Source organism: Populus euphratica, unplaced genomic scaffold, assembly GCF_000495115.2.
Source record: "Populus euphratica unplaced genomic scaffold, PopEup_1.0 scaffold502.1, whole genome shotgun sequence".
Taxonomy (NCBI): Eukaryota; Viridiplantae; Streptophyta; class Magnoliopsida; order Malpighiales; family Salicaceae; genus Populus; species Populus euphratica.
Window position 1 is genome coordinate 13492 of NW_011500381.1, and position 71372 is coordinate 84863.

The 71372-nt window shown below is 31.0% G+C and overlaps 6 protein-coding genes and 3 long non-coding RNA genes across 27 annotated transcripts in view; 4 read left to right on the forward strand and 5 right to left on the reverse strand.

Annotated features, from left to right (window-relative positions):
• Window positions 1–8358: 8358 nt before the first annotated feature.
• Window positions 8359–14067, forward strand: LOC105114230 (mitogen-activated protein kinase 15-like). Of its 3 annotated transcripts, none has more exons than XM_011010712.1 (10): window positions 8359–9112; window positions 9946–10354; window positions 10560–10687; window positions 10810–10869; window positions 11090–11239; window positions 11363–11518; window positions 11595–11806; window positions 11979–12080; window positions 12214–12365; window positions 13239–14067. In XM_011010712.1, exons 1-10 carry the CDS (start codon window positions 9089–9091, stop codon window positions 13523–13525), a joined length of 1680 nt encoding a protein of 559 aa, XP_011009014.1. In that variant the 5' UTR covers window positions 8359–9088; the 3' UTR covers window positions 13526–14067. The 3 variants fall into 3 exon arrangements, with proteins under 3 accessions (XP_011009014.1, XP_011009012.1, XP_011009013.1); XM_011010710.1 differs by having other exon boundaries at window positions 8360–9112; window positions 12214–12374; XM_011010711.1 differs by having other exon boundaries at window positions 8360–9112; window positions 12214–12374; window positions 13242–14067.
• Window positions 14068–17400: 3333 nt separating this feature from the next.
• Window positions 17401–22539, reverse strand: LOC105114231 (BTB/POZ and MATH domain-containing protein 2-like). Its single transcript, XM_011010713.1, has 4 exons — window positions 21685–22539; window positions 20704–21052; window positions 18499–18775; window positions 17401–17833 (listed from the first exon to the last, which is right to left on the reverse strand). The coding sequence occupies exons 1-4, from the start codon at window positions 22110–22112 to the stop codon at window positions 17658–17660; spliced, it is 1230 nt and encodes a 409-aa protein (XP_011009015.1). The 5' UTR covers window positions 22113–22539; the 3' UTR covers window positions 17401–17657.
• A 2030-nt stretch (window positions 22540–24569) lies between these two features.
• On the forward strand, window positions 24570–28392 carry LOC105114233 (P-loop containing nucleoside triphosphate hydrolases superfamily protein). 11 transcript variants are annotated; one of them, XR_840097.1, is made up of 4 exons: window positions 24570–25616; window positions 25701–25750; window positions 27068–27126; window positions 27946–28392. XR_840097.1 is itself a non-coding variant. In XM_011010718.1 (2 exons), exon 1 carries the CDS (start codon window positions 24702–24704, stop codon window positions 25587–25589), a length of 888 nt encoding a protein of 295 aa, XP_011009020.1. In that variant the 5' UTR covers window positions 24570–24701; the 3' UTR covers window positions 25590–25625; window positions 27946–28392. The 11 variants fall into 11 exon arrangements, 7 of the variants coding, with proteins under 7 accessions (XP_011009020.1, XP_011009017.1, XP_011009018.1 ...); XR_840096.1 differs by lacking the exon at window positions 25701–25750 and having other exon boundaries at window positions 24570–25625; XR_840095.1 differs by lacking the exon at window positions 25701–25750.
• A 1896-nt stretch (window positions 28393–30288) lies between these two features.
• LOC105114234 (uncharacterized) lies at window positions 30289–33661 on the forward strand. 4 transcript variants are annotated; one of them, XM_011010724.1, is made up of 3 exons: window positions 30289–30605; window positions 30697–32879; window positions 32999–33661. In XM_011010724.1, exons 2-3 carry the CDS (start codon window positions 30822–30824, stop codon window positions 33422–33424), a joined length of 2484 nt encoding a protein of 827 aa, XP_011009026.1. In that variant the 5' UTR covers window positions 30289–30605; window positions 30697–30821; the 3' UTR covers window positions 33425–33661. The 4 variants fall into 4 exon arrangements, with proteins under 4 accessions (XP_011009026.1, XP_011009027.1, XP_011009025.1 ...); XM_011010725.1 differs by having other exon boundaries at window positions 30703–32879; XM_011010723.1 differs by having other exon boundaries at window positions 30708–32879.
• Window positions 33662–34073: 412 nt separating this feature from the next.
• On the reverse strand, window positions 34074–51513 carry LOC105114238 (uncharacterized). The gene is made up of 3 exons (XR_840098.1): window positions 51501–51513; window positions 51398–51401; window positions 34074–34200 (listed from the first exon to the last, which is right to left on the reverse strand). It is a non-coding gene; the product is annotated as an uncharacterized LOC105114238 (long non-coding RNA).
• On the reverse strand, window positions 34076–42006 carry LOC105114237 (uncharacterized). Of its 4 annotated transcripts, none has more exons than XM_011010728.1 (15): window positions 41840–42006; window positions 41409–41788; window positions 40082–40163; window positions 39270–39373; window positions 38785–38911; window positions 38482–38576; window positions 38231–38354; window positions 37318–37398; window positions 36621–36719; window positions 35995–36153; window positions 35827–35887; window positions 35648–35718; window positions 35241–35285; window positions 34901–35077; window positions 34076–34831 (listed from the first exon to the last, which is right to left on the reverse strand). In XM_011010728.1, the coding sequence occupies exons 2-15, from the start codon at window positions 41444–41446 to the stop codon at window positions 34328–34330; spliced, it is 1767 nt and encodes a 588-aa protein (XP_011009030.1). In that variant the 5' UTR covers window positions 41447–41788; window positions 41840–42006; the 3' UTR covers window positions 34076–34327. The 4 variants fall into 4 exon arrangements, with proteins under 4 accessions (XP_011009030.1, XP_011009029.1, XP_011009032.1 ...); XM_011010727.1 differs by having other exon boundaries at window positions 41409–41793; XM_011010730.1 differs by lacking the exon at window positions 35241–35285 and having other exon boundaries at window positions 41409–41793.
• LOC105114235 (uncharacterized) lies at window positions 46294–47921 on the reverse strand. The gene is made up of 4 exons (XM_011010726.1): window positions 47583–47921; window positions 47255–47474; window positions 47055–47100; window positions 46294–46660 (listed from the first exon to the last, which is right to left on the reverse strand). The coding sequence occupies exons 1-4, from the start codon at window positions 47707–47709 to the stop codon at window positions 46589–46591; spliced, it is 465 nt and encodes a 154-aa protein (XP_011009028.1). The 5' UTR covers window positions 47710–47921; the 3' UTR covers window positions 46294–46588.
• Window positions 51514–69311: 17798 nt separating the features above from the next.
• The window catches only part of LOC105114240 (uncharacterized), a 2062-nt gene continuing 1 nt past the window's right edge, over window positions 69312–71372 (reverse strand). Inside the window, exons 1-2 of the long non-coding RNA XR_840100.1 lie at window positions 71221–71372; window positions 69312–71167 (exon numbers count right to left, since the gene is read on the reverse strand). The exon at window positions 71221–71372 is cut by the window's right edge and continues 1 nt beyond it. This is a non-coding gene — a long non-coding RNA (uncharacterized LOC105114240). The remainder of the gene's footprint in view (window positions 71168–71220) is intronic.
• The window catches only part of LOC105114239 (uncharacterized), a 1638-nt gene continuing 1432 nt past the window's right edge, over window positions 71167–71372 (forward strand). The window contains exon 1 of the long non-coding RNA XR_840099.1: window positions 71167–71281. This is a non-coding gene — a long non-coding RNA (uncharacterized LOC105114239). The remainder of the gene's footprint in view (window positions 71282–71372) is intronic.

Consider the following 71372-nt stretch of genomic DNA (forward strand, 5'->3'; position numbering starts at 1 on the left):
TCATCAGTTTTATTTTTAAGTATGAATGTTGTCAAGCCTAAACTTTTCAAGTTAAATCTTAATTTTTAAGAACTTCAGTCATATTTTTATTTTTTATAAAGTTAATTAATAATGTTTTTTTGTTTAAATAAAATTAAGTTTTGTTATTCAAAACTCATAATTCACAAAAAAAATTTAAGATATTAGTTTTTATTTTACCATGGTCTATATTAATTGCCGATAGGAAACGAAGTAAAACCATTGTTATTAAATCTGGTTTTTCTAACAAGTTTATTTAAAACTTGGTTAACTCGTTTTTTATTTTAGATAGAGTGTGAAAAAGTTAACATGAAGTTGACTTGGTTAACTTCATTTATGAATTCGTGACTTGATCACCTTAGTATCGAATTAATATTTTCTAAAAAATTTAAAATAACATTGTCCTAACCTTATTTAAAATAAATTATTAACTTATATGAACCTCCATTAATCTTTTTGACTCATAGTTTAGGTCTTATATCAAGTCGATTTCATATAAGGTTTAATAAATGTGATTAATGTATCAACGTATTTTAATTTTTTTTTCTAAGTCCATATTTAAAAAAGCCAAATGCGGGGTAATAACACAACATACATGGGCCTAACAAAATGCCAAACTCAAATGACATAGGTAGGGCTTGCTTCCAAACTCAACAATTTTGAACTCAATTACACACTGAGTTCAAGTACATATGAGTCTGATAAATTGCTAGACTTAATATTTGAGGGCCAATTATGAGTTGAGTTAAAGTACAAATGGATCTAGTGAGTTGCCACACTCAATATTCTTGAGTTCAACTATATGTTAAGTCTAAATACATGTAAGTCTAGGGAGTTGATAAACCTAATCTTTTTGGGTTTAGTTGAGTGTTGAGCCAAAGTGCATGTAAGTTTGATGAACTGCTAGACCTAACATACGAGTTGTCAGACCCAATGTTAAGTCTAGGGAGTTGATAAACCTAATCTCTTTGGGTTTAGTTGAGCGTTGAGCCGAAGTGCATGTAAGTTTGATGAGCTGCTAGACCTAGCATACGAGTTGTCAAACCCAATATTTTTGAGTTCAATTACATGCTGAGCCGAGACACATATAATTTTGATGAGCTAAAAGAATTTTTTATTCCTAGTTACATGTACAAGACATAAAATGTCAATTGATGAAACTTGTGGAACATGTTTCCTCAAATAAAACTACTAGGAAATTAGCAAATACAAACAAAAAAACTAATAAATTTTTTTTCTTCATTATATTGTGATGACCTTTACTAACAGAATTTTCCATCTCTGCATCAATTAATAAATACTAACAAAAAAAATTCCCTCAGTATACATTAAAGGAATTGTGATGAGAAAATACGAAATGGAAAAAAACCAAACAATATAATGACATGTAATTCTTACAAATAACATTACTGATGAAATTATACTGACAATAATTACATCCATAAATATACCGACAAAAATATTCCTATGGTATATACCAACAGAATTATTAAGGATTACAATGGAATTAAAAAAAAGTAAATCATACGGTGCATGATGTTTTCACTAACGGAGTTACTGATGGAATAATATCATCGATAATGTAATCAGTGATATTTAATTTATAACTTGGCAATCGATCCTTTTCTCCACCTCCCTCATTTCTCCTTCTTCCTTGTTCATTTTTTTTTTTGTAATAAACAATCACCCCATCCCCCAAATCTCAACACGATTCAACCTTCCATAATAAATTCAACCATCACAATACTCAATTTGTTAGCATTTGTATTTTGATTCAAATTTTATTAAGGAGTTTTCACTTTAACTAAGCAAATCTCCCTCTCTCTCTCTTTTTTTAACTCAATTTTAAAATGTTAATTTTTTGCATATTTTTTTAGTATAGTATTTTGTTTAAGTGTTTACTAGTTTTATAGTTTTTTTCTCATATAAATTTGTTGTATGGATTTATGATTTGTACATGTTAGGGTTTGTTTTAGATTTTATAAAATTATATTTGTTTGTAAATTGATGAAACTTGTGTCGAATTTTTGACTTAGGTATTTTGTGATAAAATAAATAATAGCTTATTTGATAGATTCATTTTATATTTTGTTAATTTTATTCCTGAGCTGTAATTTTCAGTACATGTATAGTAATTTGAATATATGTAGATAATTGATAATGAATTAAGAGTATTATTAAAATAGATTGAATAAGTTTGAGTTAAATTAACATTTTTAAAAAAAATTATTTAGTTAACATAGTTAATTAATACATGTTGTCATCATTATTTTATATATGTTTAATATAAATAATGAATGATCGTTCATAAATGTATAAAAATTCATCCCAAAGGTTACGAAGAACAGATGATAATTTCTTTTTTACAATTTCCTTAAATATGAACACTTTCTCCACCCTTCATTCATGCTTAAGAACACCATGTTAAACAAAAATCATCATCATAAACCTTTCTTCCCTATAAAACTCGATATTCCATAATATAAACCTCAACTAGACAACTTTAAAAATTCATCAAAAACAATATTATTTATGGTAAAAGTGATTCTCACCTTTTAATCACAATGAAATAAGGAGAATTTGTAAGAGAAATCAAACTTCTATCATTCCTTTTCCTCTTTCCTTCCTCTTTTTTTTCTTTTATCAAGGCTAAAAAAAAATCATCGAAGTCTAATTATTGCTTTGTTGTGTATACTCATTTGACCATCAGGAAGATGACGACACAACGCTTTCAGCACTGTCATGGAAAACGGTATTTGTTTGCTATAAGGCACCTCCTAAAAAGTATAGGCACCTCCAACTAACTACCATGTTTGTAGCATGCATTACTCACTTTTATTTTTTTCAATCATATTTATACTTGTTAAAATACTAAATTGTCCTTCATTCAATTTGATTATAGCTAAAGATCAAGATGAAGATACAAAAGTTTACATGGATGCTAGTTTTAGTTTTTTTGATTTTAAGGGAAATGTTGTCATTTCATCATACAATCATCGTGTTAAAAGACTACAAAGCCCATGAACAAATATTGTAATTTTTTTCTTTTAAGGCTATTCAAATCATTTCATTGTAAATCTAAAATGTTAAAGGATTGATTTTGTAAACCTCTAGATAAAAATCTAACAAACTAGAGAAGTAACATTTTATGATGGGTATGTAAATTAAATGTTTACATTAAGGGATTAATAAGGAGTAGAAGAATTTGGAATACAAAGATTAGGTACTTTTTTCAAAAAATAAAACTACAGAAAATAGCTGAAAAAATAAAAAAAATAAAAAAAAACATAAATAAAAACTAAATGAAAATACTTTTTTTAGAAAAACCGATGTTAGGACTTAAAAATGATAATGAGAATTTTTGAGATTATTGGATGTCTGTGGTCGGAGAGGGGGGTAAAAACTAAAGGAAAATAAGAAAAATTAAAAGGTCTCTTCTTTCTCTTATCCTCGAATTTCATCTTAACTTTTTTAAAAATTAAATGTCTCATTTTAGTTTATATTTTTATTAATTTTTATTTTTATTCTTTTAATTGTTATTTATTTTGATTTTGCTGATTTTTTCAGTTGTTTTATTTTATTCAATTTCATATCTTAACATTTTATTTCATTTAATTCTTAATCTAATTTAATCTCTATTCTTTTTATTGCTACTTTTTGTATTTTGTTTTCAATTGCATCCCTCGATATTTTATTTCATATGTTTTTTTTTATCCATTTCAATCCCCATTCTTTTTATTGTTATTTTTTATTCTTTTCTTGATTTATTTTATTTTTCAATTTAGTACCTCATTATTATTTCATTTAGTTTTTATATCAGATTTAGTCATTATTATTTTGATTTTTTTTGTTTTGTTTTATTTTAAATTTTTGATGATTATAAATTTTGCTTCATAGTTTTTTTATATTTATTTTTTATGAGGTAATTTTAGTTTCATAATAACTAAGGTCACAAGTTTTAAAAATTAGTCATGTTTAATTTTAATTTTTTAATCTTTTTTAAATTGATTTTTTTTTAATTTTAGAATTCATCATTTAGTTTGCTTAAGAGTTGACATCAATTCCTTTTAATCAATCACAAACATAACATGTGGACTTGAGTTAGATTTTTTTGTTATTTTTAATTTTTTTTCCTAGTTATCCGTTAACATTTGCTTTGTTGGTAATTTGTTTTGTTATCAAATAAAATCATTAAGGTATTTTTAGAATTTAGAGAGTTATTTCAATAATATTATAAAATATTTATTTTTTTAATTATTTCTAAATTTTTTTAATCATATTATTAAATTAGCTAGAATTATTAAATCTATCCCAATCAATAACCCGGTTTCATTTTTTTTTTATTCCTTTATAAATATTATTATCAGCCGAACATTTATTTTATTGTAGAAAACTTTATCACATCTTAGGGTGGGGCGCGATTCACCTATTATTTTAATAACTAAGGTAGGTTGATGCATGTAAAATGCAGTTGGCGAGTCAGCGGTGAGTAGCTAAAAACTTATTTACATAGCATCATCATCTCTTTTAACGAGATAGGCTACATAGAATCCAAGAAAAAATTAGCCACCAAATTACACTAATATATGATTATTGTAGCTGTCTATTTTCATTTTTTTTCTTGATTCTATCTGAAATAATTTATGTATATTTTAATTAATTTTTACTAATTCTAAAATTAATAATCAAATAAATCTTTAATGATCATTAATAACTCAAATCTAAAATTACAAAAAAAACCTCTTAATCCTAAATTTTTACATCATCTATTTAATAGTTAATTGTCTATTTTTTAGCTTGGATTGATGGCAATTTGTTGTTGTTCTTGGACTGATTGATGTCTACATATCGCAATCATTTGTTAGTTATTTTGTTTTATTAGGGTTATATCTCATCCATGTTACCCTGTAATTTATTATATAGTCCTTGTTAAAGAAGCAATAATAATAATTTTTATAGTCAAGAGTTTTATTTTTAAGTATGCATGGTGTCATGCACGATCCTAAACGTTTCGAGTGATGCTTAATTTTTAAAAACTTCACTGATGTTTTTAATTTTTGTAGAGTCAACTAATCATGGTTTTCCCCCCAAAAAAATTAAGTTTTGTTACCCGAAACTCACAATTCACTAAAAACTTTAAGATATTAGTTTTTATTTGGCCATGATTTTTATTATTGATTAATAAAGAAATTGAATAAAATTATTGATATTAAATTTAGTTTGACTTGATAAATTTATTTAGAATTTAACTGGTTTATTTTTAAAAAAAAATTAATTTAAAATTAACTTGATTTAATTTAATTGAGTGAAGCTGTAAAGTGGCTCTAGTTTATGGTCAGATGAACGAGCCACCGGGAGCTTGTATGAGAGTTGGTTTGACTGCCCTAACTATGATGAAATATTTTCGAGATGTTAATGAACAAGATGTACTTGTATTTATCGACAAATTCTATGGTGATAAACTAAATAGAGTTAGTTATAGTGATCCTGCTACTGTGAAAAAATATGTTAGACGCGCACAATTGGGTGAAATTATACTCAATCTCATAGATACATATAGAATTATGTGGAAAGCTGTATTCAATGAAAGTCGTATATACTGCTTGGAGGGAGGTCTTTCATATCTTCAACTCCAACTATCGTCCATGTACTATCCATACTACCTTCTTTATGTTTTGATAGCCTATCTTTGTCTTAGTAGAGTCTTTTGGTGGCATGTTTCGTTCCTCTTCCCCAATACTTAGAAAAAGTGAGCCCCCAGTTTCAATTAATTCTTTTAAATTAAAATAATATTATTTTAATTTTATTATTTTTTAAATTATTTACTTAGCTTAACCTTAATTAACCAATCTCAAAATGGGCTTAATCATCATCGCCTAAACAAATAAAGTAGAGGCCACTTGAGAAGGCATCTTTTTGCAAAAAGCTTAATGGAAAAAATAATGGAAAGAAAAGTTCCATGCACGACCGCTGGCTCATTTTCATCACGCGGAGGCGCTTACAGAGAAAGTGGGGAACACGCTCGGCAAAGGCTTTGTTGTGGGTCCCCTTTGCAGGTGTCATTCACTTGATTTCATCATGGACAGCGCGTCGAATCGGACAATCTACAAAAATTATTCTATTTTTTCTCTTTTTTTAATTCATCAATGACTATGTTTTGCATTCTGGGTTTTTCTTATGCCCATCTTTTATTAGATTACTACAACTATGCCATTAAGCGGTGAATTTTCAAGTTTCTGTATAAAATTCGTGGGACAAGTTGGATGACACCACGTACTCGCTTAGATTTTTTTATTTTTTAATATTTATTTTTTATTTATCAAGTAAAAAATCTAAAAATTATTTATTAGATTCGATTCGATTATTAAATAAGTATTTATTATTTATTATATTTATTAATTAATAAAAATTAAAATAATTGATATATAAAAGGTATGTATAAGTATAATAAATGATAAGTATTTATGTATGCGTGTTGGAGGGGGGGGAGGCGGGGGTAAATATCAAAATATATATGTATATATTATATTGTATTAATAAAATTCAAATATTTTAAAAATATATTTATATTATATAAATATATATTTCTAATTATGTTTAGAAATATTTTGTTTTATTTATTATCTATTAAATCTAAAAAAAATATCAATTTATTCAAATCAGGTCGGTACCTAACGTATTTAAATTAAATTGTCTTCCTTAGGGACAAAGGTCTTTCCTTATTTTTTACAGTATTTTTGTTTTTCATTGTTATGTTTTATTTCTCATTAATGAGAGAAAAGTGTAAATTTTTCTTGGGATTTGATTTAATAGTATGAAAGTGACGTAGAATCTTGTCATGTGCTTGAGAATATTTTAATTTTAATATGTATATTGTATTTGAAATGGTAATAAAAAAATATAATTAAATTTAATACTTATTTCTTGAAATAAAAAATAATAATTAGTGCACACCCTAATTCTTTGAATACAAAACGAGCACCTATATTGATTTAATTCTTATTTATTTTTGTATTTAAAAAATTATTTTAAAAAAATTACTCTTTATTTTAAATTAATATTTTTTAACTTTTTCATATTTGTTTAATATATTAATATTAAAAATAATTTTAAAAAAATTAATATATTTTTAAGTGAAAAATACTTTAAAAAACAACTATTATTATAAAAACTTTAACCCATTAGTTAATTATATTTGAAATTAAAAAAATACTCTATAAATGCAACATGTTTTAAAATGCAAGAGTCTATCCATTTTTAATAAACAAATCAAAATAATACTGTTTTCATAAAAAAATTTAAAAAGTATTAATAATCAAGTTATTTTAGGTTTTTTTATCATCATGTTAATCAATTTTTTAATTTTTTTTTAACTTAAGTTAGTCCAAACTCGAATAAATTGGATTACTTACTGAGTGAGTCTAAATTTTAAAATAATGATTTACAGTATTGGTGCAATTTCAATGGCAAAAAATAACATTGGACAAATATTTTTAGAGATGATTATAAAAACTTTTATATAATTTAATCTGAATTTTTTTATATTTTTATAAATTACATTTTTTTTAACAATTTACATTTCTGCCAATACATTTTGTTTGATCCAAGATAAAAAAAAATATAATTTATAAAAAGATATATAAAAATAAAATTTAGAACAAACTATAAAAAAATATACATAATTATTCCATATTTTTATTTATCCTCACTCACCCGGCTCCATATTAGCTTTTCCCAAGTCAGAAAAGAAAGAAAAAATTTTAAATTCTAGTCCTAGTGTTTTATTGCGGTGTTATATATTTTTTTAAAATATTGTTTATCTAAAAATATATTAAATTTTATTTTTAATATTAATATATCAAAATAATATAAAATACTAAAAAATATTAATTTAAAATTTATTTTTAAAAAATTACAGTGAAAGTATTCTCAAATACAAGCTTACAAGATGTTTATGAGTATGATAAAAATTATATTTTAAAATATTTTTTATTATAAAATATATTAAAATAATATTTTATTTTATTTTTTAATATTTATTTTAAGTATATTAAAAAGATGTAGAGTTAGTAAAAAATATTAATTTTAAAAAATAATTTAAATTTTAAGAAAACAATAACCATCCTGTGAAATGTTTTTTTAAAAGATATTTAGAAATATAATAGTGTTTATTATTTAAAGTTTTTTTATCTATAAATATATTAAAATAATATTTTTAATTTTTAATTTTTTTACATTAATATATTATTAAAATGTTCTGAAAATATATAAAAAATATAATTTCTTTTAAAAGTTTTTTAAAATGTTAAAAAAAAGAAGCTATTGTGGTGAATTATCTCTCAGCTCTAAAAACAAATGGTTTTGCTGCTTGAAGTACTGGACACCACTTCTTCATTTTCTCCTCTCCTCTCCTTTCTTTGAGATCCAAAAGCACTTTTCGACAAGAACGTAGCTTTTGCTATCATTCTCCTCACTCGCAGCACTTTTCTTGTTTTTGAATTACAAAGAAGAAAAAAGAAAATTCCTTCTCTTTAGATTCTTTAAAATTGTAGTTAATCAGCTGGTTTTTGAAGGCAATACCTTCACCTTGATCTGTTCTCTCTCTTTTGCAGCTAATACTTCTTTAGTCTTCTCCGCCATTTTTCGGCCACACATTCCCTTTATCTTTTCCCTTCTTCTCTGTCTTTGCTTCTTTCAGGCTAAAAAGCCGAGTCCTTGTTCTTTGTTTTAACTCAAATTTGGCTGCTTTAATTTCAAGACTTGGAAAGTTCGTTTCTCTACTAATCCCTTTTTGTTATTTGTTGATCTTGCCATAATAGTGCATGTTTTATGTTCTGTAGGCTGTTTGATCTTCTGGAACTCCTTAGTTTTACTTCTATTTTTGTGATCCCAAGTTTTAGGTCTGTTTTAAGGTTGTTCGATCAGTTTTGGCTTCTGCGGGCTTGCGCTTTTCGTTTATACTGAGGTTGAAATTGGCTGGTCCTTTTGTTTGTGGGATTGGAGTTGGAGTTCTTACTCTCCATTGTTGATCTATCGATTTGAAGACTGTTGATGCTTTGTTGCTAATAAGATGCAGCCTGATCAGCGCAAAAAGGTAAAGAATCCAGTCATAGCATGTAATTTTTCTGAATGTAAATTTCCATGTATGTGATCTTTTTGGACAAATAGCAAATTGGTTTTTGTGGATTATAGAGGTGGTTTTCGATCTGTTTTTACTAATGTTACTGTCTGCTAAAATGCTTTAATCGTGCTAGTAGGCTAGGGATTGTTACTAGTTTCTTTTTTTTCCATGATCCTTTCATTCGGTTTTGTGATTCATTGTGTTGGATCTTTCTTTTTATTGAGTGCGCAATTCCTGAATGCTAAGGTGTGAAGGGACAGCTGTCATGTTCATGTCTAAGTTTCTTTGACACATGATTATGTTCACCTGTAGCAAAATTGTGGCTGGTTCCACTAGAATATTGCTATTTCCATGTTATGCAATTCTTTTTTCTATATATATAAAAAAATCTATGTTATTATACGGGAGGCACTGCATATCTTTAAATCGGAGAAGGTGTCAACCACAATTGTAATGGTGTCAAAGATAATGTGTAGACCAAATAATTGCTCTACACTCAATAATTAAGTTGTGGGATAACAGCTTAATTTTTGGGGAAGCAATAGTAGATTAGGATGTTAAATGAAGCAATTTGAGGTAATCTTTTCAAATGATTACAATGGCAACCAGAAGATACATGATATTTTCATGATCTCAAACATGTTTGCCGATGTAATGTGCGCATACACAGCACAAAATCCCTTGGAATGGTGTGGGAAAATTCTCTCTTTAATTAATATTGAAATTCAGTTTGGTTGTAATTACAAATTTCATTTGGAGTGTCTTTTTTTGTACATGATTTGGCTCATTTGAATGTGGCATTGCAGTCATCCGTGGATGTAGATTTTTTCACAGAATATGGTGAGGGGAGCAGGTACAGAATAGAGGAGGTGATTGGCAAAGGGAGCTATGGTGTTGTGTGCTCCGCATATGATACGCATATTGGAGAAAAAGTTGCAATCAAGAAAATCAATGACATCTTTGAACATGTCTCTGATGCCACCCGCATCCTTCGAGAAATTAAACTTCTTAGACTCCTGCGCCATCCAGATATTGTGGAGATCAAGCACATTTTGTTGCCTCCTTCCAGAAGGGAATTTAAGGACATATATGTTGTTTTTGAACTAATGGAATCTGATTTACACCAAGTTATCAAAGCAAATGATGATTTAACTCCAGAACATTATCAGTTTTTCCTTTATCAGCTTCTTAGAGGCCTCAAATACATACACACAGGTGATTAACTTAATTTCTTGACTGTTAAATTTTTAATTTTTTTCTTAGCCTGCTTTTTAACTGTATAGTTACTGACTTTCACTCAAGTGCGGTGCAGTATTGTTACATGCTGACACTCAGCATGTGTAGAAATGTAACTATCATGTATTTGCTGATTTATAATGATTATTCCTGCATCATGTTTAATTTTTTTATGGTCTTGTAGCCAATGTCTTTCACCGGGATTTGAAACCCAAAAATATCTTAGCAAATGCTGACTGCAAGCTCAAGATCTGTGACTTTGGTCTTGCAAGAGTAGCTTTTAACGATACCCCAACTGCCATTTTCTGGACGGTAGGTTTTCTCTCAGTTTGATGTAGCGTTTTAATTTCAATGTAGGAGGTTGCCCTTGATGGTTACAAATGGTGGTGGTTGTACATTTAGGGGTTAATTATTTCCTTTTCTTGTGATCCCAGGACTATGTTGCAACAAGATGGTACAGAGCTCCTGAATTGTGTGGATCCTTTTTCTCAAAGGTGCCAGAACCATTACCACCACCAATTTGTTACAAAACTTTGTGAATCTCCTTTGACTATACTGGCTTTGGAGTGCTTCTCTTGCCCTGCGTGTTTTTTTTTTGTCAAAACACAACTTGAAATTAGAATTACTACTTGCACGTTCTTTTGGGTATGCTATTAGATTCCAACTTGCTCCCTGTGACAGCTGTGTTAGTCATTACTTATGTTTTGTTTTCAGTATACGCCAGCAATAGACATATGGAGCATTGGATGCATATTTGCTGAACTATTGACAGGAAAACCTCTTTTCCCTGGGAAGAATGTAGTCCATCAATTGGATCTGATGACTGATCTTTTGGGAACGCCAACACCTGAAGCCATTGCAAGGGTATATTTCATGTTATGAAGTTTCCTTGAGACAGAACTGATTGTTTTATCTTTTACAATCCGTGTTTCATATATTTTTCCTTACATTTGGCTGAATGCTGAAGTGTTGGTATTATATGAACAGGTACGCAATGAAAAAGCTCGAAGATACTTGAGCAGCATGAGAAAGAAGAAGCCCATTCCATTCTCCCAAAAGTTCCCTAATGCAGACCCCCTTGCACTTCGTTTGTTAGAAAGAATGTTAGCATTTGAACCAAAAGATCGACCTACTGCTGAAGAGGTAAATCTTGATACCTCTTCATCTTCACCTTGATAACATGCTTTCTAAAAGAGCATATTGTACTGCATTTTATCAGGCTCTTGCAGATCCATATTTTAAGGGTTTGGCCAAGGTTGAGAGGGAGCCAACTGCTCAACCAGTTACCAAGATGGAATTTGAATTTGAGAGACGAAGGGTAACTAAAGAAGATGTACGAGAGCTTATATACCGAGAAATTCTTGAGTATCATCCTAAAATGTTGAAAGAGCATTTAGATGGTTCAGAGCCAACTGGATTTATGTACCCAAGGTATTGGCACAGTAAAATTAAGATTTGTAGTTTATACCATCATGCTTGTCAAAGCACATGCAGTATTCCATATGTTTGAAGTATCAATGCATGTTTGAGATTCCTCTCATATTCATGATGTTTAAATGTCCCTCAGGAATAAGTTTTTATGCTGTGAACTTTTTCATTGCAGTGCTGTTGATCATTTCAAGAAGCAGTTTGCTTACCTTGAGGAGCATTATGGAAATGGTGCTCCTGTTACTCCACCTGAGAGGCAGCATGCATCATTGCCCAGGTATCCCTGTTAATAACTTGTTTCAATGGTGCTTTGTCTTGTTGTGGCATGTTTTACATACCCCGCTAATATGTTGCTGCCCATTTAAATCTAGAATTTTGTCCACTGCTTTGACGAAAATTCATGCATGCAGAGCATGTGTATTATACTCGGATAATGCAATACAGAATTCAGCAGAAGTCACCAATGATCTATCCAAGTGTTCTATCAAAGAAATTGAGAAGCCACATGTAGACAGGAGTGGTGGGGTACCAATGACAAGGCTTCCTCTACAAGTTCCTCAAGGTATCCAAGGTTTGTAATAATTGTATTTTTGTTAACTACATCTATTCTGATTTTCTCTCTTTGATGTCTTACTGAATTTCTAGGAAATCAAATATTTTGTACTGCATTTGTGTTTCTCTTTCCCTCTCTGAAACCTGTTGACTCCTAAATTTGAATGAGAGACCACTCTGAACCTTGTTTGTATTTTTTTTATCTCTCGTCTGATGTCATGAGCTGACCAATTAGCTTATGTTTTCCTGACATCTTTCAAGTGGATTGGTTGGCATGACATCAAATAATTGAGTGAACGCTTACAGCTTTTAGGAAAGTCAATGAGGTTTTGCACCCAGAACCTCCAAATACATAATTCAGCATGAGAAATGATAGAGGTTATTGGAGTTCGCAAGGAATGGAGTGGTTGATGTGTATATAACATATAATTGCTTGTCCTTCATCAAATTGGTTGATTTTACTCCTCCTTTTGCTTTATCAGGATATTGCTGGTGTAACTTTGCATTTCCTTTGCTATTTGCTTACAAAAAAATGTTCAGAAGCACAGATGTCCTGAAGTTGAACGCTCAATCAATATGTTTAAAATCTCATGCACTTGCTTGCGACTTGATTATAGAATCCAATTGATTCAGCTTGGTATTTGACATGTAGAAATATTTTGAACAAATGTAGAGTGTTGCAATACAAGATGTGTGCATCTTTTTCTAAATTTCTTGGGTGAAAATCCATGGGCCAGGACATGTGCATTTAAGCAATGTACTGCTGAGCTTGATGCCTGTTTAGATTGCTACCTTTCTCCTCTCTTTCCTTTTAACCCTGGTTGCTAACCAGATGACACGTGTGATGCACCAATGATTGTAATTTGAATGCCATTCTCTACAGCAGGTGCTGCAAGACCTGGGAAAGTGGTAAGTTCGGTGCTGCGTTATAACAATTGTGGAGCAGCATCATCAGAGAATCTTGACCAGCGAAGGATGGTAAGGAATCCAGCTATTTCAACTCAATATACCACTGCGAACTGTTCACATCCAAGAAGAAACCCAGCCTGTAAAAATGAGAGAGGAGAAGACGAGGGGGTTGAAAGTTCCAATGGATTGCAGCCAAAGCCTCAGTATATGGCAAGGAAAGTTGCTGCTGCCCAAGGTGGACCTGGTAATCACTGGTATTAATCTGTAGCAATTCAATAGTGTTGACTGCCTGTGTCTGACCTAATGGTGGTGGTTATATTAAATCACGTCATCCCTGATCGATCTTCTGCCATGCAAAATACATCAGATTCAAATGCTGACATTTAGCAGTGCTGTTAACAAGCCTAGGTTCTTCAAAAGAAATGTCCAGGCCTTCCGGTGAAAGAAGATGAGCTGCAAGTTGTTAATCAGTGGATAGGATTCATGACTTGTTGCAGTCAGATTTAACTCCGTAACCAAAATGACAGAATGTTTGATACCTAAGTAAAGAACAAGGCAATGGGATTGGTTGACTAACCAAGTCTTTCTGTTTTCTTCTCATTCTATGCGAGATAAAAGTAAGTCGTCACTTTCTTTTCCCCGCTTTTGGGGTTTTCCTTCTGAAAGCTGTACCATTTTTCTATGTTATTTTGTGCTTGAAAGAGGATACTTGTTCTTTCACATGAATATTCGTCTCAACAAGGGGAAAATGTGGCTGTATTCACAAGGCCAATTACGATGCAATGAAATTTGTTGTTATTGTCGTTAAATTCCCTATCTTGAATTGCAAGTAACTGATGTACTGGTCATTGGATGCATTTTGGGATCCTCCGAGGACAGAAAACCCTCTACTTTGTGTCTTCTGTGCTTGACAGTAAGTATTTGGCTGTTTGTTATCTGTTTCTTTCGAGCACAAGCTGGTAAATACTTGATTGTTTCCGTTCAGCAACACTAGTACATAGACGTGCCTACCATCCACTTAATACAATTTGACCATGTTCGAAAGTATATTTTTCTAGAAAGTGATTTTTTTGAAAAATAAATTTTTAACATGTGAATTTTTTTATGTTTGCTAGTATTAGAGAAAATCAGTTGGAAATTTTTTTTTAGTATTTGATTATATTATAAAAATAAATTATTAATATTTTTTTAAGTTTATTAAAATAATGAAAAATAAATTTTATAAATTAAAAGAAAGAATAAAAAAAAAATTAAATTTTTTTTTTTATAAATTATCTTAAATAAAATGAATAACAATTAAAATAATAGAATAGAAAATAAAATAAAAAAATATAATTTTATAAATTATTTTAAATAAAATAAATAATAATTAAAAGAATTAGAATTAAATCTGATAAATAAAAAATTTTTATTAAAAAATAATAAAAAAATAAATAATAATCATAACAAGAACTAAAATTAATATAAAAATTAAATTAAATTATAAATAATGATTTTTTTAAAAAAATATATAGTAATTAAAAGTTTGAGAATCAAATTTGATATAATTAATAAATAACATGATATTTTTAAAAATTTTATAACTTCTAAAAAATATTTTTTGTTTAAAATAAAAAAACATTTTTCTAAAAATTAAATTAAATTTTTTTAATTAAAAAATATTTTTTATTAATTAACTTTTTTAATAACGAACAGTTAGATGAAAATTTAGAAATTTTATTTTGAAAAACTACTTTTCGTTGAATCGTAATTATGCGTGTAGATGTGTTGATTTTTAAAAATATTTTTTTATTTATAATATTAACATATTAAAGTTCTTGTTTTTAATATTAAAATATTAAAATTTTATAAAAAACACTAAAAAACGAATCTAGGAATAAAAACCACTGTACTTCCAATCTTTTCTTTCTCGTCAAATATTTCTGCTTTGAGGCGAGAAAAAACGAAGGATCTGCCTGGTGGCTTCTTTTCCCGTGACCTGTGAGTAACATCTTTGTCCAACTCTGGATAGAGACCAAAAGACGTGTGGTTCTCCTTCAGTAACGTCGCCCCTTCTTGGTCCATTTGTCGCTTTGCTATGCCCTACCTAGTTAAGAGACAAGCTATGTAGGAGACTGGTAAGTGATGGCGATGGTCAAGACATCATGCGTTCCATTCAACGTTGACGAACGATCAATTATTTCGCTCCCAAGATGCCTTGCACCTGTAAATCTTGACAATGGTTTAGAGAATCAGCCATGAGTAGTGGAATCTTAACGCGAAGTGCCATCAAGGATGGGTAGTAAAACTTATGGAGCTTGTTTTGCATGAAATACTTTACAAATAGAAAAGCTTTCCCACATAATATCTAATGGTTGCAATGCACCGGCGGTGGTGGAGCTGGTTTTGTTAAGATAGTGGTGGCGGTGGTGTCAAAATGAAGGTAGTGATAGTGGTAAGCATGATAGAGGAGATGTGAGGCTTTTAGAAGATGAATGACAACGGTGATAAAGTAATGATGGCTGGTAGACGGAGGCCGGCGGCAATGGTGGGACTCCATCCTCAGGATGGTAGAGTGGGGTTACACAGGTTGGATAATAGTGTAATTAAAAAATTATTGGATAAACTTCAATTTTGTCCCCTCATATTCCTTAATGTTCCACTTCTAGCATTATAATTTAAAATCTCCTAATGTTATCCTTCTAATTTTCTAAGACTTTCCGTATTATTCTAACCATTAAATAGAGCCTACTCTTTAAATTTTGTTTGGGAGCTTTTATATAGGTTTTGAAACATTTTTGTAAAGATATTATAACATTGACGTAGGCTTGAGATGAAAAGGAGAGAAGCAACAAATGATATAATAAAAATATGAAAGAACTATTATTTTGTTAGATAGGCGTGAAGGAAAAAATTGAAACTTTTTAAAAATTATAAGGGTAGCCGATAGATCTAAGAAAAGGTTGAATATGAAAATTTGAATTCTAATATAATTATGTTTATTGTTTAGTTTTATGTTATTAAATATAATTTTCAATCTGAATTTTGGATTGAGTTGAAAGTTTTCCAAATATGTTATTCCATATTATGTTAAAATTCTAGATTAATCAGAGTTTTAAAAAGTATTATAATACAAATCAGTAAAAAATATAAATTTTGTTATTTAATGTTTTTTGACTTGTTGACTTTCTTTTTAAAAATGATTCTTTTCCTAATAATATAAAAATATTCAACTATTAATATTACAACCTTTTCTAGTTTTTACAAGAATTTTAACGAACAACAATATAATTTTTAAGTGTAGCGAGAATTTTTTTAATGTTTCAACAAAAAAATTTGATTTTTTTTTCTTATACAATTTTATATTAACAAGTATAATTTTTTATTCAACTATTAAATCAGATTAACAAGTATAATTTTTTATTCAACTATTAAACCAGATTAAAATTAAATTTAACTAGACATTTCTCGAGTCCTTGTTTTCTACTGAATTAAAATTTTTAGATCAACCCGACATCTAGAACACCTTGTTATAAATTTCAAAAGCTATTGTGTGAAATTTAAATTTATATTAATTTTCTAATTGATTTATTTTTTAAAATTTTTTTTATTTATAACTCTTTTATTATTATTATTATTTTCAAAATTGTTTAGGGTATTTTTTATTTATTATAAATAAAATTAATAAGATTATAATTAGATTTTAGATTTTAAAGCCACGATGTTTTAAATAAATTTATAGTTAAATAAAATAAATGATCGAACTTATTAATTTTATGATATTATTCCTCGTACTCATTCACAACTTGCTAATTTTTTGAATAAAATTCCATATTCCAATCGTTGGTGCATTAATTCACATAATTAACTTTCTAGATTTGTGTGACCATTAAGCTCACATCAATAACAATGAAAAAAATTTAAACTACAGGGATAGAATTGTATTATTGATAAATCCATAAGGGTATAAATATAGTTTAATAGATAAATCGGGATATCAAGATTTTTCTACAGCTGCCAAACAAATATCACGAATAGGCAGGGTATGATTTCCGATAGAATCCTAGACTACGGCAAACGCCGAAATGCTCAGAGGACCTCCATGTTCTTTACATGCACACAGCAGGACATCCAGAAAAAAACACAAACGCCACACAGAGGAAGAGAAAATGATCTGGTTGGTATGATGCATGTACAACTTGACAGGCAAGAACATACGGATTCCAGAACAAGAAAATGAAGTTTGCAGAATTATTGAACAAACTAGCCAACGTACTAGAAAACACTTGACCAACAAATGAACCACTGATATTAAACTTTTCTTACAGTGAACTGTCAGTACAATCACAAAAATGTCTAAAGCCTAGCAAGCTCTGATTATTGTCCAGAGGATGAGGCATCTGTTGTTCCCATATCAATGAATCCTTTGCTTCACTCGCCTTCCATTCATATCGCTATCTACGTTATCATTTCCATGTGTACAAGCGATGACAGAATGCTCACCATTTTTGGCAACATATTGCAGTAGTTCCGTGATGACAGAAGGGCAACTTTCTTTCAAGTATTCAAATCCATCCGTCTGCATCACAGCTGAAAAGAAACCGCCAGCATTAGGTCATTAGTTATGCATTCATAAAAGGAAATACCCAACCAACAGTCACCATCAAAACTGAAAATATTATGCACGTACATGCATGCAGGAATATCCCGGGGAGGGGGGGGCCCTCAAAAGCATATACAAAAATATTAACTCACGAGTTCCCATACATCCCCAACAATACAACTCAGCCAACAAAGGGAAAGAGGATAGGGCTTCGACCAAACATGAACAAGTGCTTCGTTTTGGGAGTTTGGGAGCCATCTGGTTACGTGAACATACACCACATTCGCATGATTAAAAGATGAAAATTGCAATTACTGTTTTGACAACTAGTTAAACATCAGAGGGGCTGGCTGAGGAAATAGAACCGGGCTCTGTCAAAGCCTGGTCAATCCATGGATAAATCCATGTGACCTTTTCACTGAATTCTGTTCAGTGTTTCCTAACAAACAAAAAGCATGAGCACTATAATGCAGTAAAATTACTACTATACAGCACTTTTGCTTCAACTAAATGCTTTTGACTTCAAGACTTGAACCTGCAACTTTGAGGTTGCGGATACATTCAACACCATGGTCGTAACTATGTGATCAAGAAAGACAACCTTTTACTAGATATCAACAATCCAAATGAGGCAGAGGGAGGAAAGACTTGCCTTTCAAATTTTCAGGCAAAGCAATGAATTTGAGACAAACAGACTTTAGTTGGATGCATTGATGCTGCTCCGCTAGAGCTAGTGTTGTTGCAACAGTGTTTATGGCAACATCTTCGCAAAGTTTAGCCTCACAAAGCAATCTGAGCCTCTCAAGTGCATAGCGATCTGCTGCTGCAAGCAGATGCTGAGCCATCAGTGTGGAAGCCCATTTTGAGTTCAAACCAACAAGCTCCTCCATGTCTGGTAAGGCATCCCAGTATATAAAATGGATTAATGCCTGCAAACATCCAAACACGAAAGAGTTATATTTGCACAAGCTTGCCCATTCACCTTCTCTCTCTCTCTTTTGAAAGCTTATTTTTCGACAGTGTTCATTAAGGTACCAAGTACGCTAAAACCCAGTGGTTTTTAGCCTTTGGAATGAGTGTCATTTGGGTTTAAAGGGAGTGTGTTAAATTCCAGTAACATTTGACACCTTTAAGCCTTTCCAGTATGCTGTTAACCAAAAGAGCTAGGTTCATAAGAGGTTAATGGTGATAAAAGATATCATCAGCCTCTGCCATCATGATATTCCATAGCTATTGCATCAATATCACACCATAGGCATTTACACAACCAGGCACCATAAACATTTGCATTCTTAATAGTTTTTAAATCCTTAACACTTGCACCCTTAACATTTATGTTAGCTCCATACCAATCACCAGATGCTCATTAGAAGAATCCAGTTAACAAAACATTACCGGCACTAAACAGAATGGCAACATCTAAATGCAAATTAAAGAATCAGCAGTCCATGAGAGAGTTAAATGGAAGTGCAATGAGGCTGTTCTTCACCTGACCTCCCAACATAGTCAGTTCCCTTCTTTCAGTCCAATCCCATCCTCGCCTATTCTCAACTAAGGTAAATGCAGGTATTATTATAACCTGTGTGATTAAGTTGAATGTAATAGAATCATATAATTTTTTCCACAGAAACACATGCTTAGAAACCCAAAAACTACTGAATTCCAACAAGTATTAAGACAAGTAAAAACTGATTCATTTTAGAAAATCATCAGTGCATTTGTTGCAAGGAATGGAGATAGCACAGTGCTCATATCTTACTGTGATTCCATCACCTGATCTATTATGACAGAGCATGGCTGAGACATAATTCAGGTTTTTTTGTCAAGAGGATGTTAAAAAGAACAAATCAACTCTGGAAGTTAATCAGTGGAGAGTGTTATTACAATTAAGCAATAGTATTCTCAAGCTGATGCAATGTAATATGCAGCCTACTTGACTGGTAATGGACAGACTGCATATATGACAGGAAAAGCAGGAAGAGAAGCAGGAAACAATAAACCTTAGCTGGAGTGAGTAAGAATAAGGATAGGAGCAGTGCCTTGGAAGATGAATCCATGTGTACATTTGTGTATGGCACCACAATTACTCACCTAACAAAGGCAACCAACCAATAAAGCTACCTCTTCCCATGAAACTTATCATGGGATGCATGACATCTCATAACTGATACATAAGAAATTACTAAAACCTTTCGGTGCACAACAACATTCAAACATCAGAGACAACCTGTACTCTTATGCACGCTAGAGCCAAGACATCATAATAACTTGACAAGCACACAACTGCAGACAAATTTCACCTTTGCAGTCTAAAATATATTTAACAAGCGCGGTACCTTGTGTCTCCCTCATGAGTTCTCATTTCAGAATGTAATGCTTCCCACTGTTTTCCTCTTTTATTTAATCTCAAATAAAATGAAAAAAAAAAAACTTTACTGAAGGCTTTTGCAACAAAATTTAATTAGAATGCTGTCACAACCAGCACATGTTAGGTTCAGGACAGTATTCACATCTACAAACTTGCAGTAATATATTATCTGCTTCCTGACTAGCAGTTAAATCACACATGTTAGCTGTCACTTCAAAATGAATTAAGGCTTTTCCCATAACACTTTCAAAATGCCAGCATGTACAACAAAAGGCAAATGTGGCAGCACATTTCAAGCAAAAATCTGATCACAAAGAAAGGAGGCACAGCCATAAAAACACATACAATAGGACCAGAAGAAAATGAATTGAGGCTTTTGCAAATGAGATGTTACTTCCAGTCATACATTATCAAATTGTTTTTTGTGACGTTTTGGTCTGCGTGTGTTTGCAAGCATGCATGTGTGTCGGTAAGAGAGAGAGAGAAAACCTTAAAAACAGGAGCTTCCATGTCTTCAACTTTGATGCATTGGGTGTTTTGATCCTTCATTGGACCAAAAAGCTGTGCTCTAAACACTGGCGAGCGTGCTGCCAGAACTATCTTGTGTGAAGCACAGATTTCTCCATCAACTTCAAAATTTACATCTGTTCCCTTTCCACTGTCTAAAAGCTTTCCAAAATGCTGACCGATATTGGAAGGGGGCACAGCAATGGTGTAGGTCTTTGGTCCCTCAGTGTGGGACTTAACAACACCAACACAACAGCGAATTAATAGAGTATCATCTTTAAGAAAGTCTGAAGTCTCTAATTGAGTCCTTTTGTAAAATCGTTTATAACCCCTGCAGCATCCAATAACAGTACCCATTAAATTGTGTTTTTCATCCGCCACAACATCCACCAGCAATGAAAGAATGAATAAAAGATACTTGGACAGTATTGGAGGAGGTAAAAGAATTTGGTGCGAGAAAAAAAATGTTCGATTCTCAGAGAATATCCTTGTGCATTGCAATCACACGACCGACAAATAGGAACCAACATTTTAAAAAGGACAAAAAATTTCATGGAGTGGTGAAATATCAAAATAGGGAAGAATTCCATTTGCAACATTTTATATTGAAGAAGCAATGTTATTGAAATAAATAAGACTAAACGAAAAGTGCTTTATACACCTTGAGGATCAGGAAAAAGAAAAAAAAATTACAGTTAATTCATTTTCACAGAGAAAAGAAAGGAAAATAAAGTCATAAATCTCTTCATCATTTCTACAAAAAAAAGGAAAAACCCAGTAAATTCTCACAACAAATATCCATTAAACCATACACAACCCGTGAATATCATAACATATGAAGATTCGCAAAATTCTACTACACAAATACAATAATCAATCATAAGCAATAAGAGCACTTCGATCAATCAGTCATAAAAATTCAGAATTCGGACATTTCAGTCTCAAAATAAGAAAAAAACCCACCACATACTGCCGCGATACTTAAGCGTATAAGGACCACTCTCAAGGGCTCTTCCAAAATGGCTATGAACCTTATGCCTTTCTTTCCCACTTTGATCCATCAACGTCAATTCAAACAAAGCCCTAACATCAGTCCCCTCGCTAGCAAGAGCGATGAATAACGAGACATAAGAGGCATTATCTTCAGAACTTTTACCATCTGGGTAAAAATATATAGCCCATGCATAGCCACCGATGTAAAAAGTGTCCGATGCTACGTATTTGCCTATCCCCATGCCTTTTGATAGCGAATAGCCATCGACCTTGAATTCATGAGACCCATTTACGGTTTCCGTTATAGAAGTCGATGTTGTTGTTGGAATTGACGATGAAGGATTTAATGAGGCCGGTCCTGCTGAGAGGTATCTGCTAGAAAACCTGATTGTGCCCATCAACTATATATAAAAAAAGATATCTCTTTTTTTCTTGATTTTGGTGCTTTTAAGGTTCTTGTTGGGAGAATTGAAATGGGTCTGATCCAATTTTGGATTTTGAGAAAGATTTTTTTTTTTGTGGGTTTTGAGGGAGAATTAGGGTTTTTTAAGGTGGTTTTTTTGGGGGTAAAAGATCCAATCTTCTGAGGATTTGTTGGTATGGGGTTGTTTTAATAGGTATGAAGTTGTGAAAAAAGAAAAGAAAGGAAACGCTCTTGGTGGCGGTGGCGGTGCCGTGGCGTGATCGAAGAGATGGTGGTGGTGATAATAATTGAATGGAAAATGAAAGGTTTTATTTATATAGGTGGGCGAGAAATGAGAGAGTAGGAGGAGGAGCCCCTACGACTACGAGGGGCTATGACTACGAGATTTGTTACTCTTCAGCATGCTTAAGGCTGGTAAGTAGGATTAAAGATTGAAGAGAGTATTTGTTGTGGGAAGATTTTTCATATTGTTTTTATTTTAAATTAGTTTTTATTATAATTATGGATAATTTTAATTTGATGAATTTAGATGGTTAAGAGGTCAGGTTCAGTTTTATAAGTAAATTCAGATTAATTTGAATTAACTCAAAAACATTAAAAATATTTAAAGTTTTAATATTTAAAATAAAAAAATTCATGTGAATACACGTTGTAAATAATAAAATTTTAAAGATTATTTCAAAGTATTTAAACTAAAAATTTTTTTTATCTCATATTGAAAAAATATAACTTTTTTCTTATAAATATAGAATATATATACTAAAGAGTTTTAAATCTTCCATTAAAAAAATAATTTATTTCTTGTGAATATATAATATATATATTAAATAGCTTCAAATCCCACATTAAAAAAATATTATATTATTTTTTTAAGTTGAAGTATTTAAATAAAAAAATATTTTACATTGAAAAAATATAATTTTTTTCCTTGTGAATATAGAGTATTTATATGAAAAGGCTTTAAATTTCATATTAAAAAAATAATTATTTTATTGAAAATATAAAGTATATATACTAAAAGGTTTTAAATCTTATAGTGATAAAATATAATTTTTTTTAACATAGAATATTATGCAAAAGAATTTCAAATCTCACATTGAAAAAATAATTTTTTTCTTTGAAAAATAAAATATATATACTAAAAAGTTGCAAATTCATATTAAAAAAATAAAATATTTTTCTAATATTTATATAGTAAACTTTAAAAAGTGTTAACAACCAACTAAAAAAAATATAACAAAAAAGGATATAAAAGAAAAACCACATTTGAAAAAAAATAAATAAACATTGGGTTTCGTTCATGATCGTCAAGTCGCTCAAGTCACGGGAGAACCAAGTTTTGCTAGGTTATTGCACCGGGTGATCTTTTAACAAACTCGAACTAGTCTAACTATTGAGTTGGATGGATCTCATATTAACTTGCCGAACCAGTCCAGGTTTAATAATAATAATTTTAATGTTCTGATATTAATTTTTTTTTTTCAAATATTATTTTAATATATTTTTAAATAATAAATACTTTAAAAACAAACTACCACTACAATTCAAAACATTTATAAAGTGTGTTGTAATATAGTTGAAATTGTTTTTTAAAATATTTTATAAAATGTTTTTAACCTGAAAAAATACTTAATTATTTTTTTTAGATAATATTTTAATAATTTTAATATATTGGTATTAAAAAATTATTATTTTAATAATTTATTTAATTAAAAAAAACTTTATAACTTATATTAAACATACACTAAAATTAAAATTAAGAACATAATTGTTATAGTTCATATTTGTACCAAGAGAGATGCATGGTTTTCTATGTAAATTACATATTGAAATTCATGTACTTTCATTTTTCTCAATCATATAAATTCTGTTTGTTTTTATATTTAAGATGATTGTTTTAAAAAATTATTTTTTTATTTTTTACTTCAAATTAATAATTTTATATTATTTTAATGAATTAATTTAAAAAATAATTTTTATAAAATAAAAAATAATTTTAATATATTTCTAAAAAAAATAACATCTTAAAAAACCACACTATAAAATCAGATTGTCATTTGCAAGGTTCAAATTTATTTGATGAGAGAAGTAATCCAATAATTAACACATGAATTTAGTGATCAAATTAGAGACTCGTTAACCCGGTATCGATTTATACCAATCGTGTAATTGATTGCATCTCAATTTTTTTTTTCAAAACTATATTGGTTTAGGTTTAAAAAACACATCCTTTAAGTATTTTTTTTTATAAATAATACAATGACGTATTGCTTTTGACCTGGATTGATTCATTGACTTGCAGGTCAACATGCCCAATTCGTGGCTCGAGCTAGGCCAGGTCATGGGACGGGCCGGCTCGCTTAACCATGGATCCAATTGTCACGAAAGCAGGACTGTAGAGACATATACCAGCCACGCTACAAACTCCATCCGCACCCCTTCGTGACACTACAAAAAACATTCCAAACATTAAAAGCCCCGAATTGGGAATACCTGTTCAGATTCCAAATCCATGCCACACCTTCTCCATCTCCTCTCCACGTAGAAAACCCCTAATCCCCTCATGTTTCGCAGACTCTATTCCTCTCTCTCTTGCTCTAACACCACTCTCTCCTCTCCAATCTTTCACCCGAAAAAAACCTTTCTTTCCATTGACTCCAAACCTACCTCCCTCTCTCAACCTCAACGTTTCGCTTCAGCCCCACTAAGATTCTTTGCTTCTTACTCCAAAATGAGCGATATCCAGAAACCTAAACTCACTATTCCACCTCCCGATAAAGTCTCAAAGCCTGAAATGCTACGTGCCCTTGAGTTCTCATTGGGTTCTTCCTTCAGTACCAACCCAATTTCCCCCCCTCCAAATCCTTTGATCATTGTAATTAGTGGTCCAAGTGGGGTTGGAAAAGATGCTGTTATCAAGAAATTGAGACAAGTTAGAGAAAGTTTGCATTTTGTTGTGACTGCCACTAGCAGGCCAATGAGAGAAGGGGAGGTTGATGGTAAAGATTACTACTTTGTGTCAAAGGAAGAATTTTTATCAATGGTTGAGAGAAATGAGTTGCTAGAGTATGCACTTGTGTATGGAGATTATAAAGGTATACCAAAAAAGCAAATTAGGGAGTTTATGGAAAAAGGGCATGACATAGTTTTGAGAGTTGATGTCCAAGGAGCTGAGACTTTGAGGAAGATTTTGGGGAATTCTGCTGTCTTTATATATTTAGTGGCGGAGAGTGAGTTGGAACTTGTGCAGAGGTTGATTGATAGGAAGACTGAGACTAGCGAGTCTTTGCTTGTGAGAATTGCGACTGCGAGAGAGGAGGTCAAACATGTTAGGGATTTCGATTATGTGGTGGTGAACGGTGAAGGGAAGTTAGATGGTGCAGTTAAGTTGGTGGAATCTATTATTGATGCTGAGAAGGCCAAGGTCCGGCAAAGGAGGGCTGTGATTTAGTCGAGGGCTTAAAGTGTTGTTCTCGAGGTATGGAAGGTGCTTTCAGTGATTATGCTTTTCTATTTCTATTTTTATTTTGTGCGGTATTGAATTATTTGAATGCATTTGAAGGTTATAATTATGGATTTTTAACGCATGGGAATCTGATCGTATGTTCGAAGGTCAGAATTGGATAAAATTCGATCTTGCACTTTATGATCTTGTTCTTTGTTATTTTTATTCTTTTTGGTATATAATCAACCATTGGCAGAGGCCCACTGTGCATTAGGAGACATATCGACTTTAATTGACTTGTTTAGGAACTATACTAAGTTGTTCACTAACACAAACTCAACAAAGCCTTGTTCCGAAACTAGTGGAGGTCAGATACAATGTATTGGAAGAAGAAGCAGTTTAGTATAACAAGTGCATTATATCGAAAAAAATGCTCCATAATAGTTGAACTGGCTGTTCTAGAGAGGTGAATGTATTAGGATTGCAGTTTAGAGGAGATTACAATGTTTTTCAGATTCTTGTTCTATAGTCTAGAAGATATTACAATTTGTACTATATCCATCTGCAGATTTCGGTTGATGTCTGAACCTGGCATCTCTAGTTGTTTCTTTCTCCTCTTATTTGTAGGTTCATTCTTATTGCAACTGTAATGAATATCCTGATGTTATATAACTGCACAGCTGTGTCTTTGAGTATCCTTGTCTTGCAACAGCAAGCCTTTCTAAGCATTTTGCTTTGGTTTGGTTAAGGATAGATCACATCTTTTATATATCGCATGGATAATTACAATTACATTCATTGTTACTGCTTTTATATAACCAGAAAAAAACTTTTTGCAATAAGACATCATTCACCTCTCCTCGTACATTTGGAATAGGCTAGCATCTTGATGCCATTGTTTTCAGACCCATTTTTTATCCTGTAAAGTCACCTCTTGGATGCCTCTTTTGAGTTATCATATAACAGGTTAAACTCTGCAATAGAAGTTAAAATGGAACTTCAAAAAGTATGTGCATTTGAAAGAAATCATTGTCTATGATATGATAATGTGAATGCATGCTAGAAGGCTATGATGGGGTGGAGTTCAATTGTCCTGTTTATGGTTTTGATGGATTCTGCTTCTGTACCCAGGAAAATCCTAATGGTTTTCCCCTGTGAATCTAACCAAGCATAGGAATTAACCAGAACATAATTGACTGGACTTAGTGTCCCTTTCCAACTTGTTTATCTCTTGTTCAAACTAAATGAAGCTTTTAATTCTCAAACTAGCAGAGGTCAGCTATGATGACGCAGATTGAAAGATGAATGGATAAGTGTATTGTACCATAAAAGATGCACCATTAATATTGAATTATTGTTCTAAAGAAACAAGTGTACAAGTGATTATAATGCTTTGCAATTCCTTGTTCTATATTCAATTTTTTGTAAACCCAGGTCGGTGTTCAAACCAAGCTGTTCTAATGTGTTCTCTCCTCTTATTTCAGATATATTATCCTTGTTGTATCTGTAATGAATATCCCTGATATTATAATTGAGTATCCAGGTACCAATGTCTCAAAATCTGCATGTCAGTTAAGTGTAGTATCAATGCTAATGTATAGCATGGAGTATTGTCATCATTTTTACTGTCTTAAGATAATAAAAGAAACTTCTTGCTATTGAGATATTCTCTCCTCAAACATTTGGAATAGGAAAACACAAATTCCTTGATGCCATTTAATTCTGGAATGCCATCTTATATCTGTGAAGTTTTTTTCATATGCTCTATTTTTGCAACTCAGTCAATGTTACATGCTAGAAGTTGAGTGGTTGGTTATGCTGGTGGCAGCTTGATCAGTTGGTCTGTGAAATGTTTTTTAAATGAAATTTGTTCAACCTGTTTTTCTGATAAATTTTAGTGAAGTGGCCATCTAGGCATCTACTGATTTTTTTGTTTGAGCATCACCACTAACTGCATATAATGAGAAGAAATGCCAGGGAGAAACCAAATTTTCTTTGACAAACTCCGTTTTTAATCAGACAGTGTGTTAGTCCCTAAGTTTTTATTGGATGTTGTTAAGAGTGAGACAGAAATGCATAGCCAAGATGTGTAGCCTACCTTTCAGAAAGTTAGATATTGTTTATGAATTACTTTACCTCCATAGCTTTTGGAAGAAATGAGTCATTTTTCCTAAGAAATTCTCGGTTTGGATTACTTAATCTTTGCTAACTTCCTCTATGCCTGAACTAAATATGGCCTTTGTTTCCTTGCAATTAGATGATTTATCATGGGAAACAAATGCAAGAAGTTTTTCTCATAACATTGTTTTTTCTTGTAAATGATTAGTATTTTCATCTACTCCTATTTTTTTTTTTCTTGTAGGAGGTATGGGACATCAGAAGTAAAAAAATGTTGGTGATTAAGTTACTTTAGAAACTTGGCTCGAGTAATTTGTAGTCAGGAAATATCTTGCACATGGACAAGTATTCAGAACGGAAGTTGCAAAATCTGCCATTACGTGAGAAGAGACATTAGTGGGAGTGGGAATGGATCTGTGTAAGTTTAATGGAGCTCATCTTAGCTTGTGGTTTAGGCTTAGGTGGATTGTGCAATAAAAGGAGAGGAAAACATAGGAATAGGATAATTTTATTTTACCATTTCAAAGTCTATGTTAGCACTCGAAGAAGGAACCTCCTTTTGCAGTTCATCAATACAACTTGTTATCCAGTAATGCTTTCCATTTTTGTTGAAGATCACTTGTAGAAATTGAATTTTACCGAGCAATATCCAAGTGGGAATAAAGATTATTTTAGGTGTCAGATTATTGTAGTTGCTTGTTTCTGGAGCATTGCATCCATTTCAAAATCTTGAATTTGCAGCATGCTTTTATCTGTTGTATTTGATGGCTGATGAAAGTGATTTGAGCTTGAAAAATCTGCACAAGATAAAAGCATTTCTATTCAGAATGACAAATTTCAAGTAGCCGGAATGACATATGGATCACTGATCGATTTCTCAGCTAGCTGAATATGGAGCTCTCATTTAAGTCGAAGTTTGAGTTGTTTTAGAGCCAGTTGTTTGTTTTCTTGTGGTGTACTGCAATATCAAAAGAAGTCTCAGGCATCTGTCATTGTGTGTGGAACAATGTTAGCATGTTTTTTAAAAATATCTTTTCGCTTAAAAAAACATTAAATTAATAATTTTTTAATGTTTTTTAATTTATTTTGATGAGCTGATATTAATTAAAATTTATTTTAATATAATTTTAAAAGGAAATATATTGTACCAGCTGTCAGCAAACTGCAATCTTATATTTTCCAATCTGGATCTTAATGTGGAACGATTTCATGGAAGAATCCATTGGAAAACACGAAAATTAAAGCAATAGGAATTGTTAGTCTCTGTGCAGTTGAAGGTCCTTTTTCTTGAAATTTTTGTTTTCCACAGGGCGACTGTGGTTTCCTTGATCTTTGTTGTCATTCTGGCAAAGATTGGAACTGGTTTCCTTCCGTCATAGTCCTTAATGTTATCCAAGCATTAGCTCGCACCTCTGAAGATCACACGCAAACAGCAACGTGATAAACTTGCACAATCATCGAGTGGAAGCCAAGGCTTGGAAGTCTTGAGGGAGGCATTGCCAACCCGGTTCATTACACCCACCGACCTTACTTATGTGCTTTCTTTAATGATGTTTTGACGAAGGTAAGGTCTACAAGTCTTTTAAGGATGAAAGCAAGTCTCTTTGGTTCCGTGTTTTGCTGGTTTGGAAACATGTTTTTTTATTACCAGAATTCAATTTTTATATTGTTTTGATATAGTGATGTAAAAAATAATTTTTAAAAATTAAAAAATATTATTTTAATGTATTGCTATATGAAAAATATTTTTAAAAATAAAAAATAATAATTATGACTAATAATATTATAAAAAAAAAATGAGAAAACAATTATTAATGCATTTTAAACAGAAGGTTTTTTTTATATATAAAAAAAAACGCCTAGCTATTCTTGTAGTTAAAGGGACAAGCGAGGTTTCGGGTTCCATTATCCCATTGACATTGACAGGACCCTTTGCCTTGACACAAGGAGACTCTTCTGAAAAATGTTTCTGCGAGTTGCAGAAACCCAGCCAAATTGCTAAGTTCACGCATTCAAATACCTCGAAATCAAGAATTCAGAAGATGGAACAGGTCAAAAGGGACAAATTTTAACCCATCAAAAACCCTTTTTCTTAAAACGAAAAAACAAAAAAACCAAGAAATCAAACTGTAAAAACCAAGACTATACATGATCAAACTGAACAGAACAACCTCTTTTCTTTTCTTTTTTTCCTTAAAGAACAACAGCTTTGATTGAAATAACCCGATTTTTTTTTTTTTTTAATTTTTGACCCTTTTGAACTTACTCAGTTTTAACAAAAACAAAACCGAATTAAACCAAACCAGTTATTTGGTTCTTCGGTTCAGTTGAGAATTTCGAAAAAGACATTCAGTACAGTTGAGTTTTTTCAATCTAAACCGATACTCACAGTGAATTATGGGGTGGTCGAAACTGTAGTTTTTTCCCTGGATAAAGCCATAAAAGACGTGTAGAAGTAACATCACCAATATCTTATCTCTCAAACAGGAATCATCCAAGGAATCTGAGTTGGCAATGATTCCTACTTGTTCCCATGAAGTGGAGAAGACCTTCATAAAAAACAATAGGATAAACTAAAGGCTAGCTGTATACATTAAACAAATTGAACCATACATTATGGAAAGACCGAAGGACATGGAAAAGTGCAAGCAACTTCTCCAGCAGCCATTGCACACTATAAAGGGTCTGTTAGCTTTAAAGATTTGGTTACGAGTAAAGGAAGCTTTTGGCCAAGTTTAGACGATCCGTCAAGAGACTAATTTACTGTTAGTGGGAGACAACCGACTTCAAACCATCACGGAGTAGAGAAAGAGATAGGAGAGAGAACGACCCTTGCCGCCCAAGTCATTAGGGGGGGGGGGGGGAAGCTGAGCAAAACTTCCTAGTTAAAACTGCAGAAATTGGGTAACTTTTAACGTTTGTTTACATTTTCACAAAATAAACGTGCTTCCTAAGCTGATTCTCTCTTTACGAGCATAACTTCTCATTTTCTCAGCCAAAGCTCAGACAACAAGCCCTTCGATTCCATAGTTTAGGAATCAAGCCATTCTTGCATTTTCTAAGGCAAGTTTTGCAATAGAACTGCCAACCAAAGGTTGGTGTTGGTCTCATCTTGTGGATATGGATCGTGGCGTATCGGCAGAAGATGGCAGCATTCGTTTGCCGGTTGATGAGCTTCGCAGGCTCAGCGAAAGCTATGGCTCTGCAACCATTTTCGAGCCTCGGAGTGGCATAGAAAATAGAGACAGTGGCAATGGCGATTTTCTTTCTCCAACATTACCAGCAGTACGTGCACCGGAGAAGAAACTCACTCTCTTTGCTCTTCGCGTTGCAATTTTTGAGAAGGCAGCTACTGGCCTGGGAGCCCTCGGGTTTATCTGGGCAACAGTGGTTCTTCTTGGAGGTTTTGCAATTTCTTTGGATAAAACAGATTTCTGGTTTATCACCATTATCTTGTTGATCGAAGGGACTCGAATATGCGGCAGGAGCCATGAGCTTGAATGGCAACATCAAGCCACCTGGTCAATTGCTGATGCTGGGATCAAAAGTTTCTGGGCATTGAGATCCAGCTCACGCTTTATTGTTGAAATTGTGAAAGCACTTTTTCGGTCAATAACACGAGTTCGAAAGCAGAGTCCACATGGCAGAGAAATAAGGGAGAATCCTGATGCAGCAAGGAACTGGGATGGCAGGAGGAAGCTAAGTCGGACATGGACAAGTTCAGATGTTCCTATTCTACCATATGCTCAATGGGTTTTTCTTTCAAGAAATGTCAGCAGGGTTCTCTACTGGCTACAGCTTGCATCTGCATCAGCCTGTGTGGTTTTGTCATTGATGAAACTCATCAAACATAACTATGGTGAGATTGAGAAAGGGGATACTGACAAGAGGAACCTAAAAGCTGCCCTGAATATTTTCTACTCTTTGGCTTTAGCGGAAGCTCTTTTGTTCCTGATGGAAAAAGCTTACTGGGAGTGGAAGGTAAGCTACTGTAAACTGTTGGAAGAGGTGAGAAAAGAGTGTGATTTGGGGCTTTCAGGCTCGGTTTCAATCAGAAGGTTCTTATACGATGCCTACTCCAGGTGCGTTGAGGGAAGCATCTTTGATGGCCTGCAAATGGACATGGTTACTTTTGCTATGGACCTATTGGCTTCCAATTCTGCCGATGAGCAGCTCATTGGAGCTCGGGTCCTTTGTCAATTTACAATGAATCCTCGGTTTTCTGATGATACTCTCCAAAAGATTGGGACAAATATATCGGTGATAGAACGATTAGTGGAGATATTGAACTGGAAAGACCCACAAGAAGAAGAGATCAGGAGGTCAGCTGCGGAGATACTATCAAAACTAGCCGGAAAAAAGCAAAACTCCCTACGTGTCGCTGGAATTCCTGGTGCATTAGAGTCAATCTCATCTCTTCTCCAAACCAATAGAACCTTCAGCACCACGGCTGATGAAATTGGTGAAAAGACAATCATCCGTGATCATGCACATTACGGATTCTGGACATTCAATCAGTTAGGGCTTCTTATCTTGAAGAAGCTTGCTCGTGACCTTGATAACTGTGGGAAGATTGGAAATACAAGGGGCCTCCTACCAAAAATCATTGATTTCACACATGCAGAAGAGAGGTTGTTGAAAGATGAAAATGTCACACCATCTCAGATTTTGACAGTGAAAAGTTCTCTGCAACTGGTGAAGATGCTGGCAAGCACGATAGGCACTACAGGCAATCATCTTAGAAGAGAAATTTCAGAGATGGTTTTCACCGTCAGCAACATTAGAGATATTCTACGGCATGGAGAAAAACATCCAATGTTACAAAAGCTCGGCATAGAGATATTAACCAGTCTGGCACTAGAAGAGGATGCAACAGAGAGGATTGGGGGAGCAGGTGGAGTTCTTAAGGAGTTATTCAACATTTTTTTCAGCCAAAGAATTCCTGAAAATCAGAATCATGTAAGAATTGCTGCAGGAGAAGCTGTAGCAATGTTGGCCTTAGAAAGCAGAAGGAATTGTCTTCGCATTTTGAAATTAAGAGCACTGGAAAGGCTTGTTGGAGCACTAGAGGTCCCATTGCTTCGGGTAAACGCTGCAAGAATTCTACGAAACTTGTGCACCTACAGCGGCTCAGATTGCTTCGACCAGTTGAAGGGAATCACAGCTGCTGTACCCACGGTAAGTGCCTTCCTACTGTAGCTAGAAGCTGATTCTAGTTTATTTTAACATAAACTAATAGATTTCTATCTTTAGAGAAGGCATGAGAAACGAGATTTCAATGTGATGTCATGTTGCAGGTGCTGAATGCAGTTATGTCAGAGGAGAACAAACTACAAGAAGTAATGGTTGGCCTAGCGGCCGAAGCTTTCAAATTCATGACTTCTCAAGAATCTAGCACCATGTTTAATAAAGCTGGAATAAAGGAGGCTGAATTAGCTAACAAAATACTCCAGATTCTCAGAAGGTACCAAAATCCATCAGTCAAAGTTCCAAGAATAAGAAGGTTTTCCATAGAGTTGGCGATTTGGATGATGCAAAACAACGCAGCAAATGTGCATACTTTCAAAGACTTGGGGTTGGAGAAAGAATTGGAGTGGGTTTTAGAATCCACGGCCGAAGTTGAAAGCTTCAACATATTCTCCGGGACTTTTGGGCTGAGCCGCCACAGCACAACTATTCACTCACTGGTTGAAACTGCAATGCAGTTGTTGGAAGACAGGTAAAATTGTGCGGCAGAGACTTCCAAACAAGGTACTCTTGTGAATATGAAAGCACCAAGTTATAGGAGATATCTTTTTTTTTTTCCTTATGTAGACAATATGCAACTGTATAAGCTATGCAAATAATGGAATCAAGTTGTTGGTCTTTACCAGCAAGGTTCTTAATGGGATCATGTTGCATTTGCTAAAGAATATTTTATGATCAATTACAATAAAGATAAATGCAACGTACAATGGAAATGAGGAACTATAATTCTGAGGGATTATCATTTATCTACATATTTATTTCAAAATGCTCAGATAAATGTAATAGAGAGAGGCCCTTCTTAATGAGATGATCTTTCTGTCTTCCCGTAGACAGAATTGTTAATAAAGCAGGAAAGTCTTGCAGAAAATTATCAGACTGGGACAATTTCCATGTTCGATGCCACAATAATTACAAATCTTTAAGTCACATAATATTTATAAAGATTCAAGATTCAAGTTTGATAACGTAAGGCTGAGTTAGAACTGAAATGCCCGACTTGTAATCATGCTAACAAGCTGCCAGCCTAGCTGAGAACAGGAGGAATGCGGAACGACATTTCAGTTTCAGTACATAAGCTACCAGATCTGATAGTTGTTCAAATGATTTCATCTCGCTACCAAAACATCAAAACAATGAGAAATAAAAATGATATTAACAGGTGTGTATCCCTCCTGATCGAAAGTAGAAAGAATCATTACCAGCCTCATATCAAGTGACTGTATACAGCTATTTGGTAATCAGGTAAAAGCAACTTTAAAACATCGAATCTATTTTCTTCCTTCTGTTTTTGCCTGTTGTACAGCACTGAATCGTGACACTATCTTAATTACAAAACAATTGATCATGACATTCTTGAAACATAAAATATCATTTGGTTTTCATCGACCATTTCGGAACAAGTTGAAATCCCAGCGACGCAGCAAACCATCCATAATGTGGTTTGCTGGATTCCGTTCTACAGTCAATGTAGCTTTTGTATTACCTGACAAGTCAGTATCTGTAGAGCCACGGATGCTTCCTGAAGCATCATTGCTAGAAGAGGCAGTTATGCTTTTTGATTCCATTATGGAAGGTGGATTGTCAAATGGAGTTACTACAGATGATGCACTTGTATCGGGAGAAGGATCTAAAGTTGCTAAATTTTGGTGATTGACAGCGGAAGAGGAAGCAGATTCTGTCTTTAAGGGCACACGTTGCTTTACTGAAGTGGGAGGTGGTCGTGTCTTCAAAGGATTGCCGAGTTCTCCAATTGAATATGCATCCTGATTATCTTTTTGTGAGGATTTAACAGAAGCAGGACTGAAACTGGTCAGTTGTTCCTCTGCATTGGGGTGTCGCAGCTCCAAGTCCTTTAATGACTCAATTACTGCTTCCATGAACATCTGAAATATGCAGAGCAATTCAACTTTCAAGTAGAACATCATTTTGCATATACAATGTTCAAGACTCACCCTTTCTTCCTCCTCCATATCACAAGGAGAACCTGCCAAGTCATCCAGCTGGTATTCTACATATTGATCATCATCCATTGTTGTTGGAACAGGTGGGCCATGAGGATGAGCCCTGGAGAATTCAAAGGTAATCATTTTGGATGATGATGGCAAATGATAATCACCAATTTCTTCACGCTGCAGCAAAGCATGCTAGTGTTAAGTGTTGAAAAAAATGAACTTCAGTCTCTAGGAAAGGGAAAGGGAACACAGCTCAGGTCATATGATTCATAGAGCGAACCAGCTGAACAATGTGCTAATCAGTCACTAGCACCATCTGTTGCAAAGGGCAAGAGGATACCTCAACTTCAGCTTGATTGTCTTTATGTTGATTATCCAAAGGAACCTGAACAGAATGTATAAAGTTCAACATAATACAGACAAAAGAGGCAACCACTCCTCCTTCCTAGTTTAGTGAAATTAAACTAATCCCATCCACATCATTATCCCCATGCAGTGCAGGCAGCATTACATGTGTTGAGTTTCATTAGTTTTTTGTCCTCCCCCCCTTCTGCAGGAGCGCATGGAGAAAGGAAAGATGAGGATCATAAGAAAACTAAGCACTCAAATCTAATACCCATCATACAGGACAATAGTTACACTATGGAGCAGTTAATTAAACATACGGTGCATCATACAGGCCTTTGACCTCTACACTAAGAATTTTTTTAACATTTCAAGCAAAGAATACAGCATATAATCACTGACCTCTATCCGACTCATAGGTTTTCTGGACCAAACTTGTTCAATTGCATCTGCTGTGCTGCTTGATGATGGTACTACAACAAATAACAAAAAGATAGGACAACGAAAAAAAAGCAGGAAAATAAAGCTTTGACAGAAATCATCTTAGAGATGCTAATAAGAATAAGGTAAATCAGTCACACCTTCTGATACAACTGGCAATTCTGGGTCACAGCCTACTTCATGCAACGAGCTCCAACTATCCTGAAAGTACAAACAACCAACAATTGGCAAAACAGGATAGTAGAAATGAAATGTAGTGCTTCCAATAATATCATGCCCTACAACAAGATCTATGTGATTCAATTTACCTTACCAAAGTAATCATGCACCATTTCAAAGTATGCCCCCCCCACCTCATCCTCAGGAGGTTGCAAAACATTGTGGAAGAAGATATTTAATGAATCAAAATAAAATTGAGGGCGTGGAGAGTTGTGATCTCCCTCAAACTTGATAATGTTCTTGTCACCCTGCAAAATTTGCACATTAAAAATCAAGCTCACAGAGTATCATATATACAATCCAAGGCAACAAAAATTATCAAACCAAATGCAGGAGTTTCAATCAACAAAAAATGAGCAGCATACAACTCTCATTTGATGAGATTTTAATTAAAATCAACGTAATGGATCTTTGGGAATCATTCCTCAAACAAGAAACTTTGAAAAAACACAGCATATACTCAATATTTAGCTGTTGATCAACTGTGTCCAGGGTGGCTTCCCAATTGACCTCGGGCTAGAGATTTGGAATAAATTCAACCAAGACTAGAACAGATTTCATCTATCATTTGTTAACACTAAAGAATTTCAATTTCCCGTGATTACAAACCTGACAAAATGCCAAGCATTAGAGCAAACTTCAAGAAAAGTAAATTTCTATCTGCAATTGAGCACAATTACTTTTGAATGTTTGCCACTAAATGGAAGGAACTTACTACGTATGCTTCAAATATTCGATCTGAGTGATAAGGGCATATGAAATCATCATCAATGGCATGTCCAAATAAAACTGGAACAAAGCATGATTTTGCCACCTGTGATACAAAGATGAATAAAGGAGTTATATTCTTCAATAACAGGTAAGGTGATAAAATTAGAATCTGCACATTGAAGTGTGGAATGAAAAAAATATGAAGTTTGGATACAAAAAGCAGTTGAGGGAACAACCATTCAACTTTTTCATTCACTAAAAAAAAACTGTTTGCTACTTCTCACATTTCTTTAGTGAAAAAATCCACTGGAATTTTTATAGTTTGGTAACTGCTCCAAACCAACCTGCAACTATCATCACATTGATGAAGCTTTCCCACCATAAACTTAGTAAAGTTGGACAGGTAAAAATTAAAAATAAAGTGGCCAGTCACACACTAATGCATCCCATAGAGACTAAAATTTCAATTAAATGACTTGGTGATTATTGTTTACTCTAAATCATGTCTTAGCTTTCCATTTTGACCAAGTGGTTGTCCCGTACCATGAATAAATTAAAATAAAATATGAAAAGATAAGACAGACGTCTGAGATGGGACTAGTATGAACATGAACAAAGTTATAATTGAGTTCTAGTTATCATCCAGAAACTTCAGCTTGCAACACCCAATAAAGAAGTACAAGTTGCAGGAGGGAGAGAACCTTAATGGTGTTCAGGTCCATTATGTCAAACTTTGCCTTTTTCTGAATAGATTTACGCATGTATTGGATAGCAAATTTCACCTAGAACAAGTAACAAAAATAAACACAGTGAGACAACACAGAGACAAGACTAGAAAACCTAGAAGAATATTTGTGCACTCATCATTGCATCAATTATTAATACATGTGCATAGTTCAGACAGTAAATTACAATACATGTAAATGGTTTAAAGAGTCTGATGGATGTGATTAGGGAAAAAACAAAGATGGGTAAAAAAATCATTCATTACACAATGAAAGGTGTTACTTAATGACAAAACTGACCTACTAAAACATTGACACAACAAAGAGTGGGTGTGTAATGAAGATAAAAGTTAAGCTCCATGATGGGCAATTCAGAATGCCAGAACCATTAAACATGGCCACACAAAAAAGTTGCTAGACAAGCAATTTTAACGTTAAAATAATTACCACCATCATTTAGGCACAAGTAAAATTGAATTTTAGTAAGAGCAAGATGAAATAATTACAGGGTAGAAAGAGTTGTTTCTAATTAGCCATCCAAATTCCAAGAAAAGCCAAAAAGAAATGAAAACTAAAGAACAAATATATCACAGTAATAAAATCAGGGGCAAAGACTTCTCTGGAGATCTTCTAATGAAAGAGGCTCTCTATATACATAAACTTTCTGCAAACTTGAGTCAGCAGTGGTGATTGCAAGAAAAATGTCACTAATGCAGTTTACAATTATTAAGATTGCAGGAAGATTTTGTAATGAAGAAAAGAACTGTCATAATAAACATCCTTGCAAGTTCATTTATTTCCTGTTATTGTAAATCATCACACAGAATACACTAAGGCTGTGAATCAATGAAGAATATAATTCTCGTAATGTGACTGAATGGTGACTTACAGTGAACTTGGGTAAAGGAAATTTGTAGGTACCCACAAGTTCCATCATCAGGTCAACCAAATCAGAAAAGGGACTGTCAAGAACCATTCCTGCGATCGAGGGATCCCCAGCTCCATACATCAGGCTGTGAGACATCATCAATGGTAGATAAGTAAATAGAAGTGCCTCACACTGCAACAGATCCACATGACCATAAACCTAGACTAATGACACAACATGAAAAAAGATGTATAGTAGTTAATGAACAGAACCTAGCGACAGCACCCATTGAACGGCCCCATAAGCCAATCAAAGAGACATTTCCATCTTGCCGCAAATAATCAACGACAGCCATGAGATCATCTTTCTAGAAAACAACCAAAGAATGTCTGATGGTGACTTTCGACATTGAAGAGCAACAATTGCCAATATAAAAATAAATAACCAGGTGGTGTCTAAAAAATTTCTAGGAGATCAACAAACATTTCAACAATCAATGCATAAGATATATGTGTAGTTGCACAATGAGCACCCAACTTCCCTCAACAGATTTTGATAGGATGCCCACAACTTACTTCATTCCATCCTAAAGTGACATAATCTCCTCCAGAAATTCCAGATCCTGAGAAATCGAGAGTGAGAACTGTGATGTTTGAAGGCAGCAATACAATAGCAGCTTCACTAGCATCAACCCTGCACCCACTGCAAAAGCAAAGATACACTGCCAATTAGTAACAATCAGTTTTGTGAAACAAAAGTTGAAGAAATAAATACAAAATCTTAATTAAGTTGATTTTTAATAGAACTGCCAATCAATCCCACTTTCTCTGCTCCATTTTAACAAGGGTTTAACAAGGGTAAACAGAAGGTAATATTTAGCACCAAGATAAAGAAAGAACTTATGCTTGATGACTATAGAAAATTCTCTTTCTAATTTGATCTGTATTTTCATTCTTCATCATCCAAAATTCTGAGTTTCTACAAGAACACTAGAAGACTCCATCCATAAGGTGCTACAGACAACAATCTAAATTATAATAAACCATGATTAACCAGTTACCTGTTTCCATGACAGTATATTACACAGGGCAGAGGCTTTTCTTGGGGATTAACAATGGGCATGTAATGACTACATTGAAGAACATCTCCCCTACTGTTTTGAACCTGCAAAACATTGAAAACACCTTAAACATAAGCCAATGAACAATTCAAATGTTTCAAGTTTCCCAGCAGGCATAAAGAAGATATCATTCATTTACTACCAAAAGCTGCATATAGTTGATAATTCTTTACTCCTCTTTTACAATTATAAAGTCATGTTTTCAATGGGACAACCACGGGAAAGGAAGGATCAAATATTTGTAATGGATATTACTTGTGTAGAGTTCTGTATGAGTCTCTTGTGCAGGTAAAACGTGCAAGTTTCCATGAATAGTTGAGTGTATGGACCATGGCTACGTTGCAACTGTAATGCCCAGTTCCACTCCATGATCCCAGTAAGAAAGTGCAAGGAAAATGATTGGTTGATCTAACTCAGCAAATAATTATGCTATATGGGGATATTCCAGGACCTTCAATTTAAAAAAATTACAGCACCTAAAATTTGTAACATGGATGACAAGTTACAAAATATCAAAGTTTCAAAATATTAATGATAACTTCAGCAAATCTACACTAGGCTTGACAAGTTGTGTGAAATTGCTAGGGGTACTTGTTTGCTGAACTGTTTTTAATATAAATCAAGCTGATGTCAACATGTCAGAGGTATTTAGCAAGTTCATCAGTCATCTGTCTATAAGGAGAGGAAGACATAAAAAAAAAAAATATAATCAAACATAAAAAATTGGCCAGTCCACCCATATTGGCACTTACCTCCACGTCCTTTCTTTGGTACCATTTTCCTTTCAACAAGAACTCTTGATCCAACAAATCATGTTTTGGGTTGTATTCAGCTCTACAAAACAACAATGGACAGAATCATGAAAAACTATAAACAAAGAAATGGGCCAATACAGTCATCAAAAATTGTAATTTCCTTGGCATGCATCCCATTGAGCTTAGATAACTGGTGTATAGCAATAAAGTCTAGATGTTTTCAATTCAGCTTAATGCCATATAAAAAGTGCAGTGCATAAATGCATCACACTAAAGCTTGCAACACCAATTAATGCCTTCTTGTTCTTAAAGAGTCCAATGAAACCTTTTTTTTTTCCTTTTGCTTCTGGAGAATCAATTATTGAATAATGCAAATAAAAAAATGTGTGGAGCCTACATTTCCGAAAAAAAATTGCTATCAAACATACCTCAGCTTATAAGAGGATGCATCGGATCTACAAGATGTCTTTGATGACTGAACTTAATAATGGATGTTTGACTTTGATAGACATTTAAGCAATAAATAGTTCAGTGTCTGTGAATTTAGGAACCTTATTGGATTCTCATCGAAATTGTTCAGCATCTAGCATCAACTGTTTCCAAGTCAACTGCCAATTTAATAACCCCCAGAAAGTTCATTTTGCTGTCTCTATTTTCACTCAGTATCACGTGAAATACGCAAAAGTGGAAAAACTATATAAACAAAGCAAAAGAACTAAAAGGTTCTGATCCTCACATGCCAACCCTATCAAAACAACTACTGGAATTTAACACATTTGACTTTCAAAAGAATATGAAAAGAAGTAACAATATATACTATCTGCTATGCACCATAATATGATTTCGTTTACAAAAATGAAAAACTACCTGATACAATACTTAGCTTGGAATCTAACGATCAAAATTGACTAATCAATATAGAGGATTTAAACACAAGAATACCACGTCCGTACAGAAAAACAGAAATCAGCACAGAAAGAAAGATCTTGGATTCTGAACAAACCACACAAAGTAAAGAGTCGAAGCTATATCATTTGAATCCCAATAATAAATCAAAAGCCCTTTTGGTTGCCAAGGAAACCGATAAAAGTAAAATCAAATTTGAATCTCATGGTGTCTGTTATCTTCATGACTGGACAAAAAAAAATATCAAAATTAAGAACTTTTGAGAAAAGGGTTTCCAATTTTCATTCAAAGCCAGATAGCAAAAACCGACCAGGATTCAAAACGAAAACTTTTCCCTTCCAAATTTCTAATCAACTAAACAAACCAAAATCCAGATGGAAAATAGTCAAATTTGAAGGAAAGAAGAGAAATTTAATACCTGGGGGGCCTTATAATAAAATTAACAAGTTGCTCCATCCGATCTCTCTTCTCTTGGTTTCTCTCCTGTGACTATCATAAATAATAATTTTCAAAACTTTTTTGTGTTACCAAAAAAATTAGATAACAAAGAAAGAAAGGAGACAGAAAGCAACAAGAAGAGAACAAGGGGAAGACGGAACAGTCTATGTATATGTCTTCTGTTCTGAGAGTGTATCAGAAGATAGATGATTTATTCTTTGTTTCTAACAGACGAAAAACAAAGGAAAAGACAAGGAAGGATGGAAGGAAGAAGAGGGCTTTGTTGTTTTCGATGTTGTAAGTTGTTTTGTTTTGATTCATCTATTCGGATTCCGGTGTAGTTGGAGTTCTGTTTCTGTCCTGTGCTCGGATTCCGGTGTAGTTGGAGTTCTGTTCCTGTCCTGTCCTGTCCTGTCCTGTACTGTCCTGTCCTGTTTGCCCTTTCCATAAGAAACAAAAACATCGTTTTATGCTTTTTGTTGGCTTTTGTCTTGTTTGGCTTCTGCAACCCGTGCCTGATGTCTCTCTTTGTACCAGGCTCTTCTCTCCATGCGTGAATTTAAAGCATGGGACTTCCATCTGTATCGAGGAGCATGGAGGTTTTTTTTTTTTTTTTTTTTACACAGTAAAAAAATTAGTAAAATTGCACACTTAAAAACATAATTGGAAAATTAGCACACTACTTGCAAATGATATTGACAATTTATTTTGAATTATACATCAAGTCTTTCAATTACGATGATATTGACAATTTATTTTGAATTATAGATCAAGTCTTTCAAAAAAAAATAAAAAAATAAAAAAAAATAATGGGACACTCATAACTGACAGAAAACTCGATTGATAGAGATTTATTATGTGATTATATATTAGGAGAGGTATATCCGGTCAATTTTTATAGAAGCAACTACATCAAGCTGACATGGTTAAATGTTAATTTTAATATCTCAATAGTTGCAATAACAAACTAGCTTTCATGTATGGTTGAGGATATATATTATATATGTTTAGAGAATTTATTTTTATGATTATGGCTGATAATACAATTTTGTTAAACTTTATAACAATACTTAATAATTTTTGGGCTGGTTTAAATTACACATTGAGAAAGTCATGTTTGCATATCTATGATAGCAATTATATAAGATATGTCTAAAAAAAGATAAAAAATTAATTATTTATTATTATTTTTATATACACACACACAAAAAAAAATGATAGAATTAATCATTCTATGCCTTCGTTATTGAACTAATAATACTAACTAGTTTGATAATTTCGTTATGAGTTAAATATTATTGTTATTAAACTTAATTTACTAAGTTAATTTTAAATGAGTATAAATAGAATATCAATTTTATTGAGATGTTTTTAGCATACAATATAAATAAATGTATGGTGTTTTATTGAGATGTTTTAAACGGTTTTATAGAACTATTTATTCTACATGATGTTTTAAACGGTTTTATAGAACTATTCTATGAGATTGTATTGATAATTTTGGATAAAACTACATGTCTTCGGATTTTTCTAAGACGATAACGATATGTTTGGTTGGATATAATGGATTTTCCAATGCAATGATCCACAATGGTTTGACATTTGATTGTATAATTTTTTAAAGCGTCTATTTGGGATTGTAATAGCCGTTTAAAGTGTTTTTCATAAATAATATTTTTCAAAATTATTTTTAAAATCAGCATATCATAACAATCAAAAAACATAAAAAAATATTTTTAGCAAAAAAATTAAATTAAATTTTAAAGAAATACGATTTCAATCATGTTTCCAAACAAGGTCAAAATCAGAATGTAATAAATAATTACAATTATAATATTGACTTATTATAGTAAAAGTAATATTAAGAAAAAAACTATATAACGAACCATTATACAATTAAAATAAACATGTAAAGATGCAGAAATGTTTTCATCATAAGAACTAAATTATAATTTTTACAAACTAGAAGGACCAAAAATTTTTTTAAATAAGAATGACTTTGTAAATGGAAATAAAATATAAGAAAATAAAGAAATGTCAAGCACAACTGGAATTTAACCAAGCTTGCATGTACTTGTTTTCTATTTTTACAGGAAAATATTAAGAAAAAATGTAACAGGTGGTAAAAAATATAAATACAATTCACTCGATATATTGCACTGTGGATACAGATAAGAACAATATTTTTACTGTCTTACCCTTTAAAGAAAAAACATCATAGGCTACTGTCTTACCCTTTAAAGAAAAAACATCAGAGGCTAATGGTTAAAGGTAAAAATGTATTTGCAATTGGATTATTTTGGTATTTTAAAATTGATAAAATTTCACACTAAAATAACATCAATATCCTTAAAAGTATGAAAATGTTGGTTATTTTTATGTTTTCATGTAAAAATGCACGATAAAATCATATGTTTACCCTTATAATAATAATAATAAAAAAAAAACTTTAACTCACAATCAGAGCCTGTTTGCCTTTTCATTTAGATAAGCATAATAAAAAACTTAATTACCCTTGAAGTTCATGCTTCCATACCTTGGGTTAGAGAGTGTTATTGTCATTAGGTTGCTGGTTTTTTCATTATTATTTGGTTAGGATAGAAACATTTTGATATTGTAATATATGAAAAGTATATTAAAAAATACATTGATGTGTGATGGACACGCATCAATCGCTTTATTATTTTTGGACGATGTGTATGACTAATATTAGTGGCTAAAAACATTGTGCTAGGATGACATCCAATTCATCTCGATGTTTTCTCCATGACTCAACACACACATGCACTAAAAAGAACTCTGATATGACATTAATAATCATTTTTGTCTTCTTATTTTTTCTTTCTTTTTATTTATGTCCCGCCTCTAATTTATCAGATCACAGGTGAATAAAAACTATTTTTAAAAAATATATTACATCAACTATTTTGTTGTTTTTGGATTACTGCTAATTTCAGTGGCCACAAAAATCATAAAATCATTATGGGACGCTATCTAATTTGTCTCACCGTTTCCTCCATAACCCAACAACACGTGTATTAAAAGAAACTTTAGTTTGGCGTTGATAAGTATTTTTTATTCTTCTCTATTCTCTCTCTCTTCCTTGATGTTCGTGGGTTGCCTCTAATTTCTTAATTCATCTCCTCAACTTCTCTTATCTTTCAATTTAGTTCATGTTCTTTCGGTTATTATTAGTTTTATTTTGAAATAATTTACGCAATTAAAATTTTATTTTGATTTCATCCTCATTTATTTTTTTTCTTTGTCAAACTTGTCTTCATTCTATTAATTCCTAATTAAGTAATCAAAGATAATTTTTAAAATTAATTTTTTTATGATTTCACCCTCTAAGTTTTTTTTCCTATTAGATTTTGTCCTCATTCTTTTTATTGTTTTTTTTTTGCTCTATAATTTTTTTTTTAAAAATTTACTCTATTTTATTATTCAACATTAAATTGTTTTGAATTTGAGCTTCTTAATTAAGCTCATGTTTAAGATTTCATGAGTTAGAAATTTGAAAAATTAACCCAACTTTAGAAGGTTAGCACAAGATTGATTTGGTTTTGTTTTATTATTTTTTTAATTTAATATTTTTTTCATTTTCATCCTTCAACATTTATTTAATTGGAGATTAGGCTTTTTTTTATTAACTTTCTACATCCTTTGTTTTATCCTTCATTTTTTTTATTTGAATGAATTATCTCATGTCTTGTTATTTTTTAATTATTGAATTAAATAGAAATGATTGATATTTGAATATAGACATATGCTTACTTTATTTTGTTTTATTTGGTTTGCATTTCTAGAGAGTTGCTCTAGTAGCTCTTAAGGCTTCTTTCAATATCATCATGCTTGGCTAAAGCTTCAGCTTAAATTTATTATAAATTAATATTTTGGGTTACAAAAAATTATTTTTCGCTAACTAAATTTGTACTTAGGTCTATTCCATGAAGAATTATTTCTTCTAATCCATTGTTTATATAATTTAGCCCATGACTTTTAATGGTCTCTTCCATAAGCATTTTTAATAAATGAATAACTTTTTCATTTTGAAAAATTTTAGATTTATGATTTTTATGTTTAGATTTAATTTTTATTTAATAGTGGTTAATCAAATATTGATAATATGCAAATTAATTCTGACTATTACCAAAATTAATCCTTTAACTTCTTAACTTTCAAAATCCACTATAAAAAAAAAGGTGAATGAAGATTTTTTTCCTTATCTTATATTTTAGTGTTTTATTTTCTTTTGATGGTTTGATGTTCTTTTCAAATATAGAGTTTATATTTATCTTATTGAGAAATATTTGAGTTATATAATTTTTAGTTCAAATACCTTATTTAGAAGTGTATCTAAACCAATAAAATCTTGTTAGAATTTTGAGAGGCATATTGTAATAATCTTAGTTGTACAAGTGAAAAATAATACAGATTTAAGGACAAAAAATCCTTTATTAACATAACAAAAGTTTCATTACTTTAAAATACTTCAACAAGTAACTAATTTTCTTTATTTTAATTTAAACATAGTTATTTTTATTACTAATATATATGTTAGGACTTTGATTTTATATCAATTATAAATTCGAATAAATGTTTAAAATGTATGCTATATTATTTTATTATATCTATCTTAAAAGCAAAAGCATGTATAACTTATAAATTTAAAATTATATGCACTCTAGACTTTTTTTTTAAATAATTTTTTTAATATTTTAAAACTTTTATTATGATAAACTAAATATTATTACTCACAGGTATAATATAATATGTTATAATATGTTTATAACTTTTAAAAACAAAATATATTCATATACAAACTCTCATTAAATATTATTACTCACAGGTATAATATAATAGGTTCATATACAACTCTCATTAAAAAAATAAAAATGATCAAGACTTATTTATCTACACGGTAATATATTGTTTCAAACTGTGTTTTACTTGAGAAAACATTATTTTTTCCTTAATGTTTTTCAAGCTAAATACAATTTGAAACGCTTAGACAAACGTAACCTTACTAAATGATCAATACAAATTGATTTTATTACAACATATGTATGTGTTTACAGAACTAAGTTGTCAGGCATCCAATTGAAGGCTTAATCAAACTCTTGCTTCCAGGCTCCTCTGTCGTGCGACCATATCTACAACTCAAACACGGATAGCAACAGTGCACAATAATTGAGTTCCACTCACAATTATTGTCACTACTTCTAGGGTACGCTGTTCATCAACATTAAATCCAGTACCATGCTCTGTTAGAAATACTTCCCCTCGAAACTTGTTAATCACTTGATGTGAAAAATTAATGGACTGTTTTTTCTTTGGCTTTCTTAGATCATAGAAGAATGAAAGTAAACTAGCATAAATGATAAGGGATTTGAAATAAGATAAATGAGTAGGTTTAGATTTCAATTTCCACTTTTGAAAAGTTTGTATAAATAGTTTCTGTGAACCATCAGGGATGATGGGCTCTCGTCGATCAAAGGATTGGTGTGATCTAGCGCAGCCAATCCAAGTTATGGAGGACTAGTTATGCAGGCTCTAAGGGATTGACAGATACCCCATAGCTTAATGCACTCATGCACATGAGAAGGAAAGAGAATAGTGAACATACCAAGATTGAATCTGTCCAGCCTATGCTGATCTCTTTGCATGCGAATCTGCAATGCACATTGAGAAAAGACCTGGTAAGTTTGCATACACCAACATGAAATAATTGAAATAGGATATGAGTTTGAAAGTAAAAAAAAAAAAAAAACAGAGAAGGAAGATTCTAAGTAAGGACAGAGAGAGAGAGAGCGCGTAAGCACCAACCCCATGGCTAGAAGGGTGAGTGACAAGGATGCGAGAGAAGACGCATATGTTGCGTGTATGCTTGGAGCATTCCAGAGAAAAAGATTATACAGTCCAGTAATAGAGGAGGTGAAGCCCACAACGCCAGCAAGAAGGGAGAGAATGACGAAGAAACCTGTTGCCAAATTTCCCATTGGGAAGTATATTGGAAATATGCGAGCTGGAATTGTCAAAATAGCCGCTGCATATACATTCACACATGGTAGAGCATGCATGCATAAGTCAGTAATTGCTTGAAAAATTCAATCCTTGAGTGAATATATATATGCCTGCAAGGAATCTGATTCACCTGATTCATGAGATCTTACAATTCCATGATTTATAATCCATGAACTGATTATTATTATGAAAAAATACAGCCCCATATTAAGGATTAAGAGCATGAAGGCAGTGGGTTTGCTTACTCCGGGAGCCATGGCCTCTTGGTAGGCTCAAAACCAGGAAGAGAAAATCTGTCTCCCTTGTGAAGCTAAGAAGAGATCAGTTATGTTATATGTGCAAGGAGTTTATCATTGCCTATCCAAAAAATTTAATAAACAACTGTTGGTCTTGCCAGATTGATGTCTTTCTTTACTTTCATTATGAAATGGCGTTGTCTTGATTTTGAAGAAATGCCTTCAATTCCTTACCCTAACTAGTCCTTTCCATGGGCTTGCCTCATTGAAGGGGAAGGAATCAACCTGAGTCTGAAGCGGGGCTTGTCGGTCTGTTTACTGCAGGGCTTTGCTTTTGCTTGGAATAATATACTTTTCCTTTCTCAGCAGATAAACAAGGAATAAAGTTTCCTGGAATCCTGTATCTACCTTCTAAAATTAAACCACCAGCTGTTAGCTGCGTTCACTTGCACTTTCTTATCTCTAGTTTCAGAACATTAGTAAATACAGGCAAAAACACTACAATTTTTTTTTTATATATATATATTATGACAACTTTACCAACAAGATTTTTTATCTATATACCTATTAATAAACATCGGCAAAAAAATTCTCTTGATATATACACTGAGAGAATTGTAGTGGAAAAATAAAAAATAAAAAAATAAGTCAACTAATACAATGACAGGTAACTTTTTATAGGCAACATTACCAATGGAATTAATGTAATGGTAAAGTATGTTTGTAAATATGCCAACTGAAAAATTTCTTCCATATATACTAAGAAAATTACAGAGAATATTACAGTGGGATTAATAAAAAGCAAATAATACAATAATGTGACATATTTAATGACAGAATGACTGACAAAATTACTGAAGAAATAATTTTATCAGTAATGTCATCAATAATATTTAATTTATAACCTAGTGATTAACCCTCCCCTCCCCCTCCCTCATTTCTCCTTCTTTCTTATGCATTTTTTCTGTATCAACTAGCCACCCTCCCCTAAATCTCAGCATAATTCAACTTTCCACAACCAATTTGGCCACCACAATACTTAGTTTGTCAGTATTCGTGTTCTCATTTAAATCTTATTGAGGATTCTACACTTTAGGTAACAAAATCTATCCTTTTTTAACACAATTTTAAAAGTTAATTTTTTGCATATTTTTGTAGTATATATATTTTGTTTAGGTGTTTACTTGTTTTATAATTCTTTGTCATATAAGTTTATTATATGAATTTATGATTTGTACATGTTAGAGTTTATTTTAAGTTTTATAAAATTGTATTTGTTTGTAAACTGTTGAAACTGATGTCGAATTTTTGACTTAAGTGTTTTGTGATAAAATAAATAATGGCTTATTTAATGAGTCCACTTTGTATTTTGTCAATTTTATTTCCAAGTTGAAATCTTTAGTAAATTTATAGAAATTTAAATTTATGTAGATAATTGATAATGAATTAAGAGTATTATTAAAATATATTGAATAAACTTGAGCTAAATCAATATTTTTGCAAATATATTTAGTTCATAAATGTATAGAGATTCACCCTAAGGGTTATGAAGGATGAATTATGGTAATGAGATTCATGGTTTTATTAATTATACACTATCTAATTTGAAAAATATTAGTGGAATGAGTATTAGATGTTTATCCAAGAGATGTAAAAATAAAAGTTTATCAATCCAAATGTTGTAATGATACATCTTCTATGAAAAAAGTTTATTGAGAAATACTTGTATTGGTATGCACATGAAAAACCATATGTTCCTCACGATAATATGGTAGAAAGAACGGTTAGGTTAACTTCTAGTTCTAATAACATGCATGGAGTTGTAGATGACAATAGTAATCTTTTAGGAATATGGTTATAGATGTGATGAAAATGATTTAGGGTCATGTCAGTCAATGTCCAATCATAGAATCCAATATAGACACAACCAAGTTTTTTAATCTTTTAAAAGATTCTAAGAAACCATTATAAGATGATTTCATAAATCAGAGTAAATTATTGGTCGTTGCACAAGTGTTCACTATCAAATCAGATAATAAGTTAAGTAAGGCTGGTTATGAAAGAATTGTCGAATGGATGAGAAGCATTTTACAGGAAGAGAATATACTGAAAAAGAACTTCTATGTTGCTAAGTTCATGATGAAACATCTCGGTCTAACATAATAAAAAAATGACATGTGTCTAAACTTCTACATGTTATAATACCTTAAAAATACAAAGTTGACCAAGTATAAAATATATAGGCATTTTCATTATAAACCCATGATTGGAAGGGAAGGACTTTTGTTGTATACAAAAAACTTAGATATCTCCTAAACTCACTTAGACTATAGAGGTTATTCATGGCACTAAAAACTGCTGAGCGCATAACATAACATCAATCACATGATACGATGGATGGAGTAATGGTGCACCCTTCTAATGACGATAAGAATGATTTAGGGTCATGTTGGTCAATGTCCAATCATGGAACCCAATGCAGACACAACTAAATTTTTTAATCTTTTAAAAGATTCTACAGAACTATTATAGGATGGTTCCATAAATCCCAGTAAATTAGTGGTCATTGCACATGTGTTTACCATCAAGTCAGATCATGGGTTGAGCAAGACTAGTTATGAAAGAATTGTCGAATGAGTAAGAAACATTTTACATTAAAGGAATATACTAAAATAGATCTTCTATATTACTAAATCTATAATGAAACCTCTTGGTCTAGGATACTAAAAAATTCATATGTATCCAAACTTCTACATGTTGTACTACCTTGAAAATATAAAGTTGATCAAGTATAAAACATATAAGCATTCTCATTATAGACCCATGATTGGCAGGGAGGGACTTTTTTTGCATACAAAAAACTTAGATACCTCTTAATCACACCTAGACTACATAGGTTATTCATGTCACCAAAGACTGATGAGCATATCATATGACATCAATCACATGATGTGGTGGATGGAGTGATTGTGCACCCTTTTAATGGTAATGCATGGAAACACTTTAATAGTGTACATTCTTAGTTTTCAGCAGAATCAAGGAATGTGCGTCTTGGGTTATGTACTAACGGATTCAATCCATTCGGGTCATTTGATGCTTATTATTTATATTAGCTAGTTATACTCACGGTGTACAACTTGCCACTAAAAATGTGTTAAGGCCAGAGTTCATATTTTTATTTATGGTCATACCAGGTTTTAATAGTCTAGGTTGGAATATAGATGTTTTTCTTTGACCATTGATTGATGAGTTGAAACAGTTATGGTCATCGAGGACTTTCACTTATGATGCACCGAGAAAATAGAATTTTCTGATAAAGACAACTTTAATGTGAACTATCAATAATTTTCTAGCTTATGGAATGGTTTTTGATTGAAACACATATGAAAAACTAGAATGTTCAAAATTTATTAAAAATAACAAGGCATTCACTCTAACAAACAATAATAAAGATCTTTTTTTTACTGTCATTGATGATTTTTGCTAGTAGATCACATGTTCAGAAATAATAGAAAAGATTTTTTTATTGGTAGAGTTGAAAGGATGTTGCATTACTGCTTTTTTGGTGTAAAAAATTGTATGACGTGGTGTCAGAGTATAATGACATTATGTTTGGTTTTCAATCCAATTAACAAAAGTTTTATGGTTTTGGTTTTACCCACAATTGGGTAATGCAAAGTATTTTTTAAGAGCTTTTTTATTGGAAAACCAATCTCCTCTGTCATAACATTGATGTCATGAATATAAAAAGAAATGTGTTTGAGAATATTTTCAACACCGTTATAAAAGTAAAGGGGAAGACAAAGAAAAACATCAAGTTTAAAATGGATATAGCTTTATTTTATCACCATAAAAATATAGAGTTGGTTTATATTAGATCAAGTGTCACAAATTCCAAAGCCAGCTTCATCTTAGACAAGAATGCACAGCTACTTTTCTACTAATAACTTAAAAACCTGTGTTTTTCTGATGGTTATACCTCGAATATATCAAGGTTGGTGAATTAGAAGGATTGCAGATTGTATAGAATGAAGAATTATGATTGTCACGTGTTTATGCAAACACTCATTTCATTAACTTGGCAAAATTCATTATTAAAGAGGATATGAGATGCACTTATAGAGATCAATCATTTTTTTAGAGATACATGCTCTGACATGACCAAAAGTGATGTCTTCTTCCAAGTGCAGAAATATCGAAGTAATAAATAACCCGACAATACCGGGGTTAAACCACATGGAGGTGAACTATATAAATTATAAATAATAATAATAATAATAATAATAATAATATTGATGATGATGATGATAATGGTGATGAGGATGATGAGTTAAATAGAACTTTGAGATGTAAGATTAATATAAAGATTAAACAATGATAAAAATAGTTGTCAAGTTTAGAGGATTCCCTAATGGTATTTCAAATAAGTATTATATAAACTCTTTTTATGACTCAACTGGAAACCACACACAAAGGAGGTTCCAATCGGAAAATTTATCATTTATAAATTATTAACATGATCATATTAATTATCTTATTTAAGTAATACAAATTTTTAAATATTGTCAAGAATTCATGATGCTAACTTATGTTAACAACAAATTAAGTTTCTTTCATAACATAGGTGTAGGTTATACCATACGATTGGCCATAAAAGTGAAAAACATTTGTTGTCCCAAGTATTATACAATACAAATCTAGATTAACCTTTTAACAAGCAAGGTATTAAGAATTAATAAGATAAAAATGATCAGACATGTTAATAAGAAGTTGTTTAGGATATAATCTTTGAAGTCCATATTGAGTTTATATTATACTTATCCTAACACTGATAGTGAAATCTTTTCACCTTGACATAATAAACTTAGCTAAAAACAATAAAAGAAAAAAAATATAAATAAACAAGATGAGAACATTATTATATAATTATAGTAAAGGAAATGAAAGGTATACTTAAGTATTATAAAAATATAAAGAAAGAGAGTAAGAACATGATCTTGATATGAAAACCAAGATGCTTGAATGCATGAAAAATACTTTCTTTTACAAGCCAAAATTTAAAATTATTGATTTATTGACTAATTGTTGAGTGGGTGGCCATATTTTGATTTGGTAACAATCCTTATCTTCTTGTCTAAATAAAACGTCATTGTTAACATTGGAATTTTAACAATTTATCTTCATGAAAGTTCTAGAAAATTATCTTAGATTTCCAATAAAAAAAATAATTGGTGCATTTAGACTTCTAGAACTTGAGATATAGGTTAAACACTGAACAGTATCTGGACTGTAGGACAGATTCAAACTTCTTTGTTGTTGCTACAATTTGAAGTTAAAAATAACCTTTTTGAATTTGAACTCTTCATGAAAGTTTTAAACCTATGTCTTAGCTTTCCATCCATATAGAGCAGACCTAAATCCAAGTTCTACAGCTCTAGTTATGATCCAATAACCAAATAATGTTCTAATTTGAACTAAACCAACATTTCTTTTCTAATCTTAGCCCTTGCTTTGTCTTCTCAATTTTAATAGTTAAACTCATCAATTAATCCCTTGATTTATGTGATAGTTCTGCATTTAAAATAAATATTTACTATAAATTAAAGGTATCTTCTATTATTAGACATATTATTATAAAATATGTTCTAGCTAAAGACTTATTGATACTTCAACTATAAAACGATGATATAAAATCTTGATAAAAATATATTTTTAAATACTAATCACACTCTCCAACCATCTTATTACTAGTCCCTGATAATCATAGTATTAAAATGAAAAAATAATTTGCAAGTTCCAAAAAGTAAGGCATTTATCATTCAACTTCTATTAATCTATCCAAATAAACAAACTCTCATTAACTATTTAATAAGCAAAGTATTAAAAGTGAACAAAATAATAAATACAGAACATGTTAATATCAAACATTAAAGTTTATATTGAGTTTACACTATACTTATTCTTACACCTTAGTGTAACCTTTTCACCTTGATATGATAAACTTAACTAAACATAATAAAATAGAAAAATAAAAATAAACAAAATAAGAACATAAATAAGATAAAAGTTAACTAAGTAAAGAAAAGGAATTGAAAGGCATAAATAAGATATTAATGAAAGAAAAACTTAAGCATTACAAAAATATAAAACGAGAAAGCAAGAACATGATCTTGATTTGGAAACCAAGATATCTATATGCATGAAAAATACCTTCTTTTATAGGCCAAAATTGGAAACTATTGATTTGATGACTAATTGTTGAGTGGGTGACCCCATTTTGACTTGGTGACAATCCTTTTCTTCTTATCTCAACAAAACGTCATTAATAACGTCAGAATTTGAACCAACCTTATACATGAAAGTTCTAGAAAAATATCTCAGCTTTCTAAGGAAAGAAATTAAGGTCATTTAAACTTCTAGAACTCGAGATATAGGTTGAACACTAACCAATATTTGGGCTGTAGGACAAATTCAGACTTTTGTGTTGTTGCTAAAGTTTGGACTTCCAAATAGCAGAATTGAGTCTTGCCTTTCATGAAAGTTTTAGGCCTATGTCTTACCTTTTCATCCATATAAAACAGACCTAAATCAGAGATCTACAACTCTAGATATGACTCAATTACCGAATAGTATTCTAGTTTGGACTGCACCAACATCTCTTTTCTATGTTTAGCCCTCTCTTTATCCTTTTAATTTCAATACTTCAACTCATTAATCAATCATTTTATTTATGTGATAAGCCTGCATTTAGGATGAACATTTACCATAAATTAAAAGTATTTCATGGTATCAAACTTGTTATAATAAAGCATGTTTTAGTTAATGAGTTATTGATACTTCAAGTGCAAAATGATGATATAAAATCTTAATAAAAATGACTTTTAAGTACTAATAAGCTTAAAATTAAAATGAAATGCATCAGAAGGGAAAACTATACATGATGGTGCACTTATTGTTGTAGGATTCGTGTGATCTTTAAGTGTTCTAACTCGACTATTCTCGTTATGAAGTGACTGGTTATCTTTTTAGTCATATTTTCTGAAAATGATGAGGATACCTTATAAAGTCTATCACTTAACATATGTAACCAAATTCTTATGCATGTGTAGGAAGATAATTAAGGAAGAAGAAAACAAAAGAAAAAGAAACAAAACAAAATAAACAAAGTTAGATACAAGAAAAGTCAAAAGTAAAAATAAAATAAATATTATAATTTATACAAGAATTTATGTCCCTAGCAATGGCACTAAAAAATTGACACGAATAAAAGATTGATGTTTTCTTTCAAGTACAGGAGTGTTTAAGTAATAAATAACCCGAGAAGACCGGAGTCGAACTACAAGGAGGTTAACTATTTAAATTATAAATAATGATGATGATGATGATGAGTTAAAGAGGACTTTGATATGTAAGATTAATATAAAGATCAAACAAAGATAAAAATAGTTGTCAAGTTTAGAGCATCCATTAATGGTATTTCAAATAAGTATAATATAAACTTTTTTTATTACTTAATTGAAAACCACACATAAAGGAGGTTCCAATCGGAATATTTGTCATTAATAAATTATTAACATTATCATATTAATTATCTTATTAAGTAACACAAAACTTTTAAATATTTTCAGGAATTCATGATGCTAACTTGTGTTAACAATACATCAAGTTTTTTTCATAGCACAAGTATGGGTTATACCATATGATTGGCTATGAAAGTGCTAAGCATTTGTTATACCAAGTGTTATACAACACAAATCTAGATTAATTATTTAACAAGCAAGGTATTAAGAATTAATAAAATAAAAATGATAAGATATGTTAATAACAAGTTGTTTAGGATATGATCATTGAAGTCCATATTGAGTTTATATTATACTTATCCTAACACCATTAGTGAAACCTTTTCACCTTGAAATAATAAACTTAGCTGAACATAATGAAAGAGAGAAACATAAATAACAAGATGAGAACATCATTATATAAGTATAATAAAGGAAATGAAAGGTATAAACAAAAGATTAATGAAAGTAAAACTTAAGCATTACAAAAAAATAAAGAAACAGAGCAAGAAATGATCTTGATATGAAAATCAAGATGCCTAAATACATGACAAATGCCTCATTTTATATGCCAAAATTTAAAATTATTGATTTGTTGACTAATTATTGAGTGGGTGACCACATCTTGACTTGGTGACAATCCTTATCTTCTTGTCTGAACAAAACATCATTGCTAACATTAGAATTTAAACAGATTGTCTTCATGAAAGTTCTAGAAAATTATCTCAGATTTCCAACAAAAAAACAATTGGTGCATTTGGACTTCTAGAACTTGAGATATGGGCTAAACACTGAACAATGTCTAGGTTATATGACAGATTCGGATTTTTACGTTGTTGCTACAATTTGAACTTGAAAATGGTCTTTTTGAAATTTTAGACTCCGTGAAAGTTTTAGGCCTATATTTTAACTCTTCATTCATATAAAACGGATCTAAATCCAAGTTCTACAGCTCCAGTTATGATCCAATAACTGAATAGTATTTTAGTTTGAACTGAATCAACATCTCTTTTCTAATCTTAGAATTTAAACAGATTGTCTTTATGAAAGTTCTAGAAAATTATCTCAGATTTTCAACAAAAAAATAATTGGTGCATTTAGACTTCTAGAACTTGAGATATGGGCTAAACACTGAACAATGTCTGGGTTATATGACAGATTCAGACTTTTACGTTGTTGCTACAATTTGAACTTGAAAATGGTTTTTTTGAAATTTTAGACTTCGTGAAAGTTTTAGGCCTATATTTTAGCTCTTCATTCATATAGAGCAGACTTAAATCCAAGTTCTACAGCTCCAGTTATGATCCAATAACTGAATAGTGTTCTAGTTTGAACTGAATCAACGTCTCTTTTCTAATCTTAGCCCTCGCTTTGTCTTATTAATTTCAATAGTTAAGCTCATTAATCAATCCCGTGATTTATATGATAGACTTGCATTTAAGATGAACATTTACTATAAATTAAAGGTATCTTATATTATTAGATATATTATTATAAAACATGTTCTAGCTAAGGAGTTATTGATAGTTCAAGTGCAAAATGATGATATAAAACCTTAATAAAAATACAATTTGAAGTACTAATCATGCTCCAACAAGTTGTAAACACAACACATGAAAAAGCTTGAAAAGAATATTGTCTAGACAATATGCAAACTTAAGATAATATTCTCTCTATCATTTCTCGACTCGATGGAGCATCTATCCTTACGTTTACCTTTTGAGGCAAAAGGTGAAGGCTTAGTTCGTTATAGATAAACGTATTTATTCGAGGGATTAGGTATTACACATGAATTGTAATTAAATTTTTATTGTCTTTTTTTATATAGTTTAAAAAAATAAATATTATAATTTATACAAGAATTTATGTCCCTAGCAATGGCACTAAAAAATTGACACGAATAAAAGATTGATGTTTTCTTTCAAGTACAGGAGTGTTTAAGTAATAAATAACCCGAGAAGACCGGAGTCGAACTACAAGGAGGTTAACTATTTAAATTATAAATAATGATGATGATGATGATGAGTTAAAGAGGACTTTGATATGTAAGATTAATGTAAAGATTAAATAATGATAAAAATAGTTATCAAGGTTAGAGAATCTATTAATGGCATTTCTAATAAATATAATATAAACTCTTTCTATTACTACACATAAAGGAGGTTCCAATCGGAATATTTGTCATTAATAAATTATTAACATTATCATATTAATTATCTTATTAAGCAACACAAAACTTTTAAATATTTTCAGGAATTCATGATGCTAACTTGTGTTAACAATACATCAAGTTTTTTTCATAGCACAAGTATGGGTTATACCATATGATTGGCTATGAAAGTGCTAAGCAATTGTTTGAATAGTATTTTAGTTTGAACTGAATCAACATCTCTTTTCTAATCTTAGAATTTAAACAGATTGTCTTTATGAAAGTTCTAGAAAATTATCTCAGATTTTCAACAAAAAAATAATTGGTGCATTTAGACTTCTAGAACTTGAGATATGGGCTAAACACTGAACAATGTCTGGGTTATATGACAGATTCAGACTTTTACGTTGTTGCTACAATTTGAACTTGAAAATGGTTTTTTTGAAATTTTAGACTTCGTGAAAGTTTTAGGCCTATATTTTAGCTCTTCATTCATATAGAGCAGACTTAAATCCAAGTTCTACAGCTCCAGTTATGATCCAATAACTGAATAGTGTTCTAGTTTGAACTGAATCAACGTCTCTTTTCTAATCTTAGCCCTCGCTTTGTCTTATTAATTTCAATAGTTAAGCTCATTAATCAATCCCGTGATTTATATGATAGACTTGCATTTAAGATGAACATTTACTATAAATTAAAGGTATCTTATATTATTAGATATATTATTATAAAACATGTTCTAGCTAAGGAGTTATTGATAGTTCAAGTGCAAAATGATGATATAAAACCTTAATAAAAATACAATTTGAAGTACTAATCATGCTCCAACAAGTTGTAAACACAACACATGAAAAAGCTTGAAAAGAATATTGTCTAGACAATATGCAAACTTAAGATAATATTCTCTCTATCATTTCTCGACTCGATGGAGCATCTATCCTTACGTTTACCTTTTGAGGCAAAAGGTGAAGGCTTAGTTCGTTATAGATAAACGTATTTATTCGAGGGATTAGGTATTACACATGAATTGTAATTAAATTTTTATTGTCTTTTTTTATATAGTTTAAAACATTTATTTAATTCCATGAAGGTACTTATTCAACCTTGAGAGAAAATTAAAAAAAACAAAAGACATATGTTGAGACTTTGATATGTAAGGCCTATATTATTGAAGAGATTTTAACATTCATCTCATATTAGTTTGAACTTCAATTGAGAATGAGAATCAAACACATTCCAAGGTATGATGATGGTGGGGAAGTGCCTTTATATGGGAACTTGTCAATATTGTCTCATCCCAAATGACTCGTATGAAAAATATATTGTGAGGGGAAGATATTTGTTAGAAATATAATATTTTTATTGATGTTGATGTTGAGGAGTTGAATGATGTTAACGTACATACACAAGTCGATGAAGATGATAGAAACAAAATGAACATAGAAGATTATGATGAAGATAAGGACGAGTCAATTGATGAAGTAGAAGATAATTTTGATTAATTTGCACAACATAAATGTGTAATATCATAAACTATAATATAAAATTTATAGATGAAATTTACTTCAATGTAATGACAATGATGTCAATTTATTATTGAATGATAAGGAAATATTTATTTTATTATTATGACGTGTACTGAAGTTATTATGTTGTGTGTGCATTTATAAATTTGAGTATTTGGTTGACGAATAGATAGTAAATACAAATACAATTTAACATGAGATAATGTTTTATACAGATGAAAATACTGACAAATTATACATTATATCTAAGTATACAGACAACATGTGTCTATCAATATATTCCAATGACTGTAAGACTGTTCCCCTTCTTTTTTACACTATTTATAATATTCATTACATACAGGTATACTGATGGAATGCATTCGTCTGTATGTTCCAGTGACTATGAAAAATGTTTGCTTCTTAATGTGTTAATAATTAAGATTCTTTTGATTGTTTACTTATTCTCCAGCAGTATCACCAATAAATTGAAAAGTCATCGGTAATATTTAAAGGGTTTTTTAAAAATTTTCATTTGACTTTACAGACGAAATCACCGTCAGTAATGTTTTTTGTAAAATTAAGTTAAAAGACAAGAATAAGATAGATGAGGCTTCACCCTTTTCTCTCTCAAAGTCATTTCTCTCTTTTTTTTTTTTATCTTCTCTTCTCACTTTTTTATTTAACCAAAATCAAACATTCACTTCTCTTCTCATTCTTAAGTATGATGTCTTTCTTCACTTTTCTTCTTGTTTTTTTTTTTGGTTTATTAACAATCTCTTTTGTTTTTATTATCAACCGAAATTAAGCATGTCATTAACGTAATAATTTTTCATGGATTTTCTTCCTTTTATGTGTTTTTTTTTTCATTTTCTTTTTGCTTTCATTTTTGTTCAATTTTGTGTTCTTAACAATTTTATGAATTAATAAATGTGTTGAATTTTAGTTGTTATTGAAATAATTTTTGCATTATTTGTTTAATTTTAGTTATTTTTTTTCAAATTTGTTGTTCAATTTCAATTACATATGTAGGATTAATTTTAATTATTATTTTGAATTTTTTTTAATTAAAAAAATATAAATTCATGGTTAAAAATATTATCACGTAAAAAATAAAAATTTTCTATGAAATTGAATTATGCTAAATTGTTAGAATAAATTGAATAAAATCAATCGATTTATGGGTAGTCTCCCATATAAGGGGTGCTGCTAATTTTTTTTAATATAAATTATTAATTTTTTTATCTATTAATTTGTATAGATGCTTGAGGAAAGTCTATTACATGTCGCGAGGATAGAATCACTACTAGTTCTTTTAACATCGATGGTGATGACCACGAGTCATTAGGCGTTGACAAAGAATAGGCACTTAAGGCACAAACATCGACTTATGATGTAGGCTCGTCAAGTGTGAAGCCACAATGTTGAAGGGGGTTCCCTTAACAACGAGATCCATTTACCTGCAAGTACGAGGTCTAGTGGAAAGATGATATTTCTATATAAGTTTGTTTTGTTTTTACAGTGATATGTTTAATAATTTTTGAAAAAATAATTTCATTTAACGAATGGAATTTTAGGTTTACAAAAATTAAGGCTGCAGGAACAATAAAACCAGCTTTTAAATTGTTGATGGAAATCTCATTATTTTAATGGAGTTAGGTTTCCAAACATCTTGAATGGAAATTGTAGGTCGATATATATTTTTTAAGGTTCAATGTTAATATTAACTTTAATATTTTCTTATGTTAATTTGGTTAATTCAAGGAAAAATTTGAATGGGAAAGAGCTAATAATAATGATATGAGAAGGGTTTGAGAAAATCACGCTGCAATTAAGTAAGGTTTAATTGAGGATAATTTTTTTATTTCAAATATGAAGACTTTATTTTTTATTTACTATTAGATAATTAATTCATATTTTGTACCATATAGGTTGTGTGATTTTGGTATAAGGCACAAAAAAGCTAAAAAATATAAATAAGAAAGAAAGCTTCCAAGCTGGAATGACATGGTGCTGTGGAAGGATTTCAAACTGCTGTACATGGTTATATGGGTGTAATACATTTAGCACGTGATGTCCGCGTGTTTCATGCAATGGTTATAGTCTAGTATGGAAAATCAGAAATGGCGTGTTCATGGTTTCATTACCAAGCACATTGGCAACTTCGTTCTCTTTGTTTCCCATGCAAAGCAGATGGTAGGATTGTTTTTTCTTACATCCATTTTTTTATTAGTTGTTTTTTATAAATATATTTATCTTATAAAAATTTTATCATGTAGACTACGGTTCTTGGACGTGAGTCAAACCCGATGAATTGTTGAAACACATGTGCAAAGTGATGACCGCTAAAAAAGGGTGTAGCTGTTTATGGTATGTTGGTTTTCAAGCATTTTTTTTCCTTAAGTTATTATTTCCATGAATTTATCTTTCTTTCTAGGATACATATAACAATCGATTAAAGAATAGATATAGGAATTATCTTTTGACTTATCTGGATCTTCATTCAGATTTCTGGTTGAAGATAGGATCGTCTAGTAGACCAAATAGAAATCGAGTGTATGGACTCTCTAACACTACGACCAATAACTTGTGGACGACCAGTAGTGTTTTGACCATTGGATGCTCATAATCAATTCCAAACACTGGAATTCCAGAGCTTGCGACGATATTAGACTAACAAGGACAAGCTTGGACGACCCATCTTAATGAAAAACATGAACGAGTCAATGTTGATTATAAAGTACTATAACAATTAGTAATGAAGATGAAATCATATATAAGTGGTACATGTGCGCCCCTTAATTGGCCTTACGATCCAGCGACAACCAACCTCCTCCTCCAGCGATACCTTTATTTCAAATTTATTATATTAGAATGAATAAATGTTTAAATTTGTAATAAATAATTGATTTTAATTATTTTTTTATTTTTATTTAATATATTTTTTAAAAAATATTATTAATGAGATTATTGACGGAACAACTCCTCTGATATATTTCAGAGAAAGATGAAAAAGAATTGCAGCAAATATCACTATTGTTGTTAACTTACCAATGAAATTACCGATGATATGTTATATTTATCAATGAATATAAACAAATAAAAACATCAATAGCATTAAATATGATTTTTTTATTGGTGATATGTTAAATTTACCGATATAGATAACGATAAAATGCAATTGCTAGATTTTTTTAGCATGTTTTGTCCATCTATAAATCCATCAATATATTTATTATCGACAAATTATAAATTACATATTAGAGTTTTTTCAATTAATAATTTTTATTTGTGAGTTTATCGGTAATATATATACTAATAGATTACGACTATAAATACCAATAAAAAATTATTTTGAACAAACTAGTAAATATAATAGTGTTAGATTGATGGAAGGGAGTCACCGGGCATCACTTTAACTGGACAAAATTATTTTTTTCTGCGCATATTTTCCTGCACGCCCAGCAAACAAAGAAGAACATTTTTCATACTTCCAGCTTGACCGTATAGCAGGTACGTATAAATGGTTCTCCATCTCTCTTCTGCACTCTTTCTGCACACGCGTGTGTTCCTGTTCGTTCAATTGAAGGCATGGGAAAGAATTTAGACAAGATTTATCATTGCATTGGGACAATTTCTGGCAGCCGAAAAGAAGCAAAATAAGAACCAACTTATCGGGTAGGTGCTGATAATCATAGATCTTATCAGCTAATAGAAATGAGATATTTGATACTTCCCCCACATGAAATAAATCAAGAACTCAGTTTGACAGTGCCAGATAAAGCTGCCCATAATCTCCAATCAGCTGCAGGGAAAGGTTCAAAACGTGGATGGTTTGAGCATCAAAACAAATTACTCGTTACTTGAAACTGATCATGGAGACCCTTTCCATCCACGGGATGTCTTCATTCCAAGAGGCCATTTTTCAATCTTGGGCACGAATACACATCCACATCAGGAACTTTATTTACAAGGATCTGTCCAGAAGAAATAAGAGAAAAGTTTCCCAGGCGCAGCAGGCCTATCAAGTGGAACAGGATGTTTATGATAATTGTGGCCTCATTTAAATTGATTGAAGCTAAATTACTCTCTCTCTCTCCCTCTATAATATTTATACTATAAAATTAATAATTATATAAGTGATATTTATATTATAAAATTAATAATTAAAGAAGTTTTCAATAGTTATTATAAATAATCACAGGATTTAAATTTGAAACTACATGAAGAATAAACCTATGAAGAATAAACCTCTCAATTCTAAATGTTTACCATTAGATCATTTACTAATTGTTTGCTTCCTAGATTCATTTAATTATATACATAAGGGTATAAGATTTCTTTTTTTTATCAAATACCAATTTTTCTTCTTAACAAAGAAATAGGAGTGATTTGTGGGACTGAATACCTCTAATTAAGTTTGATAAGAAAGTGATTTTTTTAAATCAAATAAAAAAAAAAGACATTCAACAAGCAAACAAATAATAAAATGATTTTTAAAAAAATAAAGATAAAAATACATTAAATTAAGTTTTTGTTTTTCAAGCCACACACTAAAGTAGATAATATTATATTAAAAACAGCATAAAACTTGTTAAAACTTTGTTAATTTTTGTTTAAAAAAACCAACAAAAAAATTCAATAAAAAACAAAAAATTATAGGAAAAAACACTAAAAACACATAAAAAATCAATGAATAAAAAAAATTCGGCAAGTAGGACTAGCCCAAGCCCACACATATAGGTTAACTTAATTTTTTTTAATGGAATGGATGACTTATCATTTACCTTATCTTTTTTTAAAAAAACAAAATAAGCAAACAACATGTCACATGTTCCTCTCCAATTTTAACTACCATGGTAGCCAAAAAAATGGAGAGAGTGTTTTTTTTCTTCTAAAAACTTATTTTTTAACTGTATTTGATAAAAAACAAATTTAAAAAACATTCTAAATATTTTAATAAACTCATTCATAAGGTTAAAAAACTCAAAAACAAAAATCTTCTCAAGCTAAAATTTTTTAAGACAATTTTAAGGTGAAATTAAAAATTCGCTCACCAAATGAAACCCGTTGAAACCAAGATTGATTGTCTAGATGGGAAATCAATGTCAATGATAATTTACTCTTTTTATTGCTGGAATCTAGTGACTTTCTCTTTTTTTTTTCAAACTAGAAACTAGAAAATAAAATAAAAATCAAATTTTAAATCAAATTTTTTTTTTTAATTTTTGAAAGTTGGAGGGATCCAGGTTTTATAATTTGGGAAGCATGAGGATTAAATTGAGTGTTTTTTCAAAAAGTTTAAAAAGCCACTCATCTCCTTCATCTCCTTCATGTTTTTTACTTTGGTCCTTTGTTTTTTAATTTTTAAATTTTTTAATAATGTTAGCTAAATTAGTTTTCAATTAGGTATTTAAATGACAAAATTAGAAAAACAAAAAAACAAAAAAAAAACTCATGAACATATTAAATCCATAATACCCATGAGTGTTGTCTCCGATGACTTGAAGAATAATATTTTTTTCATGCCTTTTAAATATTGTGAATTAATAAGCAGTAAGCATTCCTTATGGCAAAGTGACAGATTTAATATTATTATTTTTTTAATAAAACTTAGTTTGACTAAATAGATGAATTTGATGGCCAACTAATCGAGAGCCGAGTCTCTACTGGGTTTTATTTTGAACTAGGTTATGAGTGGATTATTTGTTTTATTAAAATAACATTGTTTCATGTTTTAAAAACCATGAAACGACATCATTTTTATATTAAAAAATAAATTAAATTGACCTCTTGACATATAAATTAACTCAACCACCCGGCGACCTGGATCGCATCTTTGCATCTTGTAAAATATGGGTTAAATTGTGGCCACAAGATAGCATAGCCACTGACGTAAATCTCAGCCATAAAATTCCAGGCTAATGGTAGTTTAACATGTGCATCTCTCCGCACGACCCCTGTCCAATGGTCCCAAGAGGGCAAAATAAAATGTCACCGTCGCCAACCACCATTCCCTAGCAACGGCAGCGGTGACTGGGTTGGATAATTGGAGAGCAAGAAGCGAGCACGTTCTCAAACAACCACCGCCTCGTTTTATCCCCTAGCAGATATTAAGCACTTGCTAGTCGTAGATAGGGCATCCTTCTTCTTCAAATTTCTCGTCTCAACACTATGTCGTCGGCACAAGCAATGATTAAGGCTGTTCCTTGGCCAAATCATTTTATGTAGTTTTTTTGGGGTTTTTATAGGCTGCCCGCGTAATTTTTTTTATGCATATACATGGGGTTTTTATAGGCTGCCCGCGTAATTGTTTTTTATGCATATATATACACACACACACACAATTATTTTTTTTAAGAACAATCACCTTTTTCTTCGTCAATGAAAAACAATTACCAACATTTTTCAGTAATAATATGCATAACACGAAAACGTTGCATCACACACCAGCCAACAAGCAATTATGGTTAGTCAATGGATGACTAGCTTGAGCGGTAATTCAAATTTCTCCATTAATGATACAATCTTTTTTTATAAAAAATTCTTAAAATCTAGACATATACCTACAAATTAAAAAGAAATTTCAAGGAAGACGTTATATATATATATATATAAACATTAAAGAATTCAATATTTCTTATAAGATTTATTTTTTTAGACGAAACATATAGAAGACGTGTCCCAATTATATATATATATGTATATGTAAACATTAAAGAATTCAATATTTCTCATAAGATTTATTTTTTTAGACAAATGATACAATCATAGTTAAGCTCATTAACCTAACTATAAAAAAAATTAATTTTTATGTAAAGTATTTTCAAGAATTTTTTAAAAATCAAACTAAAATGATTATTTACTTTACATCACAAAAAGAAAAAAAAGAAGAAGCAAAGATAAGTTATATCCTTACCCTTGCTTTAACGTTGCTAGTTTAATTTCCTGAAATAATTTGTAAGATGTGCCGTACTCTCTAGATTTGTTTGAAAGTATAATTATAATTATTTTTTTAAAGTATTTTTAATATTAGTATATCAAAATAATCTAAAAATATAACAAAATTAAAACAAGAAAATTTTAATTTTTTTAAAAAACACATATAAAATAAATACAATGTCATCAAGTGGTTTCACCATTTTAGACTTAGGTTTAGGAATTTGGTTATTTCTCTCTATGTTATTTGTTTATATTGACTGTTTTATTAAAAAAAATAAAATCAGATGTTCAATCTCTTTTGTATTGAATTTTTCTTTATACTATATAATATTGTTTTTTGATTAATGAGATTTCATTGTTGTTCAAGAATAAAAAAGAGTTTTAATTAGTGTCATTCTCTCTATTATAGAATTTTTTTTCTTCCTTAAATTTCTTCAAAATCATAATATTTTTCCAAAAGAAAAATCTTTACTTCTTAAATAGTTTGGAAAATTATTTAAAAAAAAAACTTTTTAATTCCTTACTCATCTTCAAGAACTTTTACCTTTTTGAGTTTTCTTTCCTTAAAAACTTTTAAAATCTTTATTGGTTATCATGTTACAATTTAACTTAATTCAGTTAAATGAACTGAACTTGAGACCAATTCTTTTCTACAAGGTTTATTTGTGGGATTTATACAGGCATTAAAGGTTTGTTTGGGGGAGGAGGGGGGTTCCGTAGGAAATACACTTTTAAACCAATACACATGCTTTCTTTCCCACCCCTCAATCAATTGAGGACCTAACAAGTTTGGATTAAACCATGGTTTTTGACACCCAATCTACTTTATGAAGGCTAATTTGATGACCCTTTAAGTTGAATTTATTTTATTTACTAAAATGATATTATTTTAAATTTTAAAAACTCTAAAATAATGACTTTATCTTAATTAAAATAAATAAATAAACTCGTCATCGATCCAACTAACCCATCTAACTTAAATCAAGTCAAGCCCGAGCTATATTCATTTTGATGATTGATGATGTTGTTTAAAATTATTTTCAAATGGCTTTTCATATTAAAAATATTAAATTTATGTTTTTTAACAATTTTAATATATTAATATTAACAATAAAACATTTTGATATTTTTGAATTGAAAATGTTTGAAAAATTATTTTTTTTATTCGAGGAAATCCTACATTTTAAAAATCATATTTTATAGGCCCAGATAAGTAAGTAAAACCCTTACTATCCTAAATTCTTACAAAAAATACATATTCTGATTTGAACTCAAGACCTGCTAGATCTCAAACTTTCTATCATCATGTTATATCGTTAGAAATGTTTAAAAAATTACTCTATATAATAATATCAACAAACATTAAACTACGATCATAAAACAGCACACAGTCGCTGACCTAAATCTTAGCCATAATGTTTCAGATTAATGGTATTTCTTTATACAACCCCTTATAAAAGGGACCCAAAAGTGCAAAATAAAATGTCATCATCACCATCAACCATTCCTTAGCAATGTTAGTGTTGATTGGATTAGATAATTGGAGAACAAGAAAAGAATTTTTTTAAAAAATTAGCATAGTAAAATAAAAGTTATGACAAAATAATATAATTTTAAAAAATAACATATTTTTATTTTAATATGCTTTTAAAAAGAGATATTTATTAAATATTGCTATTCTGAAATGTGACAACTATTTTATTGTGTTTAGAAATAAACGATATTTAAGTAAATGCGCTTTTAAAGTATGATAACTTAACATTTTGTTGTGTTTAGAAATAAAATTTTTCTTTCAAATATATTTTATGAGTATCAATGATGTAGTCAGTTTTGCGATAACAAATAATTTTAAATAGTTAAATATGAATATGTCATGCCTAGATGTGAATTTATTCCAAACAAATTATATAAATGATCCAACATATATATTTTTAGGTCAACGAGATAGATTTAAGCTAAAAAAATATCTGGTAGCAGTAGGCTGTATTGATGGTTAAAAAAAGATATAATATATTTACCAATTGTTGGATCTCTCTTAATAATTTGATGTTTCAAGAGTGTTGTTTCCTCTATTGTTATTAAATTATTTTCACTGAATTGCCTTGATTTTAAATTAAATCCCATGTGTAGAGATTTGATGTTTTATTTTATATTACATTTGCTCTGGAGAGATTTGAAATGTAAATAAACATTACATTTAGGATTTAATTCAATTAAAAGCTGAATATATAAAACCATTCGTGTAAAAGTTTTTTAAATTTGAAATTTGCTATCACTGCTTTATATTATTTAATCCTTTAATTAATTAAAATTATGTTAAATAATTATATTAATTAAAATCTTAAATTATTAAATGAGATTTTTTAATAATTTATAAATTAAAATATTTTCTTTTCTACTTAAACATTAGGATACCAACTGTAAATAAACTACTACAAGGAGGGCTTTAATGCTATTTTTTTTTTCAACCTATGCCCGTTAACTTTATAATTTACGAGAAACATATATTACTATAGTTGTAAAACCAAGACTATGCTGTGTTGATCTAATACCTAATTATCTTGAGATAAAAAAAAAGAAGAAGAAAAAGAAATAGTTGACTTGGTAAAAAATATGTAATGACTTATTATTTTAGTTGACTCAGATTAATCTAGTTAAAATTTAATTTTTTATTTTTTTTATAAAAAAATAAATTAAAATAATATTATTTAAAAAAAATAACTAAAAAATAACTAAACCTTATCTTAAATTAACACCCGAGTTGCATCGCTTGACATGTCATATAATAAAGCTTTAGTTGAAGATTCACCAACTAGTACCATATTAATTATGGTGCTTTCGGCGCATCATTGTAGGATGGACTAAATTGTTTTTCAATACAAAACAAATGCTAGCATTGTTAATATTTTGTTTTTTATAAGAAAAAATTTAAATTGCAAACTAATAAGTTGATATACATGCTCAATAAAATAAATTAAAAATTATATTATATTTTTAGTAAATTCTAGGAGATATGTTGGTTTAAATTAAATACGGAGTATGCTGATTAAAATCAAATATTAAGTTGATATAAAAATATCTATTAAGGTATTTGATTTCACATCATAATAAATTCTTTTAATTTTTTTATTTTATTATCCAATAATAATTTTTTTTTTCTAGAAAATAAATAATTTAAACTTCATTTAGAAAAATTCTACTATAATTTCTTATTTTTTTATTAATATATTTTTCAACAAAAAAAGAATTTTTTTCTTTTTATCATGGGTTCTTAATTTGATAAGAAACAAAATGAGCGGATCGGGTTTTAAAAAGAGATAACGCAGAGAATAAAAAGAGATTGTGTTGTTATTTATCTGATAAATCCCAATCTCCCCTTCTCTCTGTATATTTCTCTCTCTAGCATAAATAAACATACATTCTTTCTGTCTCACTACTAATATAACTCAGTTCCCTTTTTTATTTTTATTTTTCTAGTTTGGAGATGATCTAAGCTTCTCTATTGGATTTGCAATAACACCCACTTTTTTATTACTTGTGTAATTATGATTTCTTTTAAGCATATTTGTTGGGTGTGTGTTTTGATAGTGTCAGTCTCTTGGACTCTTTGAATTTTGTCCATGGTGTCTGTCGAATGATTGAATCTATGGGGATTCTTGAGCAGATGAAATAATAGGATATGGGAGATTTAATATTTGTTTTTTGCATTTTCTTTCAATCTAATTTTATTCGTGGGGTTTTCATGTTTGGTGATTTGGTTAATTGGGTTTTAATTTGTTTCATGCTTTTATTAGTGAGTAGTTTTGATTTTGAGTTCGATAAATTGCTGTGATTATTGCATGATCTGGGGATTAAAACAAAAACACACTTCTTTATCTGGGGATTTTAGTTTAATTTGATTTATGGGTTTTTCTTATAATTAAGTTTTAATTTGTTTCATGCTTTTATTAATAAGTAGTTTTGATTTTGTTTTGATGAATTGCTGGGATTATTTCCTGATCTGGGGGATTAAAACAAAAGGACACCTGTTTGATCTTGGGGAGTAAAATAAAAAGACACCTGTTTGAATGGGAGGTAGTGAAGCACCATCACAAACCCCAGATCTTTTAGTAGAGAAGGTAATTGTCCAGTTTTAGATTCTCGGACCTGCGTGAAATAACATATAGTTCTCTGGTATTGATCTGGGACGCTGGTGAACTTGAGAGTTGAGAGCCTTTTTGGGCCTTTTAGGGTTTTGTTTCGTCATGAGCTCACGGGGCCCATGGGGAGGGCCTCCTTTTCCTGTTTAAAAACGAGATACTCAAAATGGAGCAAATTGCAGTGATCTGGAGAGAAACAATGAGAGCGACCTTTGTAGATGAGATGATTGGGCGAAAAGCCTTTTTAGGGCTTCTGCAGCCACTTTTCACCTTCAACAACAAATGGGTATTGCAAACTTTCCTGTTTTTATTTTTACTGTTCAATCTTCCAGTTCTAAATTCTCATACCCTGCTTCTGCATCTAGCATTATATTTAAGTGTTTTTGTTTTTGCTATAAAAAAACGGTGTGTTTGGTGGTAATACCAATTACAACAGTCTTAGATGACTTTATATCATTCAGTCAGATGGTTGGCTTGAACCCTAGCTGATCCGTGGTGAAATTTGGCTGGTTATTAGGGTGGATTGTATGGAAGAAAAGTATATTTAGTTAAAATATAATGGTCAACCAAGGTTGCGCTTCTGGCTTTCATAGTCATAACATCTTGATCAATGGCCATTGTAAGAGTAGAGGGATCCATGAAGCAATAACTCTCCTAGCTGAAATGTGCGACCAAATAGACTCTTGATATTTCACTCTTACAGTGCCCATTGATTAAGATGTTATAACATTGTTCTCAAAAGGATTTCTTCTCAAAAACTGCACATCATGTGTTGTACAAGATCTCAACGAAATGGTTGATAGCAGATCTAGTATTCATCCACAGTAAGCATGCTAATGGATCTGGTATCAGATGGAAAAATTATACTGTGTTTCTATGAGGAGATTCTCAAAATGGGAATTTCAATAGAAATATCATTTTCAGCTCAGCAGTGCTGTGGTGGTCTTTCCTCAAAACAGGTAGGCTGCTATAACTCATGTAAGTTATTGTTACCCAATTTTCCACCTTAAGAACAGCACAATCTACTATTTCCTCATCATATGGTGACGTGTCTTGGCTCTAGGTCATGCTGTTGGTTCTACTGTACATATAGTAAAAAGTGATCAGTTATTAGATTCTGTAATAAAAGTGGTAAAGGTGTATTGTTGTTGCTGGTTGTTTCTGATAAATTTTCATGTTTAAGTACTCTTAAGGGATTATTTTAGGGACTCCTATTGTCGAACTTGAAAGAAAACAACTTCTGCCAATTCTCTACACTTCTCCGTCGATCTTGATCTCTTGGTCTATAACTTGTTTAAGGTACGAAGATTGAAGATTTAATGATGGCATCTGATTCTGTTGATTGGGGGTTCCTTTTCTATTTTATTTTAGCCTCTTGAATTCTTTTTGA

Coding starts and splice junctions, on each gene's coding strand:
- LOC105114233 (XM_011010718.1), top strand. CDS start 24,702: ATGTTTCGCAGACTCTATTCCTCTCTCTCTTGCTCTAACACCACTCTC.
- LOC105114235 (XM_011010726.1), bottom strand. CDS start 47,709: ATGGCTCCCGGAGTAAGCAAACCCACTGCCTTCATGCTCTTAATCCTT. Junction 47,101..47,254: donor CTCACCCTTCTAGCCATGGG/GTTGGTGCTTAC, acceptor TGTGCATTGCAG/ATTCGCATGCAAAGAGATCA. Junction 46,661..47,054: donor GCTGGACAGATTCAATCTTG/GTATGTTCACTA, acceptor GTTGATGAACAG/CGTACCCTAGAAGTAGTGAC.
- LOC105114237 (XM_011010728.1), bottom strand. CDS start 41,446: ATGGAGCAACTTGTTAATTTTATTATAAGGCCCCCCAG. Junction 38,912..39,269: donor ATATACTGTCATGGAAACAG/GTAACTGGTTAA, acceptor TTGCTTTTGCAG/TGGGTGCAGGGTTGATGCTA. Junction 37,399..38,230: donor TTCCTTTACCCAAGTTCACT/GTAAGTCACCAT, acceptor TACTTGTTCTAG/GTGAAATTTGCTATCCAATA.
- LOC105114231 (XM_011010713.1), bottom strand. CDS start 22,112: ATGGGCACAATCAGGTTTTCTAGCAGATACCTCTCAGCAGGACCGGCC. Junction 21,053..21,684: donor AAGTATCGCGGCAGTATGTG/GTGGGTTTTTTT, acceptor TGGATGCTGCAG/GGGTTATAAACGATTTTACA. Junction 17,834..18,498: donor TTTGCCTGAAAATTTGAAAG/GCAAGTCTTTCC, acceptor GTTTCTTTTCAG/CTGTGATGCAGACGGATGGA.
- LOC105114234 (XM_011010722.1), top strand. CDS start 30,822: ATGGATCGTGGCGTATCGGCAGAAGATGGCAGCATTCGTTTGCCGGTT. Junction 32,880..32,998: donor TCACAGCTGCTGTACCCACG/GTAAGTGCCTTC, acceptor GTCATGTTGCAG/GTGCTGAATGCAGTTATGTC.
- LOC105114230 (XM_011010710.1), top strand. CDS start 9,089: ATGCAGCCTGATCAGCGCAAAAAG. Junction 9,113..9,945: donor AGCCTGATCAGCGCAAAAAG/GTAAAGAATCCA, acceptor GTGGCATTGCAG/TCATCCGTGGATGTAGATTT. Junction 11,240..11,362: donor CACCTGAAGCCATTGCAAGG/GTATATTTCATG, acceptor TTATATGAACAG/GTACGCAATGAAAAAGCTCG.